Source organism: Capsicum annuum, chromosome 12, assembly GCF_002878395.1.
Source record: "Capsicum annuum cultivar UCD-10X-F1 chromosome 12, UCD10Xv1.1, whole genome shotgun sequence".
Lineage (NCBI taxonomy): Eukaryota > Viridiplantae > Streptophyta > Magnoliopsida > Solanales > Solanaceae > Capsicum > Capsicum annuum.
In genome coordinates, this window is record NC_061122.1 from 163,214,198 (window position 1) to 163,286,286 (window position 72,089).

A 72,089-nucleotide genomic window follows, 5' to 3' on the forward strand; every position below is an offset into this window, starting at 1 on the left:
TACCTATTAACTAATATTTTTTGGACGAAATTGCCCCTGATCAATGGAGTAAATCACATAAATGATCCTCATAATGGATAACAACTCCATATTTATATCTTTCAACTTTTATTTTTTTCTCTTTTTAATTTTAGTTTGATTTTTATTTTTTTTTCTCTTTTTATTTTTTATTTTTCTCAATCCTTACTTTTTTTCTTTTTTTCCTCCCAACTTTTTTTTTTATTTTTTTACTTTGATTTTTTATTTTTTCTCTTTTTTTTTTGTTCTTTTTAGTTTTTCTCAACCCTTACTTTTTTTTCTTTACACCTCTCAATGTCCACTTTTAATAAAAAAAAACTTTTTTAGTTTTCTTTTATTTTTATTTTTATTTTTCTTTTTTTCTTTTAAAATTTTTATCGGCCTTTATTTTTATTTAATATTTTTTTAGTTTTTATCAACATTTATTTTTTTTCTCATTCTCTCTCAACTTCTAGATTTTCTTTTATTTTAATTTTTTAATATTTTTCTTCATTTTCTTCTTTTTCTGAACTTTTTATTATTCTTATTCATTTCTTCGATTTCTTCAATTCAAGTTACATCTCATGAGCAAGAATTGACACTATCACATTATAAAGACAAGACTTATGACTTTCAAACTAAGCTACATTTCATGGGCAAGAGTTGACACTACCACATTGTAGAGGCAAGACTTATGACTTTCAAACAACAAGTTAGGCTTCATGAGCAAGAGTTGACACTACCACATTGTATTTTAATTTATGAGATATTTTATAACTCTTACCTTAAAGGTAAGAGTTGACTCTACCACGTTATGTTTTCATTTATGAGATGTTCTACAACTATTGCCTTAAAGGCAAGACTTAGCTCAAGGACTTTCAAACTACAAATTATTTCTCAGGGGCAAGAGTTGACTCTACCACGTTATGTTTTCATTTAAGAGAAGTTCTACAACTATTGTCTTAGAGGCACGACTTATCTCAAGGACTTTCAAATAATAAATTATGCTCTACGTGCAAGGGTTGACTCTACCACGTTATGTTTTTATTTATGAAATGTTCTACAACTATTGCCTTAGAGGCAAGACTTAGCTCAAAGATTTTCAAACTACAAATGATGCTCCACGGGTAAGAGTTGACTCTACCGCGTTATGTTTTCATTTATGAGATGTTCTACAACTATAGCCTTAGAGACAAAACTTAGCTCAAGGACTTTCAAACTATAAATTATGCCCCACGGCAAGAGCTGACACTACCACGTTATATCTTCATTTATGAGATATTCGACAACTCTTGTCTTAGAGGCAAGATTTAGCTTAAGGACTTTCAAATAATAAATTATGTCCCATGGGCAAAAGTTGACACTACCACGTTATGTCTTTATTTCTTAAATGTTCTACAACTCTCGCCTTAGAGGCATGACTTATCCCAAGAATTTTCAAAGAAGTTACGCATATTGGGCAAGAGTCAACACTAACACATTGTATATTTTACTTATGAAATGTTTTATAAATCTTGTCTTAGAGGTAATACTCAGCCTAAGGATCATCAAACAACAAGTTATGTCCCACCAGCAAGAGTTGACACCACCACATTATGTATTAATTTATGAGATGTTTTATAACTCTTTCCTTAAAGGTAAAACTTAGACCAAGGACTTTCAAGTAACAAGTTATGCCCCATAAGTAAGAGTTGACATTACCATATTGTGTTTTAATTTATGAGACATTTTGTAACGCTTGCATTAAAGGCAAGACTTAACTAAAGGACTTTCAAATAACAAGTTATGTCCCATGGGTGAGATTTGACACTATCATATTATGTTTTGATTATCCAATTTTTTATTTATTAGCAAAATATAATAGACGTTGAGAAAAAAGGATAAAAGCGATCAAACAAAACAGAGAAATAAAGAAAAAGGGATTGAGGAAAAAATGCAAGAAAAAAAATAAAGATTAAGAAAAAAACGAAGAATTAAAAAAATTGAGAAAAATAAAAATGAGAGGAAAGAATAAAAATAAAGTTTGAGAAAAATAAGGAAAAAAAAAAGAGAAATGATAAAATCAAAAAAAAAAAAAAGTTTGAGACAAATGAATTAAAAAAATAGATAATATTTGAGAAAAAAAAAAAGAAAAAAATTAAGATTGAGTCAAATGAATTAAAATAAGAAAATAAAATTAAAGGAAAGAATTAAAAAGGTGAAAATAATAAAAAAAAAATAAAAATTGAGAGACAAATAAGTATGAAAAATTTTAAAAAATTTGAAGTGTAGAATATAAAATTATACTTGTATTATATTAAAAATGAATGCTAGTCTTTAAAATATTTTCTTATTGGGATCAAAAATTAAAATCATCCACTGTTGAAGATATAGCATATAATGTCCTGGTTAGAGTTATACCATGTAATTTTCCTGCTATATTTTCAATTAGAGCCCACAAAGAGTCAATCAAAGATTCATCATCATAGATATTTCAGTCTGCATAATTAACTACTTGTGGTGAAAAGAAATTTGGATATTATCCTGTTATTATCAATAGCCAAAATAGTTTGATGACCTTTATACTTGGCCTGATTTATAAAATAGATGCTCCTACTCATATATCCTACTTATATATTTTTCATTTGAACCTTCATCAAAATGAAATATTTTAAATTTTTTAACTGTTGATCAAGCCTATGTGACATAAAAATAACTGAATAGGAAAGTGTGTGATTATCAAGCCTATGTGAGATAAAAAAAACTGAATAGGAAAGTGTGTGATTACACACGCGTCGGTGTTACACACGCGTCGGTGCAAGTGGGTATCAATTTTCACATTAAAATCATTTTAAAAAAATAAAAAATGAAAAAAGGACCCCCACCCCCTCCACTCCAAAATCAGTCCCCCAAGCTTTGTCATCAATGGTGTTCTTAGACGAAGATGTCAAACCTAGATTCCTCCTCCAATCCAAACCATTACTCCAATCCAATCTCCCCGCATACCCCAATCCGCTCTCTTGCCCGACCCGGAACCATCATCTCTTTATCCCTTTCTCTTCTCTTCTTGGTTCTCTCTTTCTTCTATTTCTCTTTTGAACCTTTCGGATCCGTTTTCTTATGGATTGATACTTTGATCTGAACTTGAAGAATCTCCATGACGTATTAAGCTACCAAATCGACTCTCTCTTCATCCACAACAACAGATTTAGCATAATGAGTTTGGGCAGATTGCTCGAAGGTCATTTAAAATTCTCTTAAATGTCAATGCAATCCAAGCTCCTTGAAGATCTATTCAACTCCTCAGCTACAAATCTAGTATGTTGAGAGTTAATCTACTAAAGTAGCTTCCCAGTCAACTACAACCATTATTGAATTAAACAAGAATTGCATTTTGATATGGTAGAGGAGTAATTCTCCAATGAGGTCTTACGGGTTGCAGAGGGTGTGGTTAATTGGATATCCAATAGACCCATCAATAAAAACGTTGATTTTAACCCGATTATGATTGTCGATTGTGATCTAAACCCGGGAAAAAATTAATGGGTCCATTCCGAATTCAAAGGAAAGCAATGGGTTGGTTGGGAATTTGTGGAAAAGTGGAGGGAGGGGGGAAGGGGTGTGGAGTGAAGGGGATGAGGATTTGTTGAGGAAGATGGAAGGTGATAACGGAGGGGTTTAATGGGAGATGTAGAATGGAAAGTGTGATCAAGAAAGCCAAAGAATTGTGTGAGAAGAAAGTCAGTGATGAGGATCCATATCAGAGGTTCTTGAAGGATCTGTCAGCTTGAAGCCTCCCAAAATAATAAAAATTTTATTTTTTATTTTTTATTTAATATTATTCATTAATAATTTAAACTTGAAAAATCTTAAAGTTTTTGTGAATTTGTTAAAGATATTCAAATTTAAAAATTAAAAATTCATTATGTTTGTATATATGAATTTATAATTAAAAATTTAAATTAGTTGGAGAAGAATTTTAATTATTTGGAATGAATTTGATATTTAATTTATGAGCAAAAATAAAAATATGATTATTTAAATTTTTCTATAATTTATAAAAAAATATTTAATTAAATTTATTTTTAATATTTAATTTCTTATGTAGAATTTTAAAAATGACATGAAATTTAATATAATATTCAAAAATAACGTAGAAACTGACGTGAGCAAGTGTGTTACACTCATAAAAAAAATATTTAAAATATTAATTTTTAATGAATTAAAAGTCCACATGTAAAAACGAACATAAAATAAGAGTCCATCTAATCATCCCTACACACCATCTTCTTATAGACTGAAGCACAAATGTTTTTGTAGCCAACTGAATTGAATACTTAACCTTGCATTGGGACGGGCCATTATAATGTACATTATTACCCTCTGAATAATTTCACCATTCCAAAATATGAAAATCCTAGTGGTTGGTTCAATAAACAATTTTTAGATTAAAATGAAGAAAAATATAAAGAGATTTATGAGAGATGAACTTCAATATGATTCACATGACATGTTTTGGGCTCTTTAGATAGATTTTTGAAGAGCTTTGGGGGGAAAAGTCCGATGAACAAAGCAACATAGCTTGCTATTTTTGTCCACTAAAATGATATGTCACATCAAATATAAAAAATATTCTAAAATATGTGAAAAAGCCTACAATAAAAAATTGGAAAAATAAAATAAAATCTGCCCTAAAGATAAAGTTTCATATAGCGCACTAAACTAATGTGTTGTATAATTATTTAACAGTTCAATCTTTATTAACCTGAACATCGTTTGAAATGAGAGCATAGCACACTAATTTAGTGCACTATATCAATTTTGATATCTCTTTGAAAAGGCATAATATATGACTCTAAACTTGACACCAAATTATAACTTTGAGCTTAAACTTTGATAGTACACAAATAGGACCTTTAACTATTCAAAACCTGAACAAATATGACCTCCAATTTTGCAACCCCATGCGTGATTTCACTCGCGCCTACGTGAAAAATTAATCCAATCACACGGTGTCACGTCGTTAAAAGGGCTGACTTAGAGGGAGATCATATTTGTGCAGTTTTAAATCGTTAAAGGTTATATTTGTGCACTGTCAAAGTTTTACTTTTTGTGTTAAAACGGGTCATTTTTATTATTATTATAATTATAATTTTTTTATTTATTTCTATAGCAGCAACACCTAACTTTTTTTATTAAAAAAATATTTGTGTGCTGTCAACGTTTTGCTTTGTGTGTTAAAACGGGTCATTATTATTATTATTATAATACTTTTTTTTATTTATTTTCATAGCAGCAGCACCTAGCTTTTTCTTTATTGAAAAAAAAAAATCCCTAGCAAGGATCAAACCCGTGCAGTAGGCTGAATGAAGCACCCAAGAAGGGCAAATAACACCGCTGGGCTATCTAAGTACCTTGTTTCATGTGGTTCAACATTAATATACATACATAAATATAAATTTTCTACCTTATAGATACAACGTAATTTTTTTACTGAGGGGGTTCGGGTGAACCCCATGACAACCACGTAGGTCCGCCCCTGCGTTAATTTAATAACGTTTTGATAACGTTACATTTTAATAACATTAATTTAATATACTACCACTATCCTTAATAACGTTAATTTAATAACGTTTTGTAAAAACTAAAAAAATTTTATTATTAGTATAATTTCATCTTTAATTTAATATTTAAACAAATTATATTTAGATATATTATATAACATAAATTCGCCCTTTGCTTTATAATATATATACATACTCGCGCGATTTTTTTGTATGAAGCTAACTCACCTAATTAATAAATCTTCAATATTGCTCTTTTTCCGCAATGATAAAAGAAATTAGATGTCATTTTCATCTTTGAACCAAAAATAATGAAAAAATAATAGTGAAAAGTCATTTAAAGGTTATATTTGTGCAGTTTTGAATAGTTAAAGGTCATATTTGTACACTGTTAAAGTTTAAAATCAAAGTTATAATTTAATGTCAAGTTTAGGGTCATATTTATGTATTATGCCCTTAGATTTTAAGCTGGACGCGCCCAATTTTACATGTTGAACGCGCATTTTGCCACGTAGGATCGAAGGTCATATTTGTGCAGTTTTAAATAATTAAAGGTCATATTTGTATACTATCAAAGTTTAAAGTCATATTTATGTATTATACCTTGAAAACATGTTCCGTTTCTGTCACCTTGACGTTTCTGTTGGTAAGTAGGTTCCGCACTCATAAACAGCATAGTTAGGCTTATTTATCCGATCATGTAATTAGTACATCGGCATGAAATTCAGCGTTAAGTGATGTGCAAGTATACTTTTCAACTCAAGAGAGCGGTAATTGCATGATGTAATTATCATATGACTTTTCAGACTCCTTATCCTTTTCATTTTTAATTATCTTTGATTCTTTAAAAACTTATCTCTGTTAGAATTTGAAAACATTTTACGTATTTTCTTTTGTAACTAAACTTTTTAGAATGAAAAGCATCAAATATGAAATTACATATGTGCAACTAAACATGACAACAAAAATTACACTTGATTATTTTATGGCAAACAAACAGGTGTTTAATTACTAATTAGTGTTTACCAAAAAAAAAAAGTTGCTAATTTGTGTAATTCCTTGGTGTAGTAGTAATTAACACTGTGATTTCCAAAATGAACAACTCTGAATGCCGAACTATATATTTTTCCCAAAAAAGAACCCTCAATCTAACATTATAGAAGAAGCCTTCGTTTTTTATATAGTACAAGAGGATGTACAAATCTTTCGAACCAGTAAGGATAAGAATGAGGATGTACGTGCACAAGGAGATTACAATTAGCTGTCCTATGCAATTTCCTATAACGTCACCCAAAGGGTAGTCCTCTGTTACAACTTCCAAAGTGCGAGCGAGTATGATATCTGTCGACGGTTTCAATGATAGCATGTACATGAAGTTGCTGCAAGTGCTAACTTCTCTTTTAGCTCAAGTAAACCAAAGACACTTTGCTATGCTACTAGATTTTGGTATCATGGCTTCTGTAATATGGGATTTGTTGCAATCTCCTTGATCTAACATGTAAAAGAGGGTATTGAATAACTTAACTGACTGTGGCCCAACCGAAACTTTATGCACCAACTACAACTTCCCGTGGAGCAAGTGATACACGGTCCAGGTAAGCGTTAGAGAGACAAACCAAAACCTGATGACAAGCCAAAGCCGATGCTTTGATAAAAATCAGACATGAAGAGCAGAAAAACCTCATCATCAGTGTTGGACTTTTTCTTGCAGAACCTAATACCTTGAAGAGAATCAGTTTAAGCCGGCGATCTCTGAGGGTTGACTTGCAATCATAGTCCCGTGAGAATATCGCAGAAGACGATCCTAGCATTACATTGGGCGCACCAGTTAGCTGCACTTGGGAGCTAATTACATTACTTCCAAGTGTTTCAAATATCCACTGGGACAGTATATTGGCAACAATTTTGCATAGGTGTTGACAGAAGAATTTTGCCTCCTTGGAAATAAATGCTCTAACTAATGAAGCACCATCCTACCACAGAGAATTTGTTATTAAATTGTGACACATGTAGATACAGATTAGTTCTTCCAAATGAAAAATAGATAATACTAGGTTAGCATATTATTTCACCTCCACATGTTCACAGAAACATTTTCCTCAAGACACCAAGCACATATAATGAGAGCGAATTTTCCATCTCTGAATTTAGATACTTAAACAAACTAGATGACCCAATGCAAGAATCTACTTCCAACCCCCAATCCCTCTCCAGATCCCATTTAAGGCCCATAGTTTGCAGTTGATTGTGTTAGAAGAAACGGGTTTTCATATTTAAAGTAACAGTAAAAGAATATCTCGTCAAAGGCAATATATCAGGCAAAGGTACTCACTGCCGTCATGAGCAATCTTCGCAGCACAATACCGTCTTCAGATGGTAGTATTCTCAACACCAAGTTTGCAACATCGAATACACCAGCAGCTCCATCAGAAGAATAAGCAAGAGATGCTTGAGCATTTGATACCATGATAGAGTTCAAATAAGAAAGAGATGCTTGAGGATTTGGTACCATGACAGTGTTAAACCCTTTCCTGGAAAAATTAGCAATCAACATCCAAAACGTACTAGGGGAAAAAGCTTCTAACAGCCATTGTGTCGGAAAGTGAAGCTAAAAGATGCGACCAAATGCAGTAGCAAACTGGCCCATCAAGTCTTTTCTTTCAGACATCCTCACTGAATAGAGAATGCATTAAATTTTAACTGAATGTGGTATGAAATGTGCATTTCTCCTAAAATTGCTTGGGGAGACGTAAAAGTTTAGGGGAACTAATTTGCTATTAGTCCACTGTGTCATTCCTCAAGCTTCTTAAAAAGACATACTAATACCAAAGCTTGTCATTCCTCGTCACAGAAAGAAAAGAAAAAAACCAGATGACTATTTCCTTCTCGTCCCTCCTTATTCTCCTGCTAAAATATTACCATCCACTCAAAACACATACTACTGCTCTCACGTCTCAAGGACACAGAGTGCCTTTTACCACTGGATACATAATAACAGTTTTCACATCCTTTGAGAAAGCAGTTAAAGAAGAAAAAGAAAGCAAACTCTAACCTCATATAAAAAACAAGATATTAAGAACTGAGAAAGCGAAGTAGAAAGACATTATAAAAGATAATGAGAAGGCCAGGTAGCGATGATGAGCAGTTTGGGTCTCCTATATCTAGAAAAGTTTGTCTCTCTCTTCTTTTTTGCAAAAGTAACAGAAAAGGATGTCAAAGGAAGAAGCATTTAAAACACACTAAAAAACAACACTAACATTCACTTAAAAATATACTGAATAGAAAAACAAAAAATAAGTGTAGAATGGACTACGTCATGGTACCTAGTTGCTGCCACTCTTAAGAAAAGAGCTAGTTTTTGCCATTGAAATTCTTTCTTTCTGTTTAATACCACCTGAATGGGAAACAGCAAGATAACATTGAAGAAAGGGGTGATCCAGAAGTCTAAAGTCATCTTTTTGTTAACATTATCACTCTATCAGTAAAAATAGAAGAAAAACTGTCTAACAGAACAAGGAGAAGAAATACTCAAGGTAAAGTAAGCATGAAGCGGGTTCCAATAAAAGAATCAAGGACTACAAGATGATTCTAAAACGACAACAACAACAACAACCCAGTGTATTCCCACAGCGTGGGGTCTGGGGAGGGTAAGATGTATGCAGTCCATACCGCTACCTCCGAAGAAGCAGAGAGGTTGTTTCCGATAGACCCCCGGCTCAAGATAAGGATAATAAACAAGGGAATGGATGACATAACTGAAATAAAGAATAGAAAATAATAGAATAAAATCACAGGAATATGAAATACGGAAAATAAGAGCAACACGGAATAAGAAAAATAGGAACTAAGCAATAGAAAATAGGACACCCACCTAGTAGTGACATACACTAACATACAAGATGATTCTAAAAATGAAAAAAAAAAAAAAAAAAAAAACTTCACCCGTTTCACTGTAAAAATACATTTACTATCACACCTAAGTTTTTTCTTAAATATTTAGATATGAGATTGTTAAGTTAACAAAATTCCATCCACAAGCCAACTACTAGATAAAGCAGTGAACACAATAAGCTTGGTGAACACCATTTTAAATATGATTTTTATGTGTCACGGAACACCATTAAGGTCAATTACAGTATGACTAGATACCAAACATATAAAGCTGTAAAAGTACCGAATGTAGAATTTTCCTCGAAGCAACAGAATTATCAGAGAGAAGCTTCCGAACAACATATGGAAATGCAGCTTCAAAAGTTCTGAAATTTGGATCTCCAGCCACTGCCAATCCTGAGAATATAAGCAGAAGTTACACGCACAGCTATACAGTTCTATTGGAACACAATAATTATACTGTTAAATGTTCAATCCAACAAGGAGCCAGTCCTAAGAGCGGTTTTCAAGACGAATATAAAACAGCTGGCTGCACCATCAAAACTACACACATATTCAGACTTGGAGAAGGTGCATCATTGTTATTTGATAGAATCCAAGGAATCCATCATGAGCTTAAGAGGTTTCAATGACTTCTTAGTAGCTTAAGATGCCTTGGAAGATCCATTAAAGAAGCTTTCAAGATCCACAATATGTTAAACTGGATATCTGAAAGGAGGATATCAAGATCAGTGTTATCAAATGCGAAAACAGCAAAAAAGCTCTAAGGTCTGTTGGGGCTTAAAGCGAAAAGCACAAATAAACTTGTGGGCTTCAATGACAAAGGCGCAAAGGGAGAGAAAATAAAAAATATTTATGTTTAGTCCAAGACTAATAATTATAAGCATGAATGACAAATATATGAAAAAAGAAATTGAAAAACAATTACGATAAAATGAAATATCAATGCTTTAGTGTTGCGTCTTCAGAAGAGACTCATTGGCAAAGAAAAGAATGTCTTCAAAACTTGATGACGACAGTGAAGTGCACGTAAAGCGAGGCGAAACGCTCAACACGTTTGAACCTCGCTTCAGGGCTTAAGCGTGCTTAAAGCGCCCCTTTGATATCACTGGTCAAGATTCAAGGCAATTAGAAGCCTTAAGGGAGCAAACAAGCCACAAAGGATAAAAGAAGACCTGACTGCCCAAGACCTCGTTCGCGGCTTCCACTTGCAATTGCAGACCTAGCTGATTTTGTAGAGACCGTGATCACAGAATGTACTAAAGTTTTCAAATTATGTTAATTTGTCGATTTAGCTGTTAAGATTACTGAGGAACAACTTTATCAGAATATTTTTGCTTCTCACTTCGGTAAATTCGCAATAAATTTTCTGTGGACTTTCAGAAATATTTTTCATGTAGCTTGGCAAGGAAATTTTGAACTGCTCCCCCCTTTGTAAGGAGGCACACCCCTTCTCCCAAAGTTATGGGGCTGTCTTGTCACGTTCCTTAGAGAGAGTTGTCATTTGTTGTTAGTTCTGAATATAAATCCTAATATAAATAGTTTATATGTCTTCATCTTTTTAGACTTGAATGAATATTGCACTGCTTTGTGAGATCATAGAAGGTTCTCTGCCTTTTTAGATTTCCAACTTGCAATGGTACTTGATTGAGGATTCATGCCTCTTAAAGGTTTGGTATAACTTAGGTGTTATTTGATTCATATGATATAATGTATTTGGTTTCTTCCACCAATGTCTATTATAATCAAAGTTCTGTCTAGTTTATATCTTCTACTTCTATTTCTGCAATCGGTTTAATATCAGAGCATGGGCTAGTGTTCTGTTTCTACAAATACTGATTATATCTTTTGATTCCATCAAAACCTACAAAAACTAAAAATAAAGAAACAAAGAAACACTGAAAGTTTCCACCAATGTTGAGTTGCTTGGAGCCAATGTTTTGATCAAAATTTGAATTCAACTGAATTTCGATTGGATTTGATTGGGGATTGTTGAAAAATAGTTGAACATCAAATATCAGATCCTTTGGAGTTGATTAGAATTAGTTTTGGATAAAAATTGGAAGCTAAAATTTGGAAGAACGGTGAAACCCAGGTAACAACCCGCTAGCAGAAAGTTGAATTTAAAGGATCCTCGGGTCGCAGAATTAGAAATATCTCTCTGTTTCGTGAAGACGAAGCCCAATCTGCAAACTACGTTCACCTATTTACAAAATGCCAGAATACATGAAATATAGAAATAAAAAAAATAAAAAAAATCTAATTCTTTCATTCTAAACATTATGACATTATTATTAGATTATTTCATTACAGTCTTAGTAATCTCCCAACTTTCAACGATATTATCATGCTTCTGTTTTTGCTTTCTCTAAAAGGTAGTTTCATGTTATTTTGATGTCTAAATTCCCTTTTCTAGAAACACCGCAATCTATCTCCAATTTAACTGCATAACGGAAAAGATACTTATAGCGTGTCCATTTGTCAGTTAGGGTAACTAGAATCTGTTTGTCCCCTACTGTAACTTATTTTTAAGCTCACCCTCTCTAGTCCTTTATTTTTCTCTCCTGGAATTGATCTTTGCAATTTAAATTTGTCTATGTCCTCAAATTGGTACACTTAAATATAACTGTTGGAGTCCCACATCGCTGGGTTAAAGGATCCTTGGTCTCCTTATATGGTCTTAGGCAATCCTCCCCTCATGAGCTAGCTTTTGAGGTTGAGTTAGACCCAAGGTCCATTTCTTTATCATGGTATCAGAGTCAGGCCCACCCAGTTCATTGTTTCCGATGTTAGGCCCCCCCCGTTTTATATTGTCCACGCTCCAGATGTCCAGCCCTGGGCGTGCGGGGGGGTTGGAGTCCGACATCAGTGGGTTAAAAGGTCTTTGGTCTCCTTATATGATCTTGGGCAATCCTCCCCTCATGAGCTAGCTTTTGAGGTTGAGTTAGGCCCAAGGTCCATCTTTTTATCATGGTATCAGAGCCAGACCCACCCAGTTCATTGTTTCCGATGTTGGGCCTCCCGTCTTATATTGTCCATGCTCTAGATGTCCAGCCCTAGGCGAGCGGAGGTGTTGGAGTCCCACATCGTTGGGTTAAAGGGTCCTTGGTTTCCTTATATGGTCTTGGACAATCCTCTCCTCATGAGCTAGCTTTTGAGGTTGAGTTAGGCTCAAGGTCCATTTCTTTAACATGGTATCAAAGCTTCCACGATCTTGGAAAAGAATCAAAGAGTTTCCGCTGCCGGCGCACGGCTATAATCCATATATACCGTCCGTCTGGCCAATGATTATGTTAGCAAAAGTTGGGTCACTGACTCACTGTGTATCTTTCTAGTGACTATTTTCTCATATCTTTGCGTAGCACCATGCATTTGTCCGGTGACTACTTTTTCATAACTATTTTTCTTAGCATCGTACTTCTTTTCAGTGACTATTTTCTCATATCTGATTTACGTAGCACCGTGCATCTTTTCGGACTACTATCTCATATCTGAGTCGCATAGCACCATGCATCTTTCTGGTGACGACTCAAATTTAATTTACATAGTTCCGTAAGTCTTTCCGATGACTCCTTAGATTTTTTCAGTAGGATCGTGCCATCATTCCGACCCTGCCCATATAATCTCTCTTTTCCAGTAAGATCGTCCCGTCATTCCGACCCTACTCATATAATTTCTATTTCTCAATAGGGTCGTGCCATCATTCCGACCCTACACATATTTCTCTTTTTCAATAGGGTCATGTCATCATTTCAACCCTACCCATATAATTTTTTTTCCTCAAATTGTAGTCACTTTTCAGCCATCAAATCTAATAATCCAGCGTGTGAGCATGTTTCGGCTAAGTTTCCGGTGACTTTCATGTTCAAGATCTACTCGTCTCTTGATTTCGAGATGACCCGTATATTTTATACTAGTTTTCAGCAATTTTCCAACGACACATCGACTTTACGGCAATATTTACCACTTTCGGATCATTTTTTCAGTTTGTTCCGTTTCAATTGAGGTCTCCCAGACGTCCAAAGCAGTCCTTATCAGTTTTCTTGCAGATATCTTCACCAAGTCCCTCACCAATTCTCATATTAGTTACATCCATAACAAGCTTGGTACATATGTCTTCTATGCACCAGCTTGAAGGGGAGTGTTAGAATATGAGTAGGAATAAGAATAGCATATAAAATCCTACTTGGAAAAGGATTGTAATGTAGTGTCCTATTAGGAAAAAGATTGGAATGTATTGTCTATAAATAAGGCCTCAATGTAATAATGTAGTTACAACAATTCAATAATATTTTTCTCTTATATTTCTCACAATAAACAACAAATAGATTTTAGGTATAATAGCAAGGAATACTATAAAAAGTAAGCATTTCAGGGCTTGAAAAGAAGGGACAAAAATTCTCCATACAGGTTGGGTTTGGAAAGGGTGGTGTGTACAGACCTTACCTTATCTTGTACATGTATAGAGAATGTTTCCAAAAGACCCTCAGCTCAAATAAAGCAATTTAGAACAAGTTTGAAAAGGAAATACAGTAATGAAGGTGTTATGTTGAAACTAATTGTCACCACCTGACCTAATTAATTGCACAAATTGAAGTAATTGAAACAACTGAATTTGGAGAAAGTTTCATCTTTATTGATTTCAGTAACGGAATTACAGAATTGAGAATTAAAGGAAAATGAAACTGGAATTCGCGCTGGTTGAGCTCCAAGCTGAACTGATAAGAAGAAGAAGAAGAAGAAGTCAGTAGGGAGAGAGAGAGAAATCCAGAGAGAATTTGAGGGAGAGGAAAGAGGGAGAGGTAGTTAGGTTACCAGATTTCTGTTAATGCCCCTTTCTCTCTCCCCGTGGCCTTTTATAGACACGCAAGCTGCCACGTCAACTGATCTGGGCCTTCCATCCATTTAATTAGCTTTTAATCTGAATCATTCATTTATTCCTCTAACTACCTTCAAATAATTTAATCCTAAGGTCATAACATTTTCCATCCACTTGCAAAACAACCTTGTCCTCAAGGCTAAGAATCAAATCCAGGAAACTTGGACTTGAAAAAAGAATAATCCTCCCAAGTAGCGTCCTTAGGAGCCAAATTAGACCACTGCACCAGCACACAAACACCAGCACTATTTCCCTGTTGCACCAGCTGTCGCTGTAAAATCTTCACAGGATGCACCAGAAATTGCCAATCAATATTAGTAGCTGGTAATACAGTTTGAACCACAACATCTTTGCCTACTCTCTTCTTCAAAAGTGATACATGAAAAACAGGATGAACTCGCGAAGTAGGGGGTAAAGCATGCCGGTAAGCTACTAGTCCCACCTTGGCAAGCACTTGATAAGGGCCATTAAACTTGGTACACAACTTCAAGTTCTTCCTCAGGGCCAAGGACGACTGTCTCTATGGCTGATGCTTAAGGAACACCCAGTCATCCACCTAAAACTCCATTTCAGTCCGCTTCCTATCAGCAAACATCTTTATTCTCTCTTGAGCCTTAGAGAGATTATCACTAAGCAGCTAATGCATCGGCTGCCTTTTCATTGCCAAATCTTCAGCGGCAGGTACAGTAGTACTCAAGAGGGGCCCAGGGAGCTGTAGTGGCGTGTAACCATAGAGAACCTCAAAGGGAGTGCACTGCAGGCTACTATGAAAATTGGTGTTATACCAGCATTCAGATAAATGCAACCATTGTTTCCAGTGAACAGGTCGATGGGAAGTCATGCATCTTAAGTAGTTCTCTATACACCGATTCACCCTTTCTGTTAGGCCATCACTCTGAGGGTGATATGCAGAACTAAAATGTAGTTGAGTACACAATAACTTGAACAGCGCTTGCCAAAAATTGCTCAGAAAAATCTTATCTCTATCAGAGACAATGGATTCAGGCAATCCATGGAGGGTGTGTATCCTTTTCATGAATTTATCTGCAACACTAGCTGTAAATGGATGAACAAGAGTAATGAAATGGGCAAACTTAGACCTTCTGTCCACCACTACCAAAATCACTTTTTTATCCTGAGATTTGGGCAGACCCTCAATGAAATCCATACTCACATGTCTCCACAGCTGATCAGGAATAGGTAAAGGTTGCAGCAGGCCAGGATAGGGTACATTCTCAGTCTTGCACCTCTAGCAAACATCGCAATTTGCAACAATTAGGATTACCATATGCTTCATGTTGGGCCAATAAAAAATCCGATACAAACTCTTGAGTGTTCCTAGTTGACCTGAATGACCACCAAACGGGGATGAATGAAAGATCTTAATCATTTTTTCTCCAAGAGTACCAGAACTCCCCACAACTATCTTACTCTTCCTTCTTAAGACACCAGCTAAATATTGATAGAAGTAAGGTCCAATAGCAGCAGTAGTCACCTCAGCTATGATAGTGGCTATCACGGAGTCATCCACATAGCTATCACTTATATGCTCCATCCACCGAGAAACCACAACAGTAATAGCATTAAGGGATGCAGGGATAGCATCTTGTGCTTCAAACTGTCTAGAGAGGGCATCCGCCACTCTATTTTCAGCTCCTTTTTATACTGAACTTCAAAGTCTAAGCCTAAAAGCTTAGTGAGACCTTTTTGTTGAATAGCAGTAGTAACTCTTTGTTCTAGAAGATATTTAAGGCTGACATGGTCAGTCCTCACAATAATATGCCTAAACTGCAAGTAATGTCTCCACTTATCTACTGCATTCAACAAAGCCATGTACTCCTTCTCATATATTGGTCTGCCTCTGTGCTTAGGAGCAATAACCTTACTGAGACAGGCTAAAGGTCTTTCCTGCTGCATCAACACAACTCCTATACCAGATTGACTAGCATCAGTTTCCACTATGAAAACCTGAGTGTAGTCAGGAAGAGCGAGCACAGGAGTACAAGACATAGCAACTTTAAGTGCCTCAAAGGCTTGGTCAGCTTCAATAGTCCAGCGAAAGGCATCCTTTTTTAGAAGATCATGCAAGGGTCAACATATGCTACCATAGCCCTGCACATACTTTCTGTAGTATCCTGTCAGGCCTAAAAACCCTCTAAGAGCCTTAGCTGGAGTAGGTTTGGGCCATTCTTTCATAGTATTTATTTTATTAGGGTCGGTGGACACCCCTTCTGCAGTAATGATATGACCAAGGTATTCCACTCTAGCCTGACCAAATGAACACTTAGATTTCTTATAGCATATAAGGTGTGCTCATGCATCACCTGAAACACTATTTCGAGATGAATCAAATAATCTTCCAAAGACCTGTTGTCGATAAGGATATCATCAGAGAACACCAAAACAAATTTCCTGAGGTAAGCCTGAAAAACCTGATTCATAAGAGCTTGAAATGTGGCAGGAGCATTAGTAAGCCCAAAGGGCATGACTTTGAACTCATAGTGACCTATATGTGTTCTAAATGTTGTTTTGAACACATCCTCAACCTTCATCCTGATCTGGTGATAACCAGCTCTAAGATCAATTTTTGAAAAAATTACAGACCCTTGGAAATCATCAATTATAGGAATTGGATACTTATCCTTTATTGTGATTTCATTCAAACCCCTGTAGTCTACACAAAACCTCCAAGAGCCATTTTTTTCTTTACTAATAGTGTTGAGGATAAGAAGGGTGATTGACTATGTTGTACAATTCCATTATTCAGCATCTCAGCTACTTGTCTCTCAAGTTCCTCTTTTTTATGGTAGTTGTATCTATAAGGCCTCAGGCTAACAGGTAAGGCATTTGGCTTCAGAGGAATTGCATGATCCAATTTCCTCTCAGGTGGTAATGACTTAGGTTCAGCAAACAACATGTCATACCTGACCAATATCTTCTGAATTGCTCCATCAACCTCTATTTGTTCTACCTTAGTAGTTCCCGCCATCAAAAATAAGTGAGCCAATAATGTTTGTCCTTTCCTTAATATCTTTCCCATAGCAGTACAGGTGATCATGTTGAGTTGTCTTTCTTCAGGTAGTGCATGAAGAATCACCTTATCTGCCTTCTTACCAACAGTCACACAGTGATTCTCATGATCAAACGTGGTTGGATTAAATTTCTTCATCCAGTCGTTGCCAAGTACAATATCAGATCTACCCAACTTGATAATCTTTAAATCTTCTGTAAAACTTTTACCTCCCATTTGCCAAGTATAGTCTATGCAACTAGAACTGCAATAGACATAGTTGCCATCTACAATAGTCACTCTAATTAGATGAGAGTACACAAAATGATGACCAGTTTCTCTTACGGTCTGTTCATCTATAAAACTATGAGTAGCACAGGAGTCCACCAGTACAGACAAGGACTTATTTTTTTTGTGCCTCCAATTAGAATCGCATTGACCCCTAAATTGCTTCCTGATAATGCATTCAAACACACAGTATCCTGTATTTATGAATTTAATTCACCTTCAATCTCTATCTCAGGGTTGTTAATTTGGTCCGATGGCATCTCTTCAGTTTCTCTAGTGATGCACTGAAGTTGTTTCATCTTACATTGATGCCCAAGGCTAAACTTATCCCCACATTTGAAACAAAGATGATTACTCTTTCTATATTCATACACTTCAAGACTCACCCTAAACACATTAGGTCTCACATTAAAGGTGTTTGTTCCCTTAGCAACCCCTGCATTGAAAACATTACTCAGAGGTTTGTACACAAGCTTAGCTTTCTTCAAGGCAGCCTCTATCGCCTTCTGCTGCATTCTAGCTTGCTTAATTGCAAAGCTCAAGGTAGCCGGTCGAAGCATCTTAACTGCAAACTTAATCTCTTTCTTTAAAGCCCCCCATAAAACTAGACAAAAAATAAGCATCATCTAGGGTAGGGTTCCTGATGATCATTTGAGCCTTAAGATCTTCAAATTTGCTCAAAAACTCATCTACACTCCCTGTTTGGACCAATCTATTAACTCTTCGACCACATCCTCCACTGCTACATCCCCAAATCGGCTGCATAATTCAGATTTAAACTCTAACCAGGTCACTAAACCTCTACTTAGGGTCAATGAATAGTACCATACTTCAGCATCTCCACACAGGTACAGTGCAACATTTTCAACCTTCTGATGTTCTGCAATTCTATAGAGATTAAAATATCGTTCGCATTTTCGAATCCATACCTTAGGATCATGACCTTCAAAGTTAGATAGCTCCTATCTCGGTGTAGGCGCTTGATTGCCCTATTGTCGAGCTGGTCGACCTTCATTTCCAGGAACCGGAAGCAAGCCATCTCCTAAATTAGGATTTCCTTCACGGCCACCATTATCGCGCCTCTTCAGTCCCACTAACCGCTCTAAAATTTGTTCCAATGTTCCTTAGATGCCCGTTTGTATGGTTGACAATTTCGCTAATAGTTCGTCGTGTAGAAGGAGTTTCTCATCCATAAGTCTCAAACGAGTACCCTCCGCCATTGTTACTCTTCGCAGTTCGTAGAGCTGAACCTGGCTCTGATACCAAATGTAAGGACCTGACCTAATTAATTGCACAAATTGAAGTAATCGAAAACAATTGAATTTGGAGAAAGTTTCGTCTTTACTGATTTTAGTAACGGAATTACAGAATTGACAATTAAAGGAAAATGAAACTGGAATTCGCCATGGAACTGATAAGAAGAAGAAGAAGAAATCAGTAGGGAGAGAGAGAGAAATCCAAAGAGAATTTAAGGGAAAGAAAAGAGGGAAAGGTAGTTAGGTTATCAGATTCCTGTTAATGCCGCTTTCTCTCTCCTCGTGGCCTTTTATAGACACGCAAGATGCCACGTCGACTAATCTGGGCCTTCCATCCATTTAATGAGCTTTTAATCAGAATCGTTCATTTATTCCTCTAACTACCTTCAACTAATCTAATCCTGAGGTTATAACACTAATGAAGAACAAAACATTAACAACAAATAATACGATAACCGAAGGGCAAAGGAAAAAAAACAAATAATAATAGAAATTGAAGAAGAGGATAATAGGGGGATGATAATAAAGCAAAGGAGACAACAAATAATAATAATCAAAAAATAAGATAAGAGGAATGTAATAATAAATTAATGATATGGGAGCACTAGGTAACACTCAACTACCTACTAACCTTTTACCCTAATCCTCAACCTCTATTTCCTCCTATCTAGGATCATGTCCTCGATAAACTGAAGGTGTTCCATGTCTTGTTTAATCACATCTCCCCAATATTTCTTCATCCTACCTCTCCCTCTCTTCATCCCCCACCCTAGCCAACCTCTCACACCTCCTTACAGGAATTTGTGCATCTCCTCTCACATGCCCGAACCTTCTTCATCCTACCTCTCCCTCTCTTCTCTTAATATGTAAATTGTTGTTATAAGGATGTAGTAACAGTCCCAGTCCTTCAGTTTCTCACCATGCACAATTTGGAAACCAAAGGTTGAATATTTCACCTGGTTAGATGCTTGTGACGCATGTCTTACTTGGTCCACCAAATCAATCTTTTCCTTCATCGCGAAGTCACTCACCAAATCTAGACCATGTTAATCAACATTGCAGCAACTACTTAGATAATGCCTAAAATCACCCTGGAGTTTCGCAAAGCTAGGGCAGGAAAGGAGGAAAGGAGTCTGTAAAAAGGCAACTAACTTTTGGATCTTCATTCCATCTATGGTCTACAATCTGGTGGACGGTGTGGACAAAATGTAATTAGCCCCAAGTATAAACCTTTTTTGTTGCCCAATTTTTGGCAACCTGACCAGTTATGGATGGCAATGGGGCGGGGCGGGGCGGGGGCGGGGAAAACCTGTAAAGACTTTGCCCCGCCCCTGCCCCGCATAGCATAATTTGTAGTTTTTACCTAACCCACCCTGCCCGCATTAACCACCCCCCACCCACCCACCCACGCATAAACCTGTGACGCATATATTCAAAGAGCAGTTCAATGTAGTTGCAGATTGAACAACTCTGATTTACAAAGTGAAACTGTTCAAAAGAAAAAGATACTTGATAATTGCAAATACAAGTATCAGAGTAAATTGGAATATGGGGGGAAGATAATTCTTTAGTGGTTCTAAGCTTTAAAAATTGGCAATCTCTCTCAGTATTTTGCTATTTTTATAATTTAAAAAAACTTACTTTCAATGGCCTGCATCTTCTTTGTTTTTCGTTTTAGCATCTCTTGATAATCAGTTTTCTTTTATTAATTTTACAGTTTTGTAGGAATAATAAAAAGTAATATAATCGGAGAATTGTTCTACTTCTAATTTACTTGATTTCAAAGCTTTTATTTTGTTTAAACCCACATAGCCCGCGTCCCGCCCGCGCCCCATTGCCATCCCTATGACCAGTGCAATGCACGAATTATAAAGCTCTTTCAACAGCACAATCTTTGTGCTGTTTTGATTCTAAAAAAATCATTACCTCCGGTAAAAACAAAAAAGGTACTTGTTAAGAAATAACAGCTGGGCATATGCTTATCTACCTTCTAACGAGGCAAGGGAACGAAGCAGAAGGATGAAGTATGGTGGCATTCGGAAATGATACTTGAATGCTACAGACACTATTTTACTCAAAACCTGCAAACGCAAATCATAATAATCAGCCATATAACAATATGGTCATAAGCAGCAAGAAAGTACACCGCGTTGGACCGTAGGTGCAATGATTTACTTCACGGGCGAGGTCTCTGGTTCAAGTCCAGGATGGCTCAGCGTTTCACTTTTTGACTTCCAAACTAATTTCCATGGCCATTAATCGATAATGCTGTTTTTCAGGTGCATGTGTTTGTAACAAGCTTTACATTGAACACCTCTCTTCCACTGCAGTTCCATATGATCCTTTCTTGCTTGCTTGGTTTGGATTATTTCACCTGATTGATTAAGTTCTTTTTTTTCGGTCTAATCAGTTTTATTCATCACAATAAATGTACAGCTATCATATGAAAAGATAAATTTTGAAGCTATTACTTCCAAAAGAAACGGAAACAGTGTGTATAATTACTACTCTATATAATGAGAAACTATTTTCATAATAGAAGACAACCAGGCTCTGTCCAGTGGGACCATCCATGTAACATGAGAAAGCAACACAAGTACTACTGCACATAAATTTATAATTCTTACCCTGCTAAACTTGATATCAGGAATTTCACCCTTAAATTCAACTTCCCCCAAAGCATCTGCCAAATCCTGGTTAATTTTTCAAAAAGTTGGTGACGTTAGAAATCTATAGAACTGATATCCATTTGAGCTTAAAGCAGTTGGTTTTAAAATGTGCAGCGAATACTGTACTGCACCATGCAGCATAAAATTGAAAAATAAAAATTGATGTGATATGATCTGTAGATAATACCATGGTGACAAGGCGTAAATTAGTCCCTGGCTTAACAACATCCATTTCAGTTAGATCAACGACAAGAGACCCCCAATCCCCATTTACAATGTGCACAATGGATGCAAGCATAGCATACTGATGCTTCCTTTTCACCCGACAAAGCAAGCCAAAATCAAGAAACCTGCAACAAGGGAGAGCTCCACAAGAGCAATAAGTACAAGTTTCTAACTCCTTCTGTCAAATAGAAAATTGATTATCTTAGTAGAAGTTGCAAGGATACCCTATTTGTGCTGATGATGTGTATCTTAAATTTCCAGGGTGTGGATCAGCATGTAGTAACCCAGTATCAAGGAGTTGAATCAATGATGCCTGTACTCCTTTGTTAACCTAGAGTAGTAGTTGATGGATAAGAATCTTTCAGCATAAAAGGATCAATGATATTAGATAAGATGCATCTCACATCATGCCTTGCAGAAGAAGATAGTTCCTAATCTTTCAAGAAAACAACTCAAGTCTGCTCTCCATTTTCTTTCCAAATTGGTAGCGGAAACTCAAGCTAATATTGGATACTTAGAGCAACCAACTTTTAATCACATTATTTTCAAAGAATTTCTTTCAATCATATTGTGCTTTGCCATAATCCATCAAGCAAATAGATATCATTTTGTGTTTTCTCTTCTTCTTTTCTTTTTTCCTTTTATAAGAACTAATTCCCTTCTCTCTATTAATTTCGATTCAGACAACTATCTAAAGACTGACCAAATTAGTAATTTATATAATCCAAGGAATTGGGAGATCTATGAGGATGTCACACATCGTATTGGAGCGGGAAGGGTAAAATGTGATAAGAAGATGCCTTTGAGACATAAAGGGAAGTTCTGTAGAGAAGTTGTTAGACCAACTATGTTTCTAGGGCGGCGTTCGCTGGTCAAGAATTCACAAATTCAAAAGATGAGTGTAGCGGAGATGAGGATGCTTAGATGGATGTGGGGGCACACTAGGAGAGAGAGAACTAGGGACGACGATATATGGGGTAATTTAGGAGTGGCTTCAGTGGGGACAAGTGGGGACAAGATGCAGGAAACGACGGTGAGATGGTTCAGCCATGCAAAGAGGTGTACAAATGCCCTAGTGAGTAGGTGGGTGTTAGAATTGGTGTAGGATCAGGAATAGTATATAGAATCTACTTAGAAAAGGATTGTAATGTAGTTGTCCTACTCAAAAAAGGTTCAGAATGTAGTGTCTATAAATAGGGTCTCAATAAAAATATTTTTCTCATATATTTCTCACATGGTATCAGAACCTCTACGATCTTGGTAGAGAATCAAAAAAAAGCTTTTGCAACTGGTGGGAGGTTATAACTCATATAGCAAAAAGTTGGGGCACTACCATATGCATGAAAAATAATCATGTTGAGAAGGACTAATTTGAGAAGCATCCGGGACAAAGAAAGTAGTCATTGTTCCGGTGACAACTCTCTGATATCTGGTTTGCATAGCACCGTGCATCTTTCTAATGACTACTTTCTCATATCTGATTTACGTAGCACCGTGCATCTCTCCAGTGCCTACTTTCTCATATCTAATTTACGTAGCACCGTGCATCTTTCCAGTGACAACTTTCACATATCTGATTTGCATAGCATCGTGCAAATTTTTCGATGACTACTTTCTCATATCTGAGTTGCATAGTACTGTGTGTCTTTCCGGCGATGACTCAAATCTGATTTGCTTAGTTTCGTGCGTCTTTTCGGTGACTCCTCAGATTTGATTTCTAAAGTTTTACTTTTTGTCGGTGTTTTGTGAAAAACCAACACCACCAAGAGGTTAAGTGTCTCCCCACGACCAAACCCCAACTAGTGTCATGGCAAATCGTCCTACCACACGCCTCCACACGGCGGCGCGTAAGCCTTTTCTGGCAAGTTTTTCGATGACTTTATTGTTCAAGATCTACTCGTCTATTGATTTCGAGATGACCCGTATATTTTATACCAATTTTCAGATTTTTTTTCCTGCAAATACTCTTTCCAGCGATGTTTACCACTTTTTTCAGTTTGTTCCTTTTCAACTGAGGTCACCCAAACGTTTCGAGCAATCCTTACCAATTTTATTGCAAATATCTTCACCAGATCCCTCATTGGTCCTCATATTAATTACATCTATAACCAGGTCGGTACATTGACCTGAATGCACAAGCTTGAGGGAAAGTGTGAGAATTGGAGTAGGAACAGGAATAATATGTAAAATCTACTTGGAAAAGGATTGTAATGTTGTGTCCTACTTGGAAAAGGATTGGAATATAGTGTCTATAAATTGTGTCTCAGTGTAATGATGTAGATACATAATTCAATCATTTTTTTATAATGACAACTCAATCATATTTTTCTCTTATATTTCTCACAGTGCAAAAGGTTGGTAGTGATAGGTCTAAAAGAAGGTAAAGGTAAGCCAACAAAGAATTTGCATGAAGTGATTAGACATGACATGACTCATCTTTAGCTCATCGAGGACATGACCCTATAAAGGAACGTATGGAGGTCCGAAATTAAGGTGGAAGATCAATAGGTAGTCGAGAAATTTTCTCTTTCTTATGGGTGAGTGATTCTAGTTTAGAGCACCTGGTCTACTACTTTTTTTTACTTATCAGTATCATAGTTATTATTCTATAACTATCTTATTCTTCAAATTGTATTACTATTGTTATTTCTTTTACTAGGGTTACCCTTCTATTGCCAGTACATTTCTTTTCTACAGTATTTGCACCACGGCGTTTACTTTTGCATTTTCCATAGTGGTTTTTTTTTAGCCGAGGGTTTATCTGAACAGCCTCTCTACCCCCATAAGGTAGGGGTAAGGTCTACATACACCTCACCCTCCCCTGACCCCATGTGTGATCATATTGGGTATATTGTTGTTGTTGTCACATATAATAGGGTCTGGGGGTAGAGGTCTACACCTCACCCTTTCTGACCCCATGGGCGATCATACTAGGTATGTTGTTGTATATAATAGCGTTGTGTACAAATCGAATCAATACGAGTATTCGAATAGATTTGAAGAAATTTGGATAATTTGATTTGAATTATACAATTTGAATCGTTTTACGAATTTAGTTTTAGAATATTTCAGTTTTACTAATCGAATTTGGTTTTGGGCGTTGACAATTAGAATCGATTCGAAAATCAAATCTGCGCGTATATTGCCACTAAAAAAATGTTTTACAATTAAACTGTTTTCTTGTATTTTTAATATTGATGCCTACTTATTCTTTTAAGTTTCAGTCATGGTTGGTGAGAAGGTTGCTTGCTGGTTGAAAAAGAGATGGTTGCTATCTATTGCTAGGTGTAGGCCCTTTTTTTTTGCTTTTGTTGCTACTATCATTATATTATTAAATGTTAGTATTTTTGAGTTTGGAATCATTGTGGTTGGATTTTAATTCCACTTTAAACTTGCAATGCAATGTTACTATAGGTAACTTAAGGTCTAATTTTAAAATTTTGTTGTTTTTTATTATGTTTGCTCTAAAATTGAAATGAAAATAGTTGCTTGTTGAAATTTCAAATTCAAGCAAATTGAATTGAAACAATAAAAGATGAATCGAATTGGACCTAGAATGAATCGAGTTAGGATAAGGATTTTAACAAATCGAAATTCGAAATTTCAATTCGATAATGGCTAAATTCGACCTGAATCTATTCAGGCACAAGCCTAGTATATAAGATGTTGGTCTTGAATTATGCACCTCAGTAAATGCTTAGCAGCTATACAATAAGGATTAAAAGAATCGGTTGTTTTCAGTGAAGTAAAGAATGATTAAAGAACAAAACTAAATGCACCAGATCAAGCAGACGTCGTTTAGCTTCACTTTGGCGCCCCTCTCCATGTGTTGATTGATGAACAACAGAATCCTCTGTGGATATCATCATCAAATCAGTTGGACTCTCACCAACCAGCCATTCCATAGTCAAAACTCTCTTGCCACTTAGACCTTGATAAATTTTTGGAATACGGATAAAGGAATATGTAGAATGGACTTCCTGCAGTAGATGTTTGACAAGAAGGTGAAAGACAAAACAAGTGTAGTGTATTCTAAATTACTCATTGAAAATGAAAACTAACAGCATCTCTACCTCTCACAAGGCAGGGGTAAGGTATGCATACAACCCACCTTCCCCAGACCCCACTTGTGGAATCACCTTGGATTATGTTGTTGTCATTGAACAAGGAAAAAAAAATATAAATGTAGAAAAGAGTCATAGCTGGAGCATATACTTAGTTACTTGTTGAAAAAGAAGAGAAAAAAATGTAGGGAAGAGCTCAGCTATGATGTCGAAGAAAAGCATTCAACTCAGAGAAGACAATTTCATGTGAATCATGCAATTTAGGTTGGACCACCAAAAATTCATGGAAAAACAGTGTGCTTGTTGTATAATCGCTTCAAATAAACTACGACATCTATGTGCACTCAGATAAACTTAACAATAACAGGGAAAGCAAGGTCACGGTTATTATCTTAGTTCTGTTTCTATAAAGGCCATTGTTTCTATTTGTATGAGAAGGGCCAGCACAATGCCAGACATAGGTATGACAACAATAATCACCACATTCGAACGGACGAAAATTGAGATATTTTCTTAAATTTGAAGACATTGCATCAACCAGTGAAGAAGATTATGTGAAGCTAATAAATCTTGCAGAGACCAACGAGGACCACAATCACGGTTTGAAGTTAACTTTGAAAGCCGTCAAAGCATCTGCAAATGCTAGTCAGATCTTCATTTATATTTTTACAGATGCTTTTGGTTTTTATCTAACTGACTGCTCCCTTTCTTCTTATTATTCCATTTTTCTTTGTTTTCTTCATTTATTATGGAGGAGGATATTATAGAAAAAACAAATACCTGAAACTTCATGGCATTTTCAGCTTCGCAGGTGTAATCTAACTCCCCAACCAACCCTTTTCCAAGCTCGTCTGCATAGAGACAAAGATCATTTTTCCTTTTTGCTATCTTCTGCGCTAGTCCCAGCTGAAGCAATCAATTGCAATGTTAGTCTTGAAGTCTACATTTACACGTAAAAAGAATCAGAACAGGTAATTTGGACACGGACCGCAACACGAAGAATATATACATCCCGAACTACGACATGTCTCAAGTTTGGCCGCTGAACTTTCACAGCCACACTTGAACCATCGAGAGTACTCCCACTATACACCTACAGCATGTAAAGACAATACCATGAATAGACAATTCAGTGATATTGAGTACTATCAATGACATTTCTCATATCCAAAATGTTACTTAAAAGGTTGCATACTGAAATATCCCTCAATGAAAAATATTAAAACCATCTCCAAAACAGAGATAAAAAGCCACCTGACCAAATGAAGCTGCAGCAACAGGTTCTTCAGAGATGTTGCTAAAATATGTCGTAACAGAAGAACCCAAATCTTCCTCGATGATCTTCATGGCCACATCCCTGGGGAAAGGTGGAATTCGATCATGGAGCTCAGACAGCGCCTGCAATCACCACTCGAGTAAAGATGAAAATAGAACATGATCCACCATCTTTACAGGTTTCAGGTAACAGCAAAGAACATGGATACAGAACTTTAAGTGGAAGGTGAGGCACTGTAGATTCCTGTCGCATAACCAGTACGGCTTTCTATGGAAGGACTAATCAAGAAAAGAAAACTATAACAAAAGAACCCCATTGATCTACATATGTGACATGAATGCAGGAAGCACCCTGCTCCTGGGATGGCGGAGTTGTGAGTTGTGACCCAAGTCACAGGTTTTTCAGAATTTCAACAGATTCTAAATCAAATAGAAATAATACGTACACATAGCAGGAATTTTTAAAAGCTCTTTTCTTTTAATAATGCGGAATAAGCTCCGGTATTGGCATAATAAAAACAACAAGAAATATACCTGCTGGCTCATATATGTCCTCTAAATTATAACAATTTATGACTCATCGAGGAATTATCATCAGACTTCTTGTCCGTATACCCCTCAACAGAATAGAGTAGCAGAGAGGAAGAATAGGCACCTCATCGAGATTGCTCGCACTCTTCACATTCAATCCCATGTTCCGATGCGTTTTTGGGGCGATACAGTTATCGTATCTTGCTATTTAATTAATCACATGCCTTCATCTTCCATAGAAAATCAAATTCCTTATAGTATTGTTTCCTCAGTCACCTCTGTACTCTCTTCCCCCTCGTGTCTTTGGAAGTACATGTTTTGTTCATAACTTCACACAGGGAAAGATAAATTAACCCCTTGTGCTCTCAAACGTATGTTTTTTGGTTATTCTCGAGTACAAAAGTGATATCGTTGCTACTCACCTGATCCAGTGTTTTGGACGGCAAAAGGCGACAAGAGGCGACAAGGCCCCGCCTCGCCACGCGGCGAGGCGATCGCCTTTTGAATATACGGTGACAATTAATATAAAAAAATTCAAATAATATATAAATGATCAAAATTTCAAACACTAATATATTAGGAAAATAGAAGAAGAAGAAGAAGAAGAAGAAGAAGAGAAAAAGAGGAAGGAAAAAAAAACAACACCAAGATACAAGTCCAATCACTGGATTAAGAAGAAGAAGAAGAAAGAAGAAAAAAAAAATAGAAAACTATAGTTGACTACTTACCGGAGTCGCCGGAATATGTCGCCGGTCGCCGAAATCGAAATTGTGAGATGAATGGTAGCAGCCGCAGTCACCAATGAGTAAGTTAATAGAGCCAAAATGGGTAAATAAGCCCTAAAATTAGCTTATATACCTAAAACCCTAATTTAAAATTAAAAAAAATATATTAAAAGGCAACGCCATTGTCGCCTCGCCTCGCCATGTCGCCTTTCTCGCAAATGCATCGCCTTTTGATTTTCGCAACGCCATGACGTGAAGAGGAAACCAGGCCTCACCTTGCCTTGCTATTCGCCATTGGCGACGTGGCGAGCGCCTTTTACAACACTGACCTAATCTTAATCGGTACCATATGCCAGCTGATGTCACATTCTCTGAGTCTCAGCCTTACTTTACATCTTCTGATCCTGATCATCCTAAGTCTTAAATGTCCGAGGTCTTACCTATATCGACATTTGAGGATCCTACTGTTACTTCTACATCTCCATCCATAGTGCAATCAGTCTTACCTGCCCCTACTTTTGAGGAATTTACAATACTTTCTACAACTCCATCTACGGTGCCACCACTCCTGACTTATCATCGTCGTCCACGTACAGCATCAGGCTCAGATGATTCCCGTACTACACCAGATCATGCACCTACTACAGACTTGCCTCCTCCAATTGCACTTCGAGAAAGTATACAGTCCACATGTAACACTAACCCTCCTTATACCCTTTTAAGTTATCATCGTCTATCATCACTCAATTATGCATTTATATCATCTTTGTACTGTGTCTCCATCCCTAAGTCCACAAAAGAAGCACTTTCTCATCAAGAATGGCGATAGGCTATGATTGACGATGTCTACTTTACAAACGAGTGGTACTTGGGAGTTTGTCCTCTCTCATCAAGTAAATCAATTGTTGGCTATGTTGGGTTTATGTAGTGAAAGTTGGTCCAAATGGCCAATTGATCGACTTAAGGCTCACCTTGTTGTCAAGGAGTACACTCAGATATTTGGGCTTGATTATAGTGATACTCTCTCCCGTGTCCAAAATAGCATTTGTTCGTCTTTTTCTATACATGGTTGTTGTTCGACACTGGCCTCATTTTTAGTTGGATATTACGAATGCTTTTCACCATGGTGACCTTGAGAAGGAAGTTTGTATGGAGCAACCACCTGGTTTTGTTGCTCGGGGGAGTCTAGTCTAGTGTGTCGATTGTGTCAGTCACTTTATGGTCTCAAACAATCTCCTCGAGCCTGGTTTGGAGAGTTCAACACAATAATTCAAAAGTTTGGCATGATTCCTAGTGAAACAGATCACTCTGTGTTTTATCGATATTCTACCCCAAATCTATGTATTTATTTGGTGGTTTATGCTGATGATATCGTTATTACCGACAATGATCAAGATGGTATCATTAGTTTGAAGCAACACCTCTTTCAGCATTCCGGACTAAAGAACTCGACAGACTGAAGTATTTTTTAGGTATTGAAGTTGCTCAGTCCAGATCAAATATTGTAATGTCGAAACGCAAGACATTCTCGAAAAGATAGGAATGATGGGATGTGAACCTATTGACAATCCTATGAATCCGAATCCTGGAAGATATAGGTGTCTAGCTGGTAAGCTGAATTATCTCATTGTGACCAGACCTGACATTTCCTATTTTGTGAGTGCTGTAATTCAATTTATGGAGTCTCCTGTGATAGTCATTGAGATGCAGTTGTTTACATTGTGTGATATATTAAACCAGCTCTAGGCAAAGGGCTACTCTTCGAGGATAGAAGTCATGAGCAAATCGTTGGATATACAAACGCTAATTGCGCAGGATCACCTAGTGATAGACATTCTACATCTGGATATTGTGTTTTAGTAAGAGGTATTTGGTGTCCTGGAAGAGTAAGAAACAAAGTGTGGTTGCTCTATCTAGTGTAGAAGTAGAATATAGAGCAATGGCATAGCCACTTGTAAGCTAGTGTGGATTGAATAGTTGTTGAGAGAGTTTAAATTTGGAGATATCAATGAAATGGAACTTGTGTGTGATAACCAAGCAGCTCTTCATATTGCATCAAACTCGATATTTAATGAGAAGACTAAAAATATTGAGATTGATAGTCACTTTGTAAGAGATATTTTCACCAAGTCCCTCATTGGCCTTCGTATAAATTACATTTGTAACAAGTTCAGTACACATGACTTGTATGCACTAGCTTGAAGAGGAGTGTTAGAATATGAGTAGGAAAAGAAATAGTATACAGGATCCTACTTGAAAAAGGATTGTAATGTCAACAACTTTGTTTGATAATTTTCTATAGTTAGGGGTGGGCATTCGGTTTGTTCGATTTGGTTGTTTAATATCGTTTCAGTTTTCCGATTTTCGAATTTGACAAAAATGACAACTGTAACCAAATCGAAATAAATTCAGTTTGGTTCGATTTCTATAAATTCAGTTCGGTTATTTCGGATTTTTGTTTCGGTTTTGAAGATTAAAGTAGTGAGCCTTTCTTTTTCGTGACTGGGCATTTAAAATTGGAGATTTTTCTAGAAAAATGATTTAATTCAAACCTTTTTTTTTCCTAAATATAAATAACTCAACACGTATGAAATGAAATGAAATAACGATAAGTTTAACATAATATATAATTGCAGTTGAAAACTCGACACTCGTTGTCTCATCTTCTCGAGGCACAGCTGAAAGCCTGAAACAAGTAAACAACTAGTGTTGAAATGAACACTTAAGGTTAGGGACATAACTCATAACTCGTAAGTCGTTATATATTATATTTATACTCAATATATATAATAAAATATATATATATATATATATATATTATATATATATATATATATATTATAATAAAATATCTATATTATTATATAATTTCGCTTTTTCGGTTTAACCGAATTTTTTTTGGGAAAACCGAAAACCGAACCGTTTAACCGAATTTCTAAAATCTGAAACTGAAACCAATCCGAAAAAATGAAATCAAAATTAAATTTGGATTTGGTTTTTCGGTTTTTTTTGTTTGAACCAAAATATGTCCAGCCCTATCTGCAGTGGTGAACTGATGCTTTTAGACTACACAACTCAACCAAGAATAATTTGACCAAAAGAAAATATGAGTAAACAAGCATATAAAGAAGCTTGAAAGACCATGCAAGTTAATTTTAGTCAAATAAACAGGTAGCAAGTGTCCTAGTTGGAAAAGGAATCTAATATAGTGTCTATAAATAAGGTCACAATGTAATAATTTAGATACTACAATCCAATAATATTCTTCTCCAATATTTTTCACAAGATCAACCAAAGAAATTGTGCAAGGATAATGGGAGCCTGCTACTTTGGTGTATATTGTGCCATGAAATTTTTTAACTTTTCAAAATTGAGAATGGTATGTTCGAATGGCTAGTACTTAAGTTTGGATTATCAAAATCCACTGAGCCAAAATGATTATTCCTTGATCCAAAAAGTATTTTGTGCCATAAAATGTAATGATACTTTGATATTGTTCCATGAGTTGGCATATGAAACTGTTAATGGAATGCTTGTGGAAATTTGTGGATTAAAGTTTGTGTTCGATCCCAGGATTTTTATATATTGTGGTTTATGATGAGATTGGCGAAATATCAATTAGTGAATGCACTAATTTGATAGCTCAAAGAGGACTGTTGATTAATTTTATTGATCTTTGTTGGATTGAGCTTAAAGTAATCCATTCGGAGCTTGAAGTTGAGGGTGATATGCTTCCACCTATTAATGCTTCCAACTGTACTTCATATGTTTCATTTCTGGAAACTATTGGTTGCTTTTATAAATTCAAAGAGAAATTTGTTCCTTATATTCAAGTACATGTTGCTCATAATATGACTATTTTCTTCTTTGATTTTTATGATACTTGGCTATATTAATATGATTCTTGATAGACATGGTGAAAAAAGTAGTATAGATGGCATGTGCATCGACCAACCTTTGTAATTTCAGAACCAATTAAATCGGGCCTTGTTGAGAGAGACTGACCAACTGCACAATAAGAAAAGAATATTAAACTGATATCAATTGATTAGGAACGAAATACACCTAAATATAAAAGTTACTGAATGACTGCAAACAAGAAAAAGAGAATACATCAATAGTTCATTTATGAACGCTGGACAGAAACAACCTAAAATTAAGGTACTCTTCAATACTTACTCTTGATAAAAGTAGGACCAAGGTTTAGCATCATTTCCTTTAGAACCTTCCCAAGAATATAGTCTGATGTTTCCATCTCAACATCTTCATTTAAAGTGGGGAGAAGTCCAGCTATTCTAATTTGGATTGCCGCAGAAGTGAAGGCAACAAATACCTTACAAAACATAAAGCCCCATAAGATTGTAAGTTTACGGATTAACCTTGTTAACAACTCTTTATGTGGAGGAATCAGTTCAGTTAATAAGAAATGTCTCGAAAAGTGATGAGCCGTAAGAAAAGAATACAAGGGGAGAATATGCTGCCATTAGGCATAAGCCATGAGCCCAACGTTATTGCCTATCCGTCATTTTTACCATGATATTAGTAGCAAGCTATTGTATACAGTCAATAAAGAAGTCATAAAACCTACACCAGACAAGTGTTCCTGGTTTGACCTGCTTGAACATATAACAGCTTTTGTTAACTACAATTGAGGTGCACAGAACATGTATTACATATCCTCCACCATATACTGTTTATTTAGTTATTGCCAAATGCAAATTGGTAGTCCCTTTGGCAACATGATTAAAAAATATAAATTGTTCCTCAAGTTAAAAATGACTAGTAAAAAATTAAGACAATATTGGTTGATAACAACCAATATTAAGGAAGAGGAACATAGTGAAGTGACCAATTTAGCCTAGTCACTACTCAAATTAATAGTATGAAAGTGGAGACATTTCCGGATTTGAATGTTTATGTATGACCAAGGTTGTTACGGGAGACCAATGAATTTATTCCAAGGAGCTAGAGCTTTATTAATGGTAAAGCTAACCGCATACTCAGATGTGCATGCCGTAGAACTACGAAAAGAACTCACGGCTATGAATTATTTTTTTCACGGATAAGAAATAATTAATATGAATGAGGTATATACGTATATTTTGAGGTCTAGACTTGAAAACAACTCTAGGATAACATACAGATACCCCTGGGCCCAAATACTGAACCAAAAGCAATAACTTCCAATTCATGCCAAATTGCTCCCACAAGATTTCTAAATTGAGTTTCTTCCTAATGTAAGAGTGCATGAAGCTGAAATGTCTCTCTAAGAGACAGGACACTAGATGCTCGATAACTTGAACCCAAAATTCAGTTGGACTTAGTGTGTGGCGAGATCCTAACAGGGTGTTGACCATCAACCGAAATTTGACTGATTGAACAGAAATGATGAACCAAAATCATAGTGAAGTGTCATAATAAATGATCCTAATTACCTCAAGCAGACGAAGAGCCACCACATGGGGTCTTAAATTGAAATACTCTGACACTTGTTCTGGATCATATGTATCAGGAAGTGACTTTGTCCATCGCTTTGATATGCAGTAGAAATAATTAAGATATGTCTCCAATGCTTCGAGATCAGCCACAAACAAGTCTATGCCAGATAGTTCTGTCAAATGATGTCAAGCCTCAAAGTCAAATATTGTAGAACAAGGATGCATTTCGTTTATTTTTACAGTCTTAACAGCCTGAAGATGGACGTGAGCAATAAACATAACCATGGCACACCACAAACAGAGCCGTACAGAAAAGACAGCATCATTTCCTAGATCATCATAGAAGAACAAAATAGCTGTTGTGACCCTGCCTTGACAAGCTTTATAAGGAAAAGACAAATTTTGACCTGGTTTCCCAACCACCCTTCAATAGGAAAGGATCCCCTCCAGTAGTTTTTGCTCCACTCTCTTAAATGGAGTTACGGATGTGTGATATGTATTACAACAACATACCCAGTGAAATTCACAAGTGAGGTCTAGGGAGGTAGAGTGTACGCAAACCTTACCATTACCTTGTGGAGGTAGAGGGTTTGTTTTCGAAAGACCCTCGGCATAAGTGCAGCAAATCCAATGGAAAAAGTATAGCAACTAACAAGGATGTGAAATGCATTAGAGAATAACTTTGAAGGTTTGGATCTAGCATTATAAACTCAATAGAGAAAGCGGCTTCTACTTATAAACATTGGAAGCCCTTTCTATTTCTTATTATATTATTTGTAACCCTATTTTTATTAGGTTGTCTTGGTTTCATAACATGGTTTAAACCTGGCTTTTCATGAGTGCACTGAATAATTGTCTTTCTTTATAGGCATTTGACTATAAAAGGCACCCGTCATGTGACTTAATCCTGGATCACTCCTTAAGAAATGGGACACAATAATATAACTCACATTAGAGAAGAGAGTACCCCCTTTATAATAAGACAGGCCCCCCGCATCCTTTCTTAAGAGATGGAACAATCGTCACTCAATAGCTCAAACTTGAGCAGTACAAAATCATGTGACATGTCTTCGTTTACGTACTCCACTAGCACTAGCCTAACGCCCTGCCTACTCGTCTTTAACTGCTTATTTGTACCCAATTACACGATGGAAGTCTCCTCGGCCAATTGTCACTCAACAGCTACAACCCCCGTGCTTGCCTACTCATCTTTCACAAGCCTATTTGTACCCAACTACAATATCTTCCCTTGTAAAAGAAAAAAGGCCCCTCGGTCAATCCTCAATCACCAGCAACTCTGTCCTAGCAAAGTAAAGTCTCTGCCCCTATCACTTGATTGATCTAATCAGACACTTGCTCGTCCCCACTTTTGACAGAAGAATAAGAGCACAAGTTATCCCTAGTAGTATACTACAATATCACAATATCTCTTAGAAAATGAGTTTGATAAGGAAATTTGCGATAATCTTATTCAAAAATAAACATAAGAATACATCCACCCTTAAGAGAGATCCCTACCCCCCCCCCCCCCCCACTATAAAAGGCACTCGCCACGTGACTTAAATCCCGGATCACTCCTTAAGGAATTGGACTCAATAGTATAGCTCACATTAGAGAAGAGAGTACTCCCTTTTATCATAAGACAGGTCCCCACGTCCTTTCTTAAGAGATGAAGCAGTCGTCACTCGACAACTTAAAACTGACCAATACAAAATCATGTGGCATGTCCTCGTTTATGTACCCCACTAGCACTAGCCTAACGCCCTGCCTACAGTCTTTAACTGCTTATTTGTACCCAGCTACATGATGGAAGTCCCATCGGCCAATCGTCACTTGACAACTCAAAGCTGACCGGTACAACCCCCGTGCTTGTCTACTCGTCTTTCACAGGCCTATTTGTACACAACTATAAAATCTTCCTTTGTAAAAGAAAAAAGGCTCCCTCGGCCAATCCTCAATCGACAATAACTCCATCGTAGCAAAGTAAAATCTCTGCCCCATCACTTAACTGATCTGATCAGACACTTGCTCTTCCCTACTTTTGACAGAAGAATAAGAGCATAAGTTATCCCTAGTAGTATACTACAATAACTCTATATCTCTTAGAAAATGAGTTTGATAAGGAAATTCGCCAATAATCTTATTCAAAAATGAACATAAGAATACATCCACCCTTAAGATAGAGATCTCCCAACCCCCTTTTCTAGTAGGTCTGTCATAGAAAATTACCTAACTTAATAGGGATCCATTCCCCTTCTAGTAGGCCAAACATACAAAATTACATTACTTCATAGGGATCCCTTCCACTTCCAGTAGGTCTATCATAAAAAATTAGATAATATATATAGTATGTGTAATGTTATTAATTATTATTATAACTTTTAGATTTCATTTTTATAATTAATATTTGAAGTTATCATATCATAAATGTAAATTTATACCACATCTAAAACTAACAATAACATATGCAACCACCAAAACTAAAAGCACATATACATTGTTGTTGATCTTTAGGAATAAAATCCCCCTGAATTGTATTTGTCCTGGAGCCATTAACCTTGCTCGCTTTTTACCAAAGATCTCTTTGTACAAGTAGAGGGTGTTGGGTTTGGCCTGGGAGGGAAACATCATCAGTTTCTATTTCCATTACGCCCGACATCTTTCAAATAATGACATGATTACTCTGCTAGTTGCATTACTTTAGAAAGTCGGAGTTTGTTTTATACCGTACACGAAGCATTTCATTATGATTTGGCTTTCAGGTCTCTCCAAGATTAACAAATTTGTCTATATGCATGTACGTGTTATAGACTGCTATACAAGCATATTCACCTATTTTTATAGTCTTTTTAAATATCCGTAGAGCTATCCCCTTATCACTCTTAAAAGGTGTTCTAAAAGAATTAACTATTGTATACATTACTCTGCCTATTATACTATATTTTATCAAGAATGGTGATACAAATTACTAGAATATTCTAATCACAGAACTTTCTAACAGCCTGGGCGTGGATCTTCTAGATTGGTTTAGACGTCCAGAGGTTATAGAAGATGTCAATAAATCCAGTTTTCCTGGATTAAGTACCTCTGATAGTATCGAAGAAGGTAAAGCTTATGTTTCATAAGAAGGTAAAGCCGATGTTTCAGACAATGAAGGAGGAAAATCTGATCTATTGCACCGTTTGGGCACCCTTGCTTTTGGTGTGTACATGATAGGATATTTCGTTTATTTAATAAAATTCTACCCTTAAACAATCTTTTATCTTCGCTAAATGACAGATATAGGGTCCACGCCCCACTTAATATGAATTTTTCCCTCCGTCATTAGCTCAACTAGCTACCAGGTTATGCGCCGGTAAGCATTGGTAAACATAATTTACTTGGGGCTTGTACTCTACGCCTGATTAAATAAATATATGTTATGTTTCCTAAGACTATCGATTGGTATAGTCTTACTAATGTATTGAAAGATATCAAAGATTTGGATAGTGATACCCTTTGTAAATGCTTCTCAAAACTGAGTATTGAAGATAGTCAAAATGCTGGTAGTGATAGTTCTCGGGTTAGCAGTCCGTCTTCTCTGAATCGTGCATCGAGATTATTCCATCCGTCGTGGGAGGGCATCATACAGGGAATGAAGAGGGGTGTCAGCTTTGAGGAATATTTACCAACATCGTGCAGGAATAGTAGCATGGGTTTTTCATTTCGCTTTCTGCCAGGCCAAACAAAGTTTCTTCAAAAAGAATTAGATATTCAAGTGATCAATTAGAAAAACTTAACTATATTCAGTAATAAGCTTGGATTATCATACATTACAACTAAAATCTCACCGAATAATACCTTTTTTTCATCCTCTAGAGTAGGGTCTGGCGTTCGTGGTTTAGTGAATGACCCTGTGAATGCTGAAAAAGTCTTAACCGATGTTATAACATGTGGACCCGGGTATTTGGACATTATTTGACTCTTATTATGACAGGTGTGGCTTGTGTTGTTTAGTATGAGGTGGTCCATTGCTCTATTACCTGATCCAGCCTTTTTTGGCCCTTTATACAACTACGAGAGCTTTTTCAAGCAAGAGTATCGAGCTCCCAGCTTTCAAGTTATCAAATTTCTCGAAACAGAAAATGTGACACAGTCAGTGAAGCAGGATATTGTTGATAAGCCTGTGTGTGAATTAACGATTTCGGGTAGTGGCCCTCTTCTTAAGGCCATTGGATTAGGCATTATGTTGTCGTTCGTTTTAGCTGCTGGTACAGTCCCTACAGAAATGGGATCAATTTATTCATAATTGTAGGTTTTTTGGATTAAGAGTTATGTACTTTTAAGTAGCTTTGTGAAAAGAGAGGCCTCTCCCCGCTTCTACAAGGCTGAAGGGTAGACACATGTGGGATAAAGGGATCTGTCTTTTCTTTCTACTTAGATAGATATAAGCCTATTAGACGCCTTCGAAAATAAATTAGGCGTTTTTAGCGAGACTTTTTTTAAGGCTGAAGAATCTTCCATTATTTTCCTTTTTCATATAAATAGTTCTATTCCATTGTCGATCCTGCAAACTATGATACACCACCTTCAAGATTGAGTGTGGGCATCTGTAATGAAGCTTTTAGTCATTGTAGACTTAAATGTGTCAACAAAGATCTGAGAATCCATTAAAGGTTGGGTTTGAAGTTAACCAGGGAGCGGATCATCAACATGCTACGCGACACAAGTCTTTCAAGCTTGAAAGGTAAGGCGTCTGGGTCACGAACTACAGCACCTAAATCCTGTTGTAGAAATCGTTGCTCTTCAAGGTTAACCGGGCTTTTCTTCTTCTTCTTCTTCAGTGGATGGTGGTATAGGGTAGGTGTTGATTGACTCTGTTCCTGCATAGTCTCTTTCATAGGATCTGAAGATGTAGTCTCTTTATTAGGATCTGAAGAGTTTAGACTCTTACCACCCTTATCTTTGTAGCTATTATTGATCTTAAAAGCTCCACCTCTTTTTTAAGAGATCGATTTTGATATTCCAGCACTCTTTTATCATGTCCTGCATAGTCTTTCACATTGAAAGGTTTTGTATCAACCCATCCATTATTATTAGCAAAGACAGCTTCCCTCATGGTATTAGCTGGGGTTCCTACGTTTACATGAATATGCTTTTCACCGGTGTACAGTGTTCTCAAACTAACATGAAATAGCGATAGAATAGTGGTATGTGTAGTTAGATTGAGATTAGCGTATTGTTTTTTATACCACTCAAGAGTGACCAATGCTTTCGTTAACCCTTTATGTTTAATGACATCCTTGTGACCCTCTTTAAAGAGACAATAATTCTTTGATCACAGTACTCCTCTGGCTTCCCCGCTCAAAATCTTTCCCGACGGTTGCTCAAGCACTTTCACGCAACAAGAAAGCAAAGTGTATCGTATCTCGCGCCATCCGAATAGGTTTCAAAGCAAGCAGTACAGCACAACGGAGGAGCCCATTCAGTATCGTCTTTGTTTGTGAATATTAATGCGTCCCGTCTTCATATTGTATTATTCCTATTGATTGTGACCAAACCGTGTTCCGAGTGTCTTTATAGAGAAGAGAGAAATTTTTCCCTTAGGCAGGGATAAACCACTCTACAGAACAGGGAACAGGAAAGAAAGTTAAAACCCCCAATAAGAAAAAGCAATTAGCCACTGTTAGTGACCGGGACTCGAATCGGATAGTGGAGTACTATTCTACCACAATGAGACAGGCATCATGAACTGAAGGCCGAATAGAAAGCATTCCCCAGTTAAGAGTGCTTCTGTCCCGCCAACAGCTCTCTAATCTCCCCAGGCGCTCATGTTACTTTACAAAAAGCATGAAAGTGATGACGAATGGTGGACACCCTTTGTGACTGCAATCGTATGTTTTCATCTTAAGAGAAACAACCGTTGAATCCGATTTTGTCATTAGGATAGGAGGGAAATCGGCAACTCGAGGAGAGCCTGCCCGGCTGCCATGGATGACTTGGGGAACCTTTATGTCATCGTTCGCCTCTGAATTCCCGAGTTTTTGAAAACGAATTTATTGAATTTTCATTTATCTATTTTTCATATAGATCAGGGTACACTGATTTCCGTATGAGATTTCTTGCCATTTTCTTATACTCAATTTCCACTCATCGGCCTGAAAAGAAGCCTCATTTAAGTTCAAGCGTTTAGAAAGGCTTTTAGCATGGGAAGGAGCTCAGACTTCCTTAGAAGGAAATAAGCCAGAACAATCTTACATACCGGTCTCGGTCATTATATAGACTAGATCTAGAGAAAATAGGGCAATGAGTTGTTAGAATGAATGAATGAGGTCACCACTTCGCCCTATGGAAACTAACCTTAGCGTCCATGCCGCAGGAAAGAAGCAATAGAGGGGATCCTTTCCCTATCCTCACTTAAATTGACCAATGGACCAAAATTCATTAGTGGGGATCTTCCCATGCCGACTTAAATTGGCCGATGAACCATAAAAACTCGTGCTCAAAATATTTGGGAAAAGACATCAAAACCACCTTAAACTATATCCAAAAAGTTGAAGACACGCCTAAGCTATTGAAGTGACCTAATACATACTTGTATTTATTAAAAGTGAATTCAATACCACCTTATAAGATGATGTGGCGCCAAAATAAAAACAATTTTAAAAAAGGTCAGTTTGTTGAGTGTTTTCTTCTTTTTTTTGCAAAATAAATATTTTTTTGGGATATCCCGCTACACATACCCCCTCCCCAAACCCCTTCTTTCTCCTGTATCTTCATTGTTCCTCCTCCTCCATGTTACTGTTGCAATCCTATACGCACCCACTCTCCCCCTCCTCCATTTTCACTGTTGCAAGCTTATCCATTTCCCATTTGAAGCAAAAATGTAACATAAGCAGATTATCGTCAAAGGTGTTTTAGCCTTTTTTGTATTAAGTTTAAATTTAAAGAATACCTAAAATGAATTTTTTGAGTTCTTGAGTTGCTGCCATGTGACCAGGAGGTCATGGGTTCAAGCCTTGGAAACAGCCTCTGGCAGAAATACAAGGTAAGTCTGCGTACGATATACCTTTGTGGTGGGACCCTTCCCCGGACACCGCGAATAGCAGTAACTTTAGTGCACCGGGCTGCCTTTTGGGTTGTACGAATTAGTATTTGTTTTGGTTTCATGTTTTCGCCAATTGTAAGAATTTCAGCGTTGATTGATGTGGTAGGTTTGTTCGGTGATGGATGGCAAAAAAGAAAGAATTGAAGGTGGTGGTAAAGAAGAAATTGATAGCAATAATGGCGGTGTGTGGCGAAAAAGAAGAATTGAAAGGTGATATGGTGATGGCGAAGAGCAAAGAGACGGTGGTGGTAATGGCCGAACACAATTTTTTCGAAGAGATGAGATAGGGAGTGGATGGGGTTAGTGATGAGAAAGATGTATTATTGGAGATTTTTAATGAATAATTAGTGTAAAATATAATTAACAAAAATAAAGAAACAAAAAAAGATATAACTACTATAAGTTCTGACATGGCACTGACATGGTGTTGACGTGGCGGGCGAGTGTGAAGCACTACATGTTGTGAGAGTGGTTTATACGTTTAAGGGTGGTATTAAATTCACTTTAAATATGTACAGGGGTGTAATAGGGCACTTCAATAGTTTAAGTGTGTTTTCAACTTTTCGGGTATAGTTTAAGATGGTTTTGATTTCTTTTCCCCAAAATATTTTATTTTGGAGGTCGAATTTGTGAACATCAAATTTAATGGAATCAAGTCAAAATCAAAAAGTTAGTAATCTTACACTTGGACCTTACCTTAATAAAGGAAGAACTTAAGCCTTCTTGAAATAGAAACCCATGTAATGAGCTAGCTTGGTATAGCAAATATACACGTAATACCGACTAATATATAATCTTACTCTTATGCGTGAGTATAAATACGATCAATTAACAGTTGGTTAGTACCCCCATCTCGGGCATAGAGAAACATTTTCCTTTTGTTTTAAACTTTGTTAAACTCTCAACAATCTCTTTTTTATCATTTTTTCCTTTCTTCAAGGGTGACCATGTGTGCAGGGGGTACCATGTTGATATGTGAATTATAAAGACAACAATACAATTATCACCATGTACCACTTACCAACAACAACAAACCCAGTATATTCCACATAGTGGGGTCTGGGGAGGGTAGAGTGTACGCAATCCATACCACTACCTCTAAAGAAGTAGAGAGGCTGTTTCCGACAGACCCCCGACTCGAGAAAAAGGACAGTGTACAAAAACATCAAAAGCATTGAACATGATAAAATACCACTTACCACATACAAAAATTTCCATAGAAACATAAGTGATCGATGGAGTACACTTGATCTAAGGTCCTCCCACTTCTTTGAAGTGATATGCACCAAACCAACATAACGGAAAGGATTTTCTTTTTTGATAACCGTGGTGTCCACGCCAATTTGCGCGCACCTCGACTAATTCCACTGGATACCTGGCGCCTCTCACTAGCATCAACTACCATGTAACTCTGTCCACCAATGCTAAGATAAAAGGATAGTCTGATGCACTAAAGTTCCCACTATACGCGAGTCCGGGAAAGGGCCGAACCACAAGGATTTATTATACGCAACCTTACCTTGCATTTCTACAAGAGGTTGTTCCTGTTAGAATATGAGTAGGGATAGAAATTGTACATAAAGTCCTACTTAGAAAAGGATTATAATGTAGTGTCTATAAATAAAGATTGGATGTAATTATGTAAACACACAACAATTCAATAACATTTTTCTCCATTATTTCTCACATAGTATCAAAGAGTTGGTGAGAAACTGAAAAGAAAACTCAGTCACTGTGCGTCAATTCCGGCGATTGATTTGTGTCATTTTTTATTCTGTGGGTTGTGTGAAAAATACAACACCAAAAGGATCGAGAAGCTCAGGTGACCAAAACCGTCGGAAAATACCAACCACGCGCCCACACGCACCTGCCAGAGTTCTAAAATTCCGATGAGATCTATATCACGCGCTGGCGCGTGAGCCAATTCAATTTTTCAATTGTTCTTTTTCTGTTGAAGTCGCCCAGATTATTCCGATCCGACCAATTCCCTTTTTTCCCAATTCTAATTGCCGGAACCCTAATTTCGGCGACTTTATTTTTTTTCGACAAGATTCCTCTTTCCAGTGAGGTTGCCTCTTCATTCCAAGGCTGTCCCCTGAGTTATTTCTTGATTCCAATCTGTTTTCGGCAATCAAATTCAATTTTTCGATGACTGAATTATTTTTTCTCTATTTAATCCTATGATTACATCTGAACCCTTAATGAGGAGATCAAACAATCAAACGTCACAGTCCATAAAGAATCGACGAGGGGGAGGCCGATTTGGAAGATCTCGACCTAGGTGTAGTTATTGTAAAAGGATCAGACATACTCGTGATGTATGCTATTCTCGACCAGAGTGTAGTTATTGTTATAGGCTTGGACATACTCGTGGGATATACTATTCTTTGCGTGATCTACCATCTAAAAATATTCATGTTGCTCAGTCTAACACCTCAGGTGATCAACAGGTGTATTTATCTGATAAGGAATATCATAAGTATCTTCAGTATCGAGCAAGTAAGCATACATATCTATCAATAGTCTCAACTGCACAATTTCTAACCTTTGGATCATGGGTTGTGGACTCAAGTGCTTTTGGTCATATTTCTGGTAACAAGTCACTTTTGTCTGATATTGTTTATTCACAATCTCTTCCTGCTATTACTTTAGCCAATGGGATTCGAACAAAACTAGGAGTTGGACAAGCCAAACCCTATCTTCTGTCACTCTAGACTCTGCTCTTTATGTTCCTGGTTGTCCTTTTAATCTTGCATCCATTAGTCGTTTGACACGTGCCCTTCATTGTAGTATAACTTTTTTTGATGATTCTTTTGTAATGCAGGACCGCAGTATGGGACATACGATTGGCACAAGACATGAATCACAAGGCCTTTACCATCTTACCTCTTCAAATTCCTTCACATCATGCTCCGTTACAGACCCACCAGAACTTATTCACAAACGTTTGGGACATCCTAGTTTATCCAAGCTACAAGCTACAGAAGATGGTGCCCAGTTTGTCTAGTTTATCCACATTAGATTGTGAGTCCTGTCAACTTGAAAAACATACCCGTGCTACATTTTCACGTAGTATTGAGAGTCGTTCAGAGTCTATTTTCTTATTAGTTCATTTAGATATTTGGGGTCCTAGTAGAGTTAGTGCACTCTTAGGATTTCGTTACTTTGTTAGTTTCATTGATGATTTTTCACGGTGCACTTGGATTTTCCTAATAAAAGATCATTCTGAGTTATTTCCTATATTCAAAAGTTTTTGTGCCGAAATACAAAATTAGTTTGGTGTTTCCATTCGTACTTTTCATAGTGATAATGCCTTAGAATACTTATCCTCTCAGTTTCAGGAGTTTATGACTAACCAAAAAATTATTCACCAGACATCATGTCCATACACCCCTCAGCAGAACGGTATAGCAGAAAGGAAAAATAGACATCTAATTGAGACAGCTCGCACTCTTCTCATTGAATCCCATGTTCCGCTGCGTTTTTGGGGCGATGCAGTCCTCACATCTAGCTATCTCATTAATAGAATACCATCATCTTCGATTCAAAATCAGGTTCCCCATTCCATACTATTTCCTTAATCACATCTGTACTCTATCCCCCCTCGTGTTTTTGGGAGCACTTGTTTTGTTCATAACTTAGCCCCAGGAAAAGATAAATTAGCCCCTCATGCTCTCAAATGTGTTTTCCTTGGTTACTCCCGAGTTCAAAAAGGGTATCGCTGCTATTTACCTGATCTGGGTCGCTACCTTATGTCCGCCGATGTCACATTCTTTGAATCTCAACCTTACTATACATCTTCTGCTCATCTTGATATCTCTGAGGTTTTGTTTTACCCATACGTCCAGTCTTACCCACACTAATCTTTGAAGAATCTACGATTACATCTCTATCTCCAGCAGCAGTGCCACCACTTTTGACTTATCACCGCTGCCCGCGTCCACAGCGGACCTGTCTCCTCCTAGCCAATCAGTTACACTTCAAAAAGATATAAGATCCACTCGTAATACTAACCCACATTATACATTCTTGAGTTATCATCGTCTGTCATCACCCCATTATGCTTTTGTATCATCTTTGTCCTCTATTTCCATCCCTAAGACTACAGGTGAAGCACTTTTCCATTCAGGATAAAAACGGGCTATAATTGATTAAATGTCTGCTTTACATACGAGTGGTACTTGGGAGCTTGTTTCCTTCCTGCAGGTAAATCTGTGGTTGGTTGCCATTGGGTTTATACAGTCAAAGTTGGTCCAGATGGTCAGGTAGATCGACTGAAGGCTCGCCTTGTTGTCAAAGGGTATACATAAATATTTGGGCTTAATTATAGTGGCACTTTCTCTCCCGTGGCTAAAATAGCATCTGTCCATCTTTTCTTATCTATTGTTGTTGTTCGTCACTGGCCTCTTTATTAGTTGGACATTAAGAATGCTTTTCTGCACGATCTTGAGGAAGAAGTCTATATGGAGCAACCACCAGGTTTTGTTGCTCAGGGGAGTCTAGTAGCCTTGTATGTCAATTGCGCAGGTCACTCTATGGTTTGAAACAGTCTCCTCGAGCTTAGTTTGGAAAGTTTAGCACAGTAATTCAATAGTTTGGCATGATTCGTAGTGGAGCTGATCACTCAGTGTTCTATCGGCATTCTGAACCAAATCTGTGTATTTATTTGGTGGTTTATGTTGATGATATCATTATCACCGGCAATGATCAAGATGGTATCCCTAAGTTGAAGCAACATCTCTTTCAGCATTTTCAAACTAAAGACCTCGGTAGACTGAAATATTTTCTAGGTATTGAGGTTGCTCAGTCCAAATCAGGTATTGTTATTTCTCAACGCAAGTACGCCTTAGACATTCTTGAGTAGACAGGAATATGGGATGTAAACCCATTCACACTCCTATGGATCCAAATACTAAACTTCTGCCAGGACAGGGGACACTCAGTGATCCTAAAAGGTATAGGCGGTTGGCTGGAAAGTTGAATTATCTCACAGTAACTAGACCTGACATAACCTTTTCTGTAAGTGTTGTAAGTCAGTTTATGACTTTCCCAGTGATAGTCATTGGGATGCAGTTGTTCGTATTCTGTGATATATAAAGTCAGCTCCAGGTAAAGGACTACTCTTCAAGGATCGAGGTCATAAGCATATCACTGGATATAAAGATGTTGATTGGGCAGGATCACCCTCTGATAGATACTCTACATCCGGATATTGTGTTTTAGTAGGAGGTAATTTGATGTCCTGGAAGAGTAAAAAGCAGAGTGGGGTAGCTCGATCTAGTGCAGAAGCAGAATATCGAGTTATGGTTGTAGCAACCTGTGAGCTAGTTTGGATCAAACAACTGTTGAGAGAACTAAAATTTGCAGAAACCGATAAGATGGAACTTGCGTGTGATAATCAAGCAACTCTTCATATCGCATCAAATCTGGTGTTTCATGAGAGGACTAAAAACATAGAAATTGATTATTACTTTGTCAGCGAAAAAATACTCAGGAGATATTGTTACAAAGTTTGTGAAATCGAGTGATCAACTTGTTGATATCCTCGTATTAATTACATTTGTAACAAGCTAGGTACATATGATTTGTATGCACCAGCTTGAAAGGGAGTGTTAGAATATGAATAGGAATAGAAATTGTATATAAAATCCTACTTAGAAAAGGATTATAATGTAGTGTCTATAAATAGGGATTGGATGTAATTATGTAAACATACAATAATTCAATAATATTTTTCTCCATTATTTCTCACAGTTTCCATAGCTTGAACTCATGACATCCTGGTGATACGACAGCAACTTTACCCGATACTCCACGGCTCCCATTCACCAAGGCTAGGACAGATGGGAAGAAATCACCTAGTGCTCTTTGTCTCCAGTAGAATATGAACCCGATACCTTATGGTTCTTCACCACTCCACTCCATTGACCAATAGGTCACTCTTGGTTGTCAAACTAGAGAGGATTTTATAGTTCCTTCTTTGAACTTTCTCTAGGTTATTTTTTTTTCTGCTAGAGAGGTTTTGGGTGTATCGAAAGGCTGGTCTGGCCGGCATCGAGGGGACTGGTGGCGGAATGAACAAGTTAAGGAAAAGGTGGAGACGAAGAAGGCGGCGTACGTTAAGTTGGTTGAGAGTAAGGACAAAGAGGAGAAGCGGGTGAGCAGGGAGGAGTACAAGGTAGCTAAGAAGGAGGTTAAGTTAGCAGTTACAGCTGCTAAGACAACAGCTTTTGAGAAACTTTATTCGGGTTTAGAGGAGAGGGGCGGGAAAAAGAGGTATAGGCTTGCCAAAGCTAGGGAGCGTAAGGGTCGGGATCTGGACCAAGTGAAATGCATTAAGGGAGAGGATGGCAGAGTTTTGGTAGAGGACGTTCTAATTAAGAAAAGATGGCAGTCATATTTTCATAAGCTCTTGAATGATGAGGAGGACAGAGGTAGTGTGTTAGGGGAGTTGGAGCACACCGAGGAGTTTCGCGATTTCGGCTATTGTCGACGTTTTAAGGTGGAGAAGGTCTGTGAGGCTATTCGCAAGATGCGAAGGGGCAGGGCGACGGGGCCCGACAAAATTTCGGTGGATTTTTGAAAGTTTGCTAGCAGGGCAGGGTTGAGGTGGCTAATCGACCTGTTTAACAGCATTTTTGAGTTCGCCAAGATGCCCGAGGCGTGGAGATGGAGCACGATGATTTCTTTAAAAACAAAGGTGACATTCAGAGTTGCAATAACTACCGTGGTATTAAGTTGCTAAGTCACACGATGAAAATTTGGGAAAGGGCGGTGGAAAGGAAGTTAAGGAAGATTGTGTCTATTTCGGAGAATCAATTTGGATTTATGCCTGGTCGCTCGACGACTGAGGCAATTCACCTAGTGCGGAAGCTGGTAGAGCAATATATAGAGGAAGAGGGATCTCCACATGGTGTTTATCGATTTGGAAAAAGCGTATGACAAAGTTCCTAGGGAGGTCCTTTGGAGATGTCTGGAGGCAAGGGGGGTCCCAGTGTCGTACATTCGATCGATAAAGGACATGTATAAGGGGGCGAAGACTCGGGTACGGACTGTGGGAGGGGATTCAGAGCATTTTTCGGTCTTGACAGGGTTACACCAGGGATCGACTCTTAGTCCGTTTTTATTCGTCGTGGTGATGGATGTATTGATGCAGAGTATCCAAGGAAAACTGCCTTGGTGTATGCTTTTTTGCGGATGATGTAATTTTGATTGAAGAGTCGCGTCGAGGTGCTAATGATAAGTTGGAGGTTTGGAGACAAACCCTGGAATCTAAAGGTTTTAGGTTGAGTAGGACCAAGACGGAATACTAGAGTGCAAGTTTTGTGATTCGAGGCAAGAAGGCGAGGTGGTAGTGAAGTTAGATTTTCAGGTGGTTTGTAAGAGGGATAGTTTTAGGTATCTTGGGTCTATGATCCAGGGGAATGGAGAGATTGATGAGGATGTCTCTCACCGTATTGGGGCAAGTTGGATGAAATGGAGACTCGCCTAGGGAATTTTATGCGATAAGAAGGTGCCTCCCAAGAAGGCAAATTCTATAGAGTTGCGGTCCGGCCATTAATGTTGTATAATGTTGTATGGACCAGAGTGTTGGCTTGTTAAGAATTCTCACGTCCAAAAGTTGAAGGTGGCGAAAATGAGGATGTTGCGTTGGATGTGTGGATTTACAAGGGCGGACAGGGTTAAGAATGAGATTATTCGGGAGAAGGTGGGGGTGGCTTCGGTGAAGGATAAGATGCGGGAAGTGAGGCTAAGATGGTTTGGTCATGTGATGAGAAGGGACACGGATGCCCCAGTTCGTAGGTGTGAGAGGTTGGCCTTGGAGGATTTCAAGCGGGGTAGGGGTAGACCGAAGAAGTACTGAAGAGGAGTGTTAGACGTGACATGAAGCAGTTACAGCTTACTGAGGACATGACCCTCGATAGGAAGGTATGGAGGAAAAGTAATATAGTAGAGGGCTAAGGTGTGGGGTCGAGTTGTAGTCTGTAGCTAGGAGGGTTTGGTGTAGCTTGGTTGGTAGTTCAAGGGTTGGAGCGGGGGGGTCCTTGGTTTGTTATTGTACTTTATGTTTGTGGATGGCGTATCTCTGTTAGTTTATCTTGTTGCTCACTTCTGACTTTTTTTTGTATAGGTCCTTTGTCTTGAGCCGGGGGTCTATCGGAAACAGCCTCTTTACTTCTTCGGAGGTAGTGGTATGGACTGCGTACACTTTACCCTCCCCGGACCCTACTATGTGGGAATATACTGGGTTTGTTGTTGTGATAAGGTAATTTTATAAATGAAAACTAGCATTAAGTGAAGTTGATGGTAATGATAGAATATAAACTTTCCTTATGGTATAATGGGGCTCAAAAGAATAAAAGGTCTCCTAAGTACAGACTATAGCCATTACACTTCATCAACAACATCAATAATAACATATCTAGTAAAGTCCTACAAATAGGATTTGAGAAAGGTAGAGAGTGCACACCTTACCCCTACCTTAATGGTAAATAGGTTGTTATCGATAGACCCTCGGCTCGCGGAAAACAGTTCAACATAGTCCAGAAAAAAAAGTAACAGAAGTACAAGAAACAACACATAATAACAAAAAGGCAGAGAGTAATAGAACACAACAAAACAATATAATTGTCAAGGTACAAGGAATCAACAAATAGTAATAGAAATCAAAGAGCAAGAAACTACAGAAGCAATACTACAACTACTAATATGAACGGGTAACAAGACAATGTACTGCTACCGACTACCCTTCTACCCCTGATCCATGACCTCCACACTCTCCTATCAAAGGTCATGTCCTTAGTAAGTTGGAACGGTGTCATGTCTTGTCTAATCACCTCTCCCCAATACTTCTTCAGTATTCCTCTACCTCTCCTGAAACCATTTGTAGCCAATCTCTTGCATCTCCGTCCTGGGGCATCAATGCATCTCATTTTCACATGTCGAAACCATCTCAGCCCACCTTGTCCCGGATATCCGCATTCCTAATCCTAGATCTCATAGTATGCCACACATCCCTCGCAACATCCTCATATGCACAACTTTCATCTTTTGAATATGAGAGTTCTTGACTGGTCAACACTCAAGCCCATACAACATAGTTGATCTAATCACCACTCGGTAAAACTTGCCTTCCAATTTTGGTAGGTCCTTATCACACAAGATTTTAGATGCTAGTCTCCACTTCGTCTGCCCAGCACCAATATGGTGAGTGACATCCTCCTCAATTACCCATTTTCGTTAGATAATAGACCTAAAATACTTGAAACATCTCCTTTGGACAACCTAGTATATCAAGCCTCATTTCCATGCGAACCTCTAACGTACGTCACTAAACTTTCACTAAGTCCTATATCTTAGTCCTGCTCAACCAAAACCCTTTTTAACTCCAAGGTTTGCCTCTAAACCTCCAACTCAGCATTAACTCAAATGCGAGTCGAGTTAATCAAAACTATATCATCCGCAAAACATACACCATGGCATCTTACCTTGAAATTTTGTGTTAATGTATTCATCACCAAGGCAAATTAAAACAGGGTAAAGGCTTATTACTGGTATAACCCTATCAAAACTGGAAATTGCTCCGAGTCTCCTCCCACAGTCCTTAGTCATGTCTAGACTCCATTTGCATGTCCTTAATCACTCTAGTGTACTGTACTCGATAGGTACACACTAGCCTCCAAGCAACTCCATGAACCACCCATGAAACTTTGTCGTAAGCCTTTTCTAGGTCGATGAACACCATGTATAAGTCTTTCCTTTCTCTATATTGTTCCACCAATCTCCTTATGAGATGAATGACTTTTATAGTTGAGTGCCCTAACATGAAATGGAACTAGTTCTCAAAAATAGCCACGCACCTCCTTACCCTCATCACCACCACCCTATCCAAACTTTCATAATATGACTTAGCAGCTTGATACCCTTATAGTTGATGCTATTCAGAATGTCAACCTTGTTCTTGTACAACGGAATCATTGTACTCCATCTCCATTCTTCAAGCATCTTCATCGTCTTGAAAACGACATTAAACAACTCAGTCGGGCCAGCCCTAATTGAGTAATATCACTAGCGAGCTGTTTTCTAGGATTATTCATGAAAGGATAGTGCATTTATTACCTGATATTATCTCACCACAACAATCAAGTTGTCAAAGGCAAGATTATAGTTATTAACATACTATTTAGTGTAAGATATTATAGTACATGAAATCAGAATGAGAGGCAAGCCTATCAATGTTGTTACTCCTTCCGTCCCATTTTATGTGGCATACTTTGACCGGGCGTGGAGTTTAAGAAATAAGAAAAGACTTGGTGATGTTTACCAAATTTTCCTTTATTAAAAAATTTAGTACTACTATCTTTAATTAATTGGGACGTTATAAGTGGGATCAATAAGAATAAAAGTGGAATTGCGTCTTTAAATAGTTACTAAATAAGGAAAGATGACATTCTTTTAGGGATGGACCAAAAGGAAATGGCGACATATAAAATGGGACAGAGGGAGTATTAAACTTGACATGATAGGCTTATAACATGGTTTCGTGGTTGTTTTGACAAAAGTTACAAGGAAAACGAGAGTTGGAAAGGTCCTTATTGATATGGTATCCAAACTATCTCAAACATCTGGTATTCAATATTGATGAATGAACAACCACAAGGTTTTTCAAATCAACAAAGGGAAACTAAGAGTTGGTTTTACTTTTACCTCCTATATTTTATGAAGAGACTAGATCTTTTTCTCGAAGGATTAGAAAAAACTGGGTCTGGATCTCTTGTAGGAATAATTTGGAAGCAACTACTTCTTTTAGCTTCTGAAAAACAGTTTGTACTAGGTCTCTGGAAGCACTTATTTTCTCTAACAAGCTTGTCCAAACACCTCACTTTTTAAAAATAATGCACTTTTTAGAAAAAATAAGTCTGCCCAAACAAGCTATTAACCTGAAACGTTTCGACTTAGGGTTTCTCTCCAAACTTCTAGCCTACATTAACTCTCCTCACAAGTCTCTTCAATCAATACCATATCATCTACGAATAGCATACAACAACTAACGTTTAATGCATCTCCAACTCCTGAAAATTTAGCCACTTTTTTGCCCTTTGTCAAAAGCCAAGTTAGCTAGGTAGTCAACTAGCTTGCCTTCAACAAAGAGCTAGACACAAGCAAGATACGAAAAATATTTAGCAATGTGTTTAATGCATTTTCAATAGTAGCTCGTTCTAATTTTCAACATTTTGCTTTAGTTGTAAAGACATTTGGATTCTTTGAATTCTAATTAACAAATTAGTCTTTGAGTAACAACTCGAAGACCTTACAACAACAACATACCCAATGTGTTTCCACAAAGTGGGGTCTGTGGAGGGTAGGTGTACGCAGTTTATACTACCACCTCAGACGAGGTAGAGAGGTTGTTTCCAATAAACCCCCAGCTCAAGACACAAAACAGTAAGACATAGTAAAACAAAAACGAAATGGAATAACACACCAATGGATAATAACAGAAACAAAACAACCACAGAGTAGCTATAAGACATTACTAATAGAAAACTACTAGCCACACCCATAGCACTTACGACCACAAAACCCTCCTACCTACTAGCAAGGACGCACTTCCACCTACTAATCTTCTACCCTAATACGCATCCTCCACTCCTTGTAATCTAGGGTCATGTCCTCCATAAGTTGTAACTACTCCATATCATGTCTAATCACCTCCCTCTAATATTTTTTCGGCCTAACTTTACACCGCTAGAAACCATTCATAGCCAACCTATCGAGCCTCCGAACTGGGACATATGTGAACCTCCTCATCACATGCCCGAACCATCCCAACCTCACTTTCCACACCATGTCTTCTACCGAGGTCACTCCCACCTTCTCTCAAATAATCTCATTTATAATCTTGTTTCTCCTAGTAAGCCCACACGTCCATTGCAACATCCTCATTTCCGCCAACACTCTGCTTCATACAACATATCCAATCGGACTGTCACTCTATAGAATTTGTCTTTTAGTTAAGGGAGCACCTTCTTATCACCCAAAACTCCAAAAGTGAGCCTCCATTTCATCTGCCCTGTGCCAAAACAGTGTGCGACATCTTCATCAATCTCTTCATTTCCTTGGATCATGACCCAAGAAGATACTTGAAACTATCCAAATGGCTTGGGAATCCAGCTTTACTACCGCATCCGCCTCATGCGTCAACTCGATTTTACAAAAAAAAAAAAACATGTATGAATCTACACGCATAACCATAAGCCTCTCCACTCTTCTATGCCCTGTCATTATATCCTCTCTTCTAAGGGACTAACAGAATGACATTTCTAAGGCATGAACAGTGATGATTGAGCCATTTCACCATCCTGCAGATGTATCCCAAAGTAGACAAATAACTTATTGTTTTACATCAACACCATCAAAGGAACAGTGCCATCCTTATCCAAAAAATGCAGTTGCACCACTACAAGCAGTAAATCATAGATGGAGAACGCTATTGATCTTTCTGAACAAAATTTCCAACTTCGTTCGCCTAGAACTGGGACAGGTGTTTCATACTGTGCTAAACAAAAGATATAAGAAAAAAGAATCTGCTACTTATCAATCACTTCCCAGCGTGATCTAACTAGCATAGTTTCCAGAAATCGATGAAAAACTGGTAGCATGTAGTTAAATATTCATATCCAATTGAAGTACCCCATCTCCCGCATGGCTACAGGTACAACTGTCTGGTGACTCGAACTATTATGAGTTCAATCCTGTATAAAAGGTAATAGCTTAGTTACTCTCCTAACTGATGTATTTTAGTGAGCTTCTTCATATTTTCCATTCAGTCATACCATAGTCATACCATTGACATACTGACCAAAAATCATGGAAAATGAAGTAATCCCCTCTACACATTGATAACAGCGAGAAGCATTAAGTCATAACATAAGACCTTGATATGGAAAAACGAGTAACGGGGCGAGAGAGGCTCGAATTTTGGACCTCAGGATCACTCAGAGCTATGAGATATATCGCATGTAAGACTTAAATAAGGGTTTGTCAAAGCCCTCATAGGAAACTCTTCCTTTTTTTGCAAATGGCGATATCTTGGCAGACTTTCAAACAAATACAGCTAAATATGTGATTCTCTACCTCATTTCAACTCCATAGCACTCTGTTTGTCAGTCAAATCACATCATGTTCCTAAATACACTAGTGCAGACGAATTGTACTACCAATTTCATGGTTTCAAATTCTATCACTCCCGACTATACATGGTCATGGAATCTCCACCCTGACCCAAGAATTAAAAAAAAGGGCAACCAAGTGCACTAAAGCTCCCACTATGCGCGGGGTGTGGGGAAGCGACGAACCACAAAAGTTTATTGTAAGCAGTGTTTTGAAAAGCGAGGCGAAAAAAGCGACGAGGGTTCGCTTCACATAAGCGAGAAGCGTGAAGCGAAGCGCACGCTTTTTTCCATTAAAGCGCTATTTAGTACAAAATTCAAAAATATTAAACATGCATAAATAAATAACCAAGAGCTCAATAAATAACATAATCATTCAATACTCAAATTAAAAAGAGAATAGACAGTCATAACAAGCATTCAAGCAAACTACTATAATACTAAAAATCAGTCTTGCATCTTAATCAACCAACACAAATAGAGAAGAAGAAAAAAAAACAAAGAAAAAAACAAAGTTGGAAGTCAGATTACCTACAGCAAAAAAAAAAGTAAAATAGAACTAGAAAATAGAGAAGAAGAAGAGAAATAGAGAAGAAGATGAAAAAGAGTAATAGAGGAGAAGAAAAAAAAACTAGAAAACCCTAATAGGAGAATAAGAAGAGAAATGGAGAAGAAGAAGTCGCATACCTTCAGCAGTTGTTCCAGAAAAGCTGCAGCAGCAGCAATGCAGTCAAGAGTTTTAACTAAAATAAATTAAATAAAGCAATAAAATCCTAAAAAAAAAAACTTAAATATCCACTTAAGCAAGCTTTTCTGTGCTTTTTTTGCTTCAGCGCTTCTCGCTTCTGGACATAAAGCAAGAGTTTTTTTCTCGCCCCAATGCTTCAAGTGTAAAAAACGACCCACGGTCGCTTCGCTTCACGCTTTAAACGAGCGCTTCAGTGCTTTTCACAACACTGATTGTAAGTGGCCTTACCTTTCATTTCTGCCAGAGCCTGCCATTTTAGGAAACAATGAAACAAAAAAGAAGTACCATGCTACTGCAATGGACCACACGCATAACATCAAACACATAGTCAGCAATACATAGTACAGATTTACACAAAACAAATTACGAAACGTTGCCAAATTCCAAGTAATCCAACAAATTAAAAGTAAAAAGAGGAACCTAGGTAGTGAGGTTGAGGCCAGGAGGGAGCATCAGAAGCCACTGAAGAGGCCCGCGGGTCTTCAACATGACGAAGCCAAATGATATCATCAAGGAACTTAGTGAGTTTCGGAATGCGAAAGGTTTTGTTAGCCCATTGCAGCCCCTTACCAATTCCTTTTTTAATGAAATCGGCGTCCTTTTTAACTACCTCTATTACGTTTCTAAGAGCATTCTTTTCCAACTTTTGCCTTTGGTTATTGCTATTTTTCCTGATTGTGCCGGAAGAAGCCCACACTTTATGTGAAGAGATTAGGGGTGTCAACGGTGCTGTTAATGCTGCAGCAAATGGCATTTTGGACTTCAATACGAGAATTCTACTTTGGGGGATAACTCATGGGGAAGTAGAGGCGGTGGAAATGGAAATGAAGCAAGCAACTGCGTACTGAACACAACTCAACTATCTGTGCCTTCCATTGGTTCTGCGTTCCAAGTTTTGTGGCTCTGGTTAGAGGGGACAGCTTGTTTGGATGGCTGTATTGTGAAAAATGAAATTAAACAATTAAAAAAAACATAAGTGAGTACCATAAGCTTATTACATTAAAAGAAATAAAGTAATTTAAATAATTAGTTTGATAACTGTATATATTATTTCAATAACTATTAAAGTTGTTCAATAACTTTGCAGAGTTATCAAATAACTTTGTAAAGATGTCAAACAACTTTAATAGTTATCGAACAAGTTTAATAGTTGTTGAGACAATTTCAATAGTTATTGAGACAACTTTTTTTATTATTGGAGTGAAAACATTTTTAAAAAATTGTCTCTTTTACCCAATTTTTAAGACTTGAATAACTCTCACCTAATTGAGTAACTAGTTTGTCCCTTTTAATAGCATATGCCGCTGTATTTTATGTTAATTTATTTAAAGAGAGAAAAATCACCCTCTGCTCAACTTACTTTAGGACTATATTGATATTGGTTTTTCATGGTTTCAGAATGTACAGTACTATATGATATGGTACGGAATAAATAATTTAACTTCTGCTGATTTTAGCGAATATCCTTAATCAAACACATGATAGATTTTATTTCAAATTTATAATGAAATAACTATGTAATCTCTCGAACCAAATTATTCCTAAAGCCTATGTTGCTTGGATGCTTTAACAATGTCAATAAATGTATGTCAAATTCTTCAAAAGTAGTGTATTTTTAGAGAATCTTCCATGAATGAAACATCAAAAGTGAAGAATTTGCACAACATAGCTTAAAGCTAAGCTACTCCCGATATTTGTATTCAAATTAAATAATCATCAAGAAGAAATAAATTTAAATGGAAAATATGCCGCCCCGCATTAATTTTTTTTTAGATTTTTTTTTTCAAATATTGAACATAAAAAATACTAACAAGAATGAAAAGATAACGTACCCAACAACTTGACGACAAGCTTCGTTGTATCGCTGTAAGTCTCTTCCCATACGGGAGGACATAGAAAATGTCTTCAACATTTTTAAAATAAATGAAGTAAATTAAAGTTAATCTACAATTTTCTTCATAAACAAAAAAAAAAATGGAATGGAAGATAGCAGTTATACAGAGAGAAAATAAAAAGCAACGGTTAGTTAATTGTCAACTGTCTAAATATGGAAAATGTTAGCTATTTTCTTGGGCTACATCTACTTCTTTAATACTCCCTCCGTTTAATAATAAATTAATTGTTGAATTTTAGTACACAGATTAAGGAAAAAACATTAAAGACATAAATTTAACACAATTTTCTATTTTTACCCCTAAAAAAGAAAAAGTTGATATTGTAATACCTTTTCAAAAGTTAATTGATTGTCAAATCATAAAGGTAAATTTAGAAAAAAATTTAATGATTCACTTATTTTGAAACACTAATAAATACCCCAACAATTCACTTATTCCGAAACGGAAGGAGTATGTAAAAAGTTACTCTAAAATGCGGGCCACAAAGTAAATTATTCAAAATTAAAGAAACAAACATCTTATATCAATCACAGATCCACTGTCATATTAATTGTCAAAGTTGATATAACTTGACTTTCTACTAATTCAATGGTAAAGTAAAGAGTATGCCATTCGTGAAAGCCTTTTCTTTTCTCTAGTTTAATTATCTGGTTCCCAAAGCTCATTGATGAATTAATTTAGATTCTCACCAAGTATGCCCACAAAGTACCCCACAGAAAGATTTTCTATTTCTACGAGTTAAACCCGACAATGGACATTTACCTAATTAAACCATCCGATAGCTAAAATTCACTAATCGTTATACTGTTAATTTGATGGATATACTGGAAGTTAGTAGCAAAAGTCAGTTGGTAAATTCCTTATGGTCAAAATGGTTGACAGGTATTAAGAGAATTCATAAAACATATAGTCATTGTCATAAGCAAATTTATAGTGGTTATGAACAACTACCAAGCATAATGAATATGACACATATTGATGGACTCCTTGACATGGAGTCTGAAGTCTTATCAAAAGGAAGGTAAAAAAGAAACTGTTTCTTACAGTGAATGTTAATGTTATAAAATTCAAATAAGAGATCAGGAAACAAATGAAACTTTACATTTTAGAAGAGTGTTTCAACACTACATTGTTGACAATATGTAAAACTTAAGGAAGGTTGTTTTGAAATTTTGCAATGGAGATAGATCGTTGGAGGTCGAAAGTCATTATGCGAGAGGTGGATGACTCCGCGGAGAAATTGTCTGATATATAGCTTGAAAGCATGTCTTTGTTCGCCTTTTCCCTATCATCATACCAAAGAATGTATTCAATATGCTTATTAAATGTTAGTTAAATATATATGCTAACGGTGAAATATGAGCACCAGTCAATGAGCTCCAATGCCTGGGGTAAGTAGGACCGACACATATTGTTGACTTGAACCTAGTCTACAGCGACAAACCTATATAGTGCAAAGTTTGTGTAATATTATGTTATTTCAAAAAGTTACTTTAGTAAAAAAAATTTATGCTTCCATACCTTGATAAGAAAATATTCCTGTACTCCTTTCAAGAATCACAGGGAACTATTCAGCCTTTTCCATGTTAGTCTGGAGATTATTCTATTCCACTTCTCCAAAATTCTCTCATAATTACTGGGAATTGTTCAACCTTTCTCATGTTAGCATGGAGTTCATTTCCTTTCACTACTCCAAAATCCTCCCATAAAGTGAGAAGAAACTGCTTTCTCCAGAAAATGTAGGACATATAAGTTTAATTTTGTAAGAATTTATTGTAAAGATATACTCATATTTTTTTAATGTAAAATAAAGTCATATAATGTTGGATGTCATACTTACTAATTGTCGACAATAGCAATTTCTTGACACTTCTTTTGAAAGCAGCTTGCATATTTTGGAGGACCTCAATGAAGAACAACTGCCAGTATATCTGCTTGTGAAACATAAAAAAATATAATGAGTATGTGTATGTTAAAGCACATATATTTCAGCATCGTAATAGATATCATGATCAATATACCAATTTCTATATTGGAATTAACAAACATCTGAGTGATCCGATCAAAGATTGTGATGTTCAGCTTGGTTGGTGGTGGAAGGGATTTCTCTAATTCGGCAGATGGTTGTACATGCTTAATTATTGTTTCTCTGTCTAGCACCCAGTATAACTTATGTAGTGGCCTACCATATGTAGTTGGTGAAACCTTAACTCGCGCGTCGGAGATGAGATATGTATGTAAAAGTGTAAGTTGGGTACAACAATTAAATATATCATAAAGATGAGATAAGACATACCAATGGTTGAAATGGTATTGACAATTTCCCCAAGTTTCAACTTGTACAAGGTAGTTGTTTTGCAGCTGCATCGAGTCATACCAACAAACTTCTCATATCTTTCTATGCAAATAACATTTTTTAAAACTTGGATATTGACATACCCTTTATATTGATCGATGACTACAAGTGACACAACACACAACTACTAACTTCTACTGAGAATTCACTTAGTTTTGCGGTATTTGACAATAGCCTAAAATTTTTAAATACAAACAATAAATCATATTTCTTCGAATCTTAAATGGGAAACAAAGGGTATATGATTCGTGATAAGGATTGAGGAGAATAAAGTGAAACAAAGTCATACTTATTTCAACTTTTGGCTAAGAAAGCATCTGTCTTTTAACCATAATTTCAATCCACTGGGGATTCTTTTCCTAAAAGAAGGTTCCATTTATAGTTTTATGCTTGCAAATACAGACAAATCATATGTCTATTGCTTTGCATAAGAAGTACAGAATCATACACCTTTAATTGCCCAGCTAGTGTATGGCAAAGCAATGCATCAACCTTTTTACCTTTGGTACAGAATGAGATTTTCAAAAAGACTGATAATATAGGTGCATTATCTAGCAACCAACAATCATCATGTTTGATTCTAATTTATGAGAATGGGAAAGGAAATACATTGAATAAATCCAGATATATATATATTTACTACAACAAATAGAGTGCTAAACAGATATTAATAGATTGACAAATCCTCAAGTTTCTTAATACAAACTATGGACACATCAAATTTGTTATGTTTCCATTGGGGGATTCACGGTAATAAACATGTATTAGAAAATTGTAACAAGATTACACAACATGATATAATGGATTTATTTTTGTGAAATAACTCTCTTAGCAGACTCAAGGGTTCAATATCATCACTGTACATAACAACTCTAATTTGTTGCTCCTGAAGTTGGTATAATGTTAATTCGATGGTGCAACATGTTGAATGAATATTAAATAGCAAGAATTAAAGTTAAATCTAACTAAAGACAAATAGAACTTGTCTTTTTGAGAAAGAAACACGTTGTGCAGATTCTTATTTCCAACCAAAGATTCTATTAAACACCTTATGGGCATTAGTAAGACTCCTATCGTAGATGAATGTAAAAAGAGAAATGTAAAGGAGCAGCAAAAAATGGTAAGGATCAAAGAAAAACATGTCACTGAAATCATTACATGTACAACATTCCACAAAGAAATCAGAAAAATATATATCGAAGAAAATCGGTGACACTAAAATTGAATCAAGATACTACAACCAAGGAGAACAATAATTAATAACTTCAGAAGATGAACAAAATCAATACACAAAGCAAAGAAGAAACAAATGAGGTAAAAACTCACCGCAAATAAAAATACAATTTAGGCAAAACATGATAAGAACAATCTGAAAAGGAAACAATAAGCAAAGAATTTTGAAGTATAGTGAAAATGATAAAATTTATTATAGTGAGAATTAGGGGTGAAGGAAAAAAAATAGAATTTTTAGATAACATTGAGAAATGCAAAATAAAGGAAAGGAGAAGGTATGAAAGAGATAAACCCAGAGTTTGAAACCTGGACATAAGAATTGATGACACTCAATTTTTGCTTTCCGTTCCTAAAATTAATGTCTTCAGGCTTCTTGATCTTAAAGAGCATAAAATATAATTTTTCATCTTTTTTATAATTGTTGATATATTAAAAAAGGGAAAAACTCCAACACAAGATTCAAAGAAAGTCGAAACAAATACAAAAAAGGGGCAAAGAAGCACAATAAAGAAGATCGAGCGTCAAAAGCATAGATACAGTGTAATGCTCATTGAGGAATTAGTCACTTTTATCCCAGATGTCATCCTACCCAACCCCAAGCCTACATTACAAGCCAATAACAAGTCCTACAAGATCCTACTCTAAGTTTTCTCACATTAGTGGATACTTACATGAAGGCCAAGCCTATGATATCACAATTACATTTATTGAACTTTTTCTGAGTGTGAGCGTATATCTCTAGACATCTCTAAATTCAAGAGAAAAATAATACTCAAATATATGTGAGAACGAGACATTCTTTCTGGAGATGGCATTTGAAACATGGGAACTGTACAGTTCAAAATCTTTATTTGAAGCAAGACGAATAAATCTTATCGATACTTAGGTATATCTGAGGTACCACTCGAAGCTATAGAAGTTACCTTGAAGTCGATCTCGGTTAGCTGGAAAAAAGATAGGGGGATTTTTATACACACTACTAATTGTTGGTACCAACCATAGTCAAGACACAATTATATCTTTTCATTGTTCAACATTTCTTACAAAGAAAATACAAAACAATCTTTGGCATTTTCACCTTTCTGCATTCTTACAAAAAAAACACACATAATGTTCTGCATTTTTACCTTTCAGCACTTCTTGCAAATAAAACACAAAGCAATCTTTCGCATTTTTCATCTTTCAACACATTTTTACAATGAAAATACAAAAAAAAGTCTTTCCTTTCAAACCATGCCTTCACATACATACATCACATTTTACGTGCAAGACGCCTATCTCCAAATACCAACAATTGGCCTTTCTCTTCAAGATACAGGCTTCAAACACGATCATTTTGCTTTTCAATTGGGTGTTCTCAGAGCTTTTTACATTTTCATAGCCCCACCAGTCGAGTGGATATTAATTTTCAAAGACTGTTAGTTGAGAGACTTTTTACATTCTCATAGCCTCGCCAGTCAAAAGGCTATTACCTTTTAAAGCTCCGCCAGTCGAGAGGCTTTTACATTTTCATATCCCCGCCAGTCAAGAGGCTATTACCTTTTAAAGCCCCACCAGTCGGAAGGCTTTTACATTTTCATAGCTCCGCCAGTCGAGTGGCTATTACCTTTCAAAGCTCCGCCAGTCGAGGGGCTTTTACATTTTCATAGCCCCGCCAGTCGAGAGGCTACTACCTTTTAAAGCCCTACCAGTCGAGTGGCTATTACCTTTCAAAGCCCCGCCAGTCGAGAGGCTTTTACATTTTCATAACCCCGTCAGTCGAGTGACTATTACCTTTCAAAGCCCTGTTAGTCGAGAGGCTTTTACATTTTCATAGCCCCACCAGTCGAGTGGCTATTACCTTCAAAGTCCCGTCAGTCAAGAGGCTTTTACATTTTTATAGCCCCACCAGTCGAGTGGCTATTACCTTTCAAAGCCTTGCCAGTCGAGAGGCTTTTACATTTTCATAGCCCCCTAGTCGAGTGGCTATTACCTTTCAAAGCCTCATCAGTAGAGAGGCTTTTACATTTTCATAGCCCCGCCAGTCGAGTGGCTATTACCTTTTAAAGCCCCACCAGTTGAGAGTCTTTTACATTTTCATAGCCCCGCCAGTCGAATGGCTATTACCTTTCAAAGCCCCGCCAATCGAGAGGCTTTTACATTTTTATAGCCCCGCCAGTCGAGTGGCTATTACCTTTCAAAGCCTCGCCAGTTGAGAGGCGTTTACATTTTCATAGCCCTGCCAGTCAAATGGCTATTACCTTTCAAAGCCCCTCCAGTCGAGAGGTTTTTACATTTTCATAGCCCCGCCAGTCGAGTGGCTATCACCTTTCAACAGTCCCGCTAGTCGAGAGGCTTTTTACATTCTCATAGCCTCGCCAGTCGAGAGGCATTTAACTTTTAAAGCCCCTTCAGTCGAGAGACTTTTACATTTTCATAGCCCCACCATTCGAGAGACTATTACCTTCCAGCTGTTCCACCAATCGAGAGACCATTACCTCATCGGTTGATGACCTTAGTCTTCATAGACAATTGAGGATGGCCATCATACAGTCTTCGTAGACAATCGAAGATGACAATTAGCATCCATCTCCATAGAAAATTAGAGATGTCATCAAGTCTTCGTAGACAATCGAAAAAATCATCATTCATCACAGTCTCCATAAATAATCGGAGACAACAATCAACATCTGTCTCCATGGATAATTGGAGACGTCATGCATCAAGTCTTCGTAGACATTCGAAGACATCATTTATCACAATCTCCATAAACAATCGAAGACAACAATCAACACCAGCATCCATAGACAATTGGAAGTGTCACACATCAAGTCTTCATATACAATCGAAGACATCATCATTCAACATCAGTCTCCATAGACAATTGGAGATGTCATACATTAAGTATTCGTAGACAGTCAAAGATATCTTTCATTCGTCAACATCAGTCTTTGCAAACAATCGAAGACACCCGTCATTCATTCTCAAGTCCCCGTAGACAATCGAAGACATCATACATCTTTTCAACAAAGGGTACAATTCAGAACAACAATACTTTTTTTTATCCCACATCATACACTGGGACAAATTTTGAGAATTGCCCTAAAATTTTCTACTTTCTCATTTCGAACTACATTGACTTGATTCTCGTGACACTCGAGATATGTAGGAAGCTCTATGCAGAGTTCGGTCATTACAACCTCACAATCATTATTTCTCTCCAGCAGGTATACAATCTTACATCCCCAGCATCTAATAACTCAATACTGGGGCAATTTTAAAGGAAGCATCGAGAATATATGAGTACTTTTGTTCCCACATAGTCCTCCTCTGAATAATCATTTCATATGATCATTCGCCCTTAATAACAAGGTAAGAGACAATCTACCTATTCTTTTGAACTACACCCGACCTGATCCTCATTAACTTAAGGTATGTAGGCAACTCTAAATTAGAGTTCGGTTGAATTTTTCTATAATAAAAAAATCATTTTTTGTCGAGCAAAATTGGCTACACGTCAATGTTTTCATTTGAACACTTCTACATCGTCCTCAAATGAAAAGGGGCAACTGTTGATACCCAAATTTTGCTCTCCATTCCTAAAATTAACATCTTCACGCTTCTTGATCATTAAAGGGCACAAAATATAATTTTGTCATCTTTTTTATAATTGTTGACAAATTATTGATAATCATTCTTACTTTAGGATTTTTATCAATTTGTTGTCGTATTTTTACTTTTCATAATTTATTAATAATCCTCCTTATAATAGGATTTCTATCAATTCATTATCGTTTTTAACATTTTACAATTATCTGCACATGTACACGACATGACATCACATTTTTATAATATTTTTCATATTAAATTACATTTTTAATATTTTCAACATTCTTTACATTTTTCATAATTACAAATCAATACCTGCATTTTGTACATTTTTACGGTCGGCAAATGCTAAGTCGGATCAATTATTTTTACACAGTATAATAATTCAATGTCTTGTCGCATTCGACAATGACCACACAATGATCTCTTGTCATATATGACAATGACTATACATAATGTCTTGTCACATTTGACAATGACAACTCAATGACACTATCCTTTGGACAATAATTTTATCCATTGGTCAAAAAGATGAAAATCCTTTGGTCAATATCCTAAGGACCAAAGGATGTGCTATTATATAAAGAGGGGGCATCTTTTTATCCATTGGACAATAAGAGGTGCCCAATTTCATTATAAATAGGAGTGATGGGAAGACATTTCCACACACACATTTTTATTCTTCCTGTCTCTAAAAAAATCCACACATATTTTTCACTTCTTTCTCCTCTCTCTCAAACAGAAAAAATTTGTTCATCTTTTCTTTTTCTTCAAAACACATACATATACTAAAAATAAATACTTTTGCCGATGAAAATATCTATCCATCGGATACTTGAGGCCACTCCATTACAAATGAAGGATTTTATTTTCAAAAGATTACTATTTTATATCAAAATAAATACTTGACCAATGACATTATCTCTCCGTCGGATACTTGAGGCCACCCCGTGACAAAAGACAGATTTTTATTTCTCAAAGTTTACTTATTTACACCAAAAATAAATGCTTGGCCAATGACATTATCTCTCCGTCGGATACTTGAGGCCACCCTATTACAAAGACGGACTTTATTTTTCTCAACTTTATTTATTCATATCAAGTATCAATACAATGGCCGATGAAGAAATTTGCCATCGATTTTCGAGGCCTTCCCAAATAAAAGACGGACATTACGAATACAAATACGTAATAAAAATTAAATATTTCAGACGATGATGAAATCTTGAAAATATCACGGCAACACAAAAGGTTTTGTGATTTGTATCTTGGAAAGGCGATTTATGACGGCTGATTAGTCGCGCAACCACTTCGTAGCCATGGCGGGTTTAAAAATTAATCCGAGCCCACTTCATAACAAAACTCTATTTTTATATATACACCTATATGTACATATGTGCACATAATTTCACTTACTTTAATAATTATTATTCATTTTGTTATTTTATCAAGCACTTATACATAATTCTTGAGCTTTATGTTTGTAGTTTAGTTCTTATTTGTAATTGTACATAAAGATAAAAGATAGTGAAAACTTTACTTTTTGGGTGCCGAGCGAAGTTATTCTTTATTTACATAATTTTATCGCTTTTAGGCAAAACTTAGGCCGTTAATATTTACATAAAAGAATCAAGTTAATCAAGTGATTCATGAATTATGTAGTCTTTTCTTCTCAAATAAATTTTACTTTTTCGTAATTTTAATCAAATAAAAATATTACTTGTAAATACCTTTTCTCTTCATGGCACATCAAAATACATTTCTTTTCGTACATCATAAAATACTTTTCTTTTTCACGTGTAATTTATACATTTTTATACATATCTTTTACATGTTTTTATAACAATAGATTTTATTTATATAGTTAATATACATATACTTTTACATAGTTTTAAACGTTTATATTTTTTTAAAAGAATTATTTTACACTTAATAAACTTACACTTTTATATTATTTTAAATATTTATACCTCTTTCCTTATTGATAAGTTTAGTGTAGCTGGGTACCACATTTGTGGATCCTGAAGGGTGTCTAACCCCTTTCCTTCGGGATAATTTGAACCCTTACCTAGAGTCTCAATAGGTTTTCGCAGATTAAAACATTAGCGATACGCATTGACAAATAAATAAGTTTTCTTATTTTCATTTAAAAATTAGGTGGCGACTCTGTAAAAATTTTCAATTCTTTTAGAGTCTATAATGTCATGTTTTGTTCAACCTTGGAGAAAACAGGGCATGACAAGCATCACATATGTACTAACATAGCAACATGTACGGTTATAATTAAATGAAAATACAGGAATACCCTTCGCAATTCACAAAATCTTCACTTATTATTAAGTGTAATAGATTTATGTTTGATTGGTAATTAAAATTTATTATATTATATTTTATTAAATTTAGAGAAATAATCAAATGTCTCCCCAATTTATCAAATTTTTAATTATACATTTCAACTTTACAATAATTCTATTATCCCTAATTGTTTAAAAATTAAAATCATTATCTCCTTAGATACTTACATGGCAAAGTGAATGTATGTCACTCTCTCAATGTCAGCCCCAAAAATAAATATTTAAATTTTTATATTTTTTAATAAATATATGTAGTTTAATTATTCTTTTTACATATTTGTTTTGTTCCTTCTTCACAACAACAAGCATCCCCTTCCTAATCTCCATCTTAATCTTCATCTTCATCTTTCTTATCTCCATTTTCATCTACACTACAAACTTAATGTTCTATTCAACATCAAAATCTCTTCACCACCTTTTGCTAACTCCATCTCCATCTTTGTTGGCTGCCACCTGCTCAAATATTGAATTCAATAACCTCTTTAATGTTTCTCTCAATTTCATCATCTCCACTGTTAATTTTTCACTTAACATCTTTGGCCTTATTGATTCTTTCCTCTTCTTCAAAAATATCATCTTCGTCATCGATGATGACGTGAAACACAATGCTAGCTCCTCATCATCTTCCATGAGAATTCTATATATGTTTCAATTTCATGGATGTGCCCGAACATAAAAATCATAATTTTTTTTAACTTTCAACAATAAAAATAATCAAAATTCAATATAAAGACCCAATTTTTGCACAATTATCATTAGAAGAAACAAGAAGGATAAGCAAATCTGAAACAAATCATCAAGTGTATATATATTCCATTTTCTTCGGATTTTAGATTAAGAAGAAATATCACTTTAGTTTTTCTTTGGTCTATTTAGATCTAGATTGGAAAAACTAGATTCAAATAGTAGGGTTTTGAGTTTGAGTGATGCTTGTTCGATGTCTTCTTCTTCACCATCATGATTCACCATGATTTTTTCTAATTAGCAGATAAAGCAGTCACACAAGGAAGTCAAAAAGAAAAGGGAAGGACAAAAGAGAGCAGGGAACTAAAGAGAAAAGACTAAAGGAAAATATAATTGGAAAAAAGTAGAATAATGAAAAATTATTAGTAATATATTAAAAAGGTTATATTATGTGGTAGGGTGTGTGCAAATCACTCATTTATACAAATCTGAATGTACATTTTTAATAGGGTATCAATTTCATTTTAAATAGTTAAGGAGGGTCGTAGAAACCTAGGAAGTTGAAGCATATAGTTGAGAATCCAATAATATGTAAGGAATCTGGATATTTTCTCTTTAATTGTTATATAACTCATAAAGTTTCACTTTATTGATTTTCAAGTTTTTGTGGCACTGATTAAAAGTTTCTTTTAAAAATAGAGAGAGAGACTCGAGCCTTACATATCAAACAAAAAAAAAGATGGAGTTAGAATGGGGTTAAATTCAAAAATGGTCCTAAAATGGGTTGGTCTAGATATTTTATTCCACATGAGAAAAATGATATTTATAAAGGATGGTCTTGATATTTAGCCTCTTCACAAATTTGCCCATAAGAATGAGGTTCTAACTTTTGCCTATAAGAGAGGGGTTCTAGACAGTTCAAAACAGTGGACCTGCTTGATGGGCCAAAGTTTCTAATCTTATAAGCAAAGATTAGAATTTATTATCTGACACAAGTTCTACCTTTTTTTCTATATGGTAGATGATGTCACTCAAATTATTCCTTACATTGAATTATAATACGATCGTTGATCAAATATAAAACTCAAATAAGGTGGGGTTGACCCCACAGAGTATATGATTAGAAATCATATCAATGCGATTTCAAGTGAGGGAAAATGTATAACTCTCCTATTCTAATGCGATTTCAAGTTGCTAATCATGGAAAAAAACATGTGACACTTTAGCTTTTCTCAATAAAATTTGTGGGCAAATCTTAGTTCTATCTCTTTATATGCTTCTTCTTCCTCTTCTCTTTATTAACTTTATTTTATCCTTCTGGTAGTTATTTCACTTCTTTTTTCTTTGTATATATTTTGATATTGGGTTTTATGTTTAATGTTAGCGTCTTTGCTGTAGAGAAGCAGAGAATTAATCTCCTTTGTTTTTTCCATATTTTTCAACTATGCTTGTATTAATGTATAATGTTAGACGCTTTCTAAATTAGTAGATTTTGATTTGGGCAGTCATGACATGGTCTCCTTCTCTCTGTTCTGTTAAAAATGTCAATTTGAGCTTAATGTTCAGTTCTACCCTGTTCGTCACTTCTCTGCACTGATTTCTACTTATCTCTTTTGGATTCCTTTGGATGATTTTTTATTTTGTCTTTAATTTTTTTCACTCTTTCGCATAATTTATTGCAAGATCTTTTATATATACGTCTGTATTTCTATCTAGGTATTCCTAGGAGTAGTTCAAAAATTAAGTCACTGATAATATGATATATTTTTAGACATTACTTTAGGGGGTATTCTTTCTATTTATATGTTATATTTTACAGTTTGAGACAATTTCTATTTTAATGATTTTTTTCCCATTTTATACTTCATATTTTTTTTATTGTACTCAATGTTGAAATTTTAAACTATAAAGACTGATGAATTCAAGGTTCTGTGATGTATCTGAAATAACTTAATTATTTGATGAGAATTTGCTTCTCTTTTTGCTATTAGTGAGTAAATTAGGACCCCCATCAACATGTGAAGTTGTATATCTTGTGAATTGATGAAATATTTACATATTATTTCATATGAATGTAGAAATACTTATTCATGGCTTAGAGTACTATTAGAAATTTATGTTACATGTGAAAAATGAACATGGTACTTCTTGGATTGCCATTGCTATTTTATTTTATTCAACCATTACAGTTGTCCAAAATTTTATGAGTACTTCTTTGCTAATAATGAACTTTGTTGCTAACATACCTACAATGCAGAGATAGTTTCACCATCTTTAAAATATAACTTCTATATCTCCTTTAGATGTTTGTCTCAACCACTATTATGAATTCAGAAAGAATGTAAGCTACACTAGAAGCTACGGGCAAGTTTCTTGTGCTGCTACTTTGAAAAAAGCTGATGTAAAATCAAGAGAGACTCAGCATCTCTCGCATCAATCACGTAGGTACTCTTATTTTTTTTTAGAGTTTTTTGTACTTTAGGTGTTTTGAATTTTTCAGTACATTTCTGTTATTTTTATACACTTTTGTGCCATGCCTTTAAATTACGGGATGTTATTATTGTACTATTGCATCCAAGCGCACACACAAGTGTACGTGGTCTATCCAAATAATATAGTGGCCTTAAATAAAACCCAAGTATTGATCCCATAAGGACTAGTGTTAAGCAACTATTCACTTCTAGTTCAACGATTAAGATTAAGCCAGTGCAAACGTAACCACAAGAGTGTGAGAGTTATAACTAGACGTAAACTAAAACAATACTGTAAAGTAAAGGTTCTTGTACAATTAATAGGGAAAAAAACAGGGTTAAGGCTCTACAAACAATATAGAAATTCATTGGTTAGGTTAATTATCTTGGTAGTTGGTTCACGGGGTTGATATTATGATTATGGTCTTTCGAACCTCTAATCAACTACCTAACTTAGCCCCACGACTACATCGTTGAGCGGGGATGCGAGAACTAAGTTAAATGCATTCATATTCTTCCTGTAATTGAACCAAATAGGGCATTTAGGTATATTCCTATCCTAAATGCAAATAATAACTTTATTCAATTAGAAGATTACAATCTTATTCTATCTATCCCATGTTTTATCCTCTTATTCCTCTTTCCAAGTTCACTAGAGAACTATACATGTATTTTAAGAATTGCGAATCCTTAAAATAGTGATAACAAAGATAAGAAAAAACCAACAATGATAAACAATCACAACTAAATCAATTCATAATAATAATACTCATGTTCTTGGCCTTAACCACAGAAAAGAGTGTTTAGCCACTCATGGATGTAACAAGAATCATAATACAATACTCCATGTTTATTTCCAAGTATAAACTAAAATAAAATAGTAAAAACCCTATTTGAAGCCTCCTTGATTTTATTTTAAATACCTAAGGTCATCCAAGATGTGTATAAGAGTGTTTAACTGTCCGATTTATAGTTAGAACACAATTGCCGAATTGACATAGCCTCCGTGCCACGCCCCTATCGAGGTGCTTAGGGGCTGTGTCACACAAATATCACATAGGACTACTAGAATTTGACATTCCACAATGTTTCCAAGGGTGTTCCATGCCAATATTGTGGCACCTCGGCAGCATGGCAGGCCAATGACTTCAAAACTCCCAACTTTGCGCAATGTTTGTCCCATGCTTTTGTCCTTATAATCCAAGCTTTGTAGTGTTATTTCCACTTGATTTCTAGCTTGTTTAACATCCATTTATCATCTTGATCAACTCATCAAGAATCTTATAATATCAAACTGTTGGAACCCTTGGGGTTTGCCCCACACAGTAAGGGACCAGGTCCCTCTATGTCAGTCACAGATAATTAAACCGAGAAGAGTAGAAAAACTAAGGACAGTGCATAAAGAATAAATGCACAAGGATTTTTATGTGGAAACTTAGAAACGGAAAAACCACAGCTTGCCCTTATAAGCACCAAATAAATCCACTATAATCAACCTCTTGATTGCAGTCTATATTTCAGCCTACCTCTAGGCTTCTTGTGCTAGTAGCAACTCTACTAGAAGCTCATCTTGGTAACTCTACCAAGGACTCTCTCTACATTGACTCTAATCATCTTTAAGCTTAGGCAACTCTACCTAAGCACTCACTTAACAAAAAAAAAAACACTACTCTTATAATATGAGTAGTTAGTTTATAAATCAACACTCAAGAACACTCACTTATTCTTTAAGCATATTACAAAGATAAGAATATTAGCAACGTTTGACCAATCTTGAAATGGAATTTTTCCTGCCTCTCTTTTCTCTATGATTTTTTGCAAAAAATATTTGATGAAGAGACGTCTATTTCCTTTTATAGCTGAGTGATGATTAGTGCTGAAAGATCATTGGACCAGTTGTCCAAGTCGGTACAAAATAACACTTGTAAGTTTGTTACAAAAGAGGACAAAACTGTGCAGATGACGCGTGCTAGCTAAATTGCCCCTTAACGTCTAGAGACTTAGTCCGTTGCAGTTTAGCTGGTCATCATCAAAACTACATATAGCACAAACACCATAATTTAGAGCTCAAAACAACATAAAATCTAAGACGATGAACTAGTAAAGGCATAACTCAAGCTAAGAGTACTAGTTTTGGTCCTTTGATTCTTACTTAGTGTTTTGACTCCAAACTCATTATAAACACACCTTAAACATTAAATTTACATAACATAACACTTAGATTTATTTATACAAGAATTAATTTATTAAGTACTAGATAAATCCTCAAAACAAGACTATTTAAGCTCGGATAACAACATTGAGGTGCATAAATCCACCTCAGATCATCACCCCACACTTAAAGCCTTGCTCATCCTCGAACAACTCTTTTCTCTAAGCACCAAGATCCGGAGAATACTCCACACTTCTACCATAAGCAAGATATTCAATATAGTACTATGATGACTACACAAAAAGTAAGTTTCACACAACAACATGTCTTATACAATTGAGAACTCAAGAATACTACTACAAAACATCCTAAACTCAAGAACTTACTAAGTGTGCAAACTCATGCATATTACTCAATAATAGAGATAATACAACTCACCAAACTATCATTAAACATGTGCCCTCACCACAAGATAGTTCCCCATATTCACTCACATAGATACAATTATCTTAAGAACGGGTATAAGAATTAAATTATGTTCACTCACACAAAGAATAC

The 72,089-nt window shown here is 36.3% G+C and overlaps 1 protein-coding gene across 5 annotated transcripts; it reads right to left on the reverse strand.

Annotated features, from left to right (window-relative positions):
• Positions 1-6,663: 6,663 nt before the first annotated feature.
• On the reverse strand, positions 6,664-55,785 carry LOC107850281 (uncharacterized protein sll0005). Of its 5 annotated transcripts, none has more exons than XM_016694689.2 (17): positions 55,219-55,767; positions 33,789-33,964; positions 32,533-32,686; positions 32,309-32,361; positions 27,077-27,220; positions 26,811-26,915; positions 26,603-26,728; positions 25,538-25,738; positions 21,983-22,089; positions 21,721-21,883; positions 21,492-21,557; positions 20,852-20,945; positions 9,715-9,827; positions 8,864-8,934; positions 7,873-8,071; positions 7,262-7,513; positions 6,664-7,162 (listed from the first exon to the last, which is right to left on the reverse strand). In XM_016694689.2, the coding sequence occupies exons 1-17, from the start codon at positions 55,550-55,552 to the stop codon at positions 7,088-7,090; spliced, it is 2,433 nt and encodes an 810-aa protein (XP_016550175.1). In that variant the 5' UTR covers positions 55,553-55,767; the 3' UTR covers positions 6,664-7,087. The 5 variants fall into 5 exon arrangements, with proteins under 5 accessions (XP_016550175.1, XP_016550174.1, XP_016550176.1 ...); XM_016694691.2 differs by having other exon boundaries at positions 6,982-7,162; positions 7,262-7,344; XM_016694688.2 differs by having other exon boundaries at positions 6,664-7,513; positions 55,219-55,785.
• Positions 55,786-72,089: the final 16,304 nt, after the last annotated feature.

Excerpts from the sequence above, each read along its gene's own strand:
- LOC107850281 (XM_016694688.2), bottom strand. The coding sequence starts at position 55,552 with ATGCCATTTGCTGCAGCATTAACAGCACCGTTGACACCCCTAATCTCT. Across the intron at positions 27,221-32,308 it reads TTGGTTCTGAAATTACAAAG|GCGCTGTCTGAGCTCCATGA; the intron begins GTTGGTCGATGC and ends TGGTGATTGCAG. Across the intron at positions 22,090-25,537 it reads AACGACGTCTGCTTGATCTG|GTTAACAAAGGAGTACAGGC; the intron begins GTGCATTTAGTT and ends CTACTACTCTAG.